The following is a 60,948-nucleotide window of genomic DNA, read 5'->3' as shown; positions in this document are numbered from 1 at the left end:
TACAGTATAAAGTTCCCGATGCAGCCGTGCTGGGAACGCACGCCCTCAGGGCTGTGTGTACAAGTCTAGATGGTCCCTCCGAGAAGAAGAAAAAAAAAAAAAAAAAAAGGAAAAAAATTACAAAATCAACCACCCCAACCCCTTTCTCCCGAGCCTCCTCCTGCCCCGGTTTGCTTGCTTGAAGTAAGGCACGGTTCCCAGCTGGCAGGGCTGTGTCAGTGCCCGGCAGAGCCCTTCTGGGCGGCAGGCAGCAGGCCGCGGCGCTGGGCGTGCTCCAGCACTGCGCTGTAGCAGAAGAAATACTGCTCCGGGGTCTGGATGCTGAAGGCACGCTGCGTCCTCATGCGCTGCACCGTCTGCTGGATGTCCAGCGTGCCCACGTCCTGCAGCTGCGACAGGCAGATGTCCAGAGCACACAGGGTACCTGGGGACGAGGTCGCTCAGCTCACACGCTGCAATGCAACGTTCCCCCCCCCCCCGCACCGTGCTGCGCTCCTTACCCGTCCTGCCGATGCCGGCACTGCAATGCACCACGAGCGGAGGGCCCCCCGGGTGCCCCTTGAAACGCGGTCCCAACGCGCTGACGGCCACGCGCTGCTGCTGCTTCACGGCCCCCAGGAAGTCAATGAGCGTGGCTGCCGATGAGGGCACGCCGTAATCCGGCCAGCTCAAGTATTGGAAGTGGGAGAGCAACCGCCGCTCTCTGCCCTGGGGGTGAGTGTGGGGGTCAGTGGGATGGGATAGCCCCACGGCACCCGCTGGGCACCGACACCTTGACACACACACCTCGGCACTGTGGAGCTCTAGGACGGTTTTCTTGTAATGGCTGAGGTTTTCCACGCCCAGGTTGGTGACGGTCAGCACCCCGAAGCGCATCTGGAAATCCTTCTCCAAGGGCCAGTACTGGCCGCACTTCTTCCTGCCCCCCTCCTCCAGCCTGCGGATGGGATGTGGTGACATGGGGACAATGTCCTCCCTGACAACATCACGTGGTGCCCTGCGTCCCCCAAGTGCCCACAGCATCCCTCTGCAATGCTCTGTACTGGGGCAGCTCTTAGGGACACCAGGTATGCGGGCAGCAGAACACAGCTAGCTCTCCTCTGCACTGCTCACAGGTATTTTCAGGATGTCCCCTTTGGGATGCAAAGCGCTCTCCAGCTGTGACAGCAGTTGATCCAATAGCAAAATCATTTGTTTTGCCACCCAGGGCACTCACCGAGTCGTCATCACGATCACCAGGACGTTCTGCTCCCACACCATGCGCCAGAAGTCACCATAGGTGTTCTCCAGGGGCCCTGCAGGGACAGCCTGCTGTCACTCGGTGAGGCTGGGCAGGACAGGCAGTCCCTGGGCATCCATGGACACGGGAACCACACAGAGGGTGGTGACACACTGAAACAGGTTGCCCAAGGAGGCTGTGGATGCCCCATCCCTGGAGGCATTCAAGGCCAGGCTGGATGTGGCTCCGGGAAGCCTGGTCTAGAGGTTGGCGACCCTGCATATAGCAGGGGGGTTGAAACTGGATGATCATCGTGGTCCTTTTCAACCCAGGCTATTCTACGATTCTATGAACACACAGCCCTTACCTTGTGTCCCGATGTACGCATTCCTCTGTTTGTAGCCATCCATGAAGCTGGCATTGATGTAGTCGGTCAGCTGGGGACAACGACATGGCATGAATGCACCATGGGCACGGCTTCAGCATGACCCCCTGGGCTCAGCTCCAAGCAAGCAAAATGAGCAAGAACCCAGGTGCTGGGTCAGGGATGGGCTGGTAGCACGGTGCAGGATGCGAGGGGAGCTCACCTCTGGGCGGCTGTAGGGCTTGGCCAGCTTCACGCGGGTCTGGTCCAGGCAGGGCACGTCTCCATAACGGTTCTTCTCCTGGTTGTAGGGCGCCCTGGGGCAGGGACAGGGCAGGGCAGCAGGGCATCCCAAGGCAATGCCCGGGGCTCTGCTGCCATCGCCTGGCCGCAGCCCGGGGAGCGGCACGCACCAGGTCCCCGCTGCCCCTCCCGCCCCACTCGACTCACAAGGAGCAGACGAAGGTCCCAGCCGGGCTCCGGCGCCGGATGTCCTCATACTCCTCATAGATGCCGCGCTTCTGCTTGCGGCTGACGTGCTCCAGCAGCTCCTGCGGGGTGAGGGCCTTGGGGCCGGGCACATGGAGCGAGCCGTTATCGCGGGGGGTCACCAGCGGCACCAGGATAAGCTCATCCAGGGGGTCGGGGTGCCCGTTCTGCTGCGGTAGGAAGCGGCAGTTCCAGCTGAGCGGGTCCAGCTTGAGGCAGCCGCCGAGGGTCTCGGGCAGGCACTCGCGGGGCAGGTGCTCCTTCAGCTCCGACATCTTCACCATCTGCACCTGCAGAGGACAGGCACGGGCACTCAGCTCAGCAGGCAGCAGGGCCCTCCTCAGCTCCCAGGCTGCACGCAGCTCTGACAAGCAGCAGGGATCTTTGGGCACACCGTTTCAAGCAGCAACCAAGTTTATCTTCTCCCACGTGGCTCATTTTCTTTCCCTTTAAAGCTCCCAGCCCCCAGGAGCCTGCAGCCCCCACACTCACCCTCTCACGCAGCTTCTCCTTCAGCAGCAGGCTGATGATGGAGTAGGGCACGCGGAACCACATGGGCGCTCCCACGATGAACACCTTCTTCAGCCTCGCCGGGAAGGCGCCCTGCAGACAGTGAGGGCTCAGGACGGCTCAGCTCCATGCTGCAGGACTAACCCACACCCAGCGTGTCCCCACGGCAGAGACAACTACAGGGACCCGGGGCTCCCAGCGCAGCCCACGCTCCAGTCTGCACCGATTTCCATGTGGCCAGCAGAGGGCTGGACTCGGTGAGCCAGCGGTGAGGGCGGGAGCAGGGCTTTGAGCCCCAGCTGCTATTTACTAGGAGCTCTTTTTCCGGAGAAGGGAGGAGGCACGAAATGCCAGCACCATTAAAAAATAATTTGCATCTGTTTTCATGAAAGCGCTGCCAGCAGCTGTGTGAGGAATCCAGCGCGTGGGGACAGCTGATCCCCTCCGGGTGCCTGCGCCTCCCCGAGGGGCTGGGGCTGTGGATGGCATCCAACCTCCTGCATCCCCCCATCCCGCCCCATTTCACCCCACCCAGCTCCATCTCATCCCATCCCATCCCATCCCTGCTGCCGCTACCTTCAGCAGGTTGAGGATCTTCTTGCTGAGGTCCAGCTCAAAGTTGGTGTACTGCGAGCCCGCCATGTCGTAGATGAACACCAGCCCGTTCCTCTGCGTCTCGAAACTGGGCAGGGGGAAAGAGCAACACCACTCCAAGATCATGCATGCACCCTGCACCCCTCGGTGTCCCCTCTGTGTTCCCAGCGAGATGGAGCCCCCAGAGCTGCCTCTCCCTCACACCCACCCCGAGCCCATCCCAGCTGCAGCGCCCATGGTGGCTCAGCCCACAAAAGCCCAGCCTCAGAAACGGGGTGACTGGGCTCTGTGTTCCAGCAGGGATCCCAGTGCCGGGGCTTTCCAAGGGCCGGAGATCCCCAGCTCAGTGACACGAGGCACACGTGGATGCCTTAATGATGCCACTGATTTTTGCCATGCCTGGAAGGCTTCTAAACAGGCCGTCATCAATCCTTGGCATGCAAACACAGCTCAAACGGCTGCTAATAGGCTACTTGAACAGAGCTAACAGAGCTCAGCCTGCAAGCAGCGACAAAGCAGCAATACAAGGCTGGAAAACGGGGCTCAGCTCACCTCTCCACGGCCCTGTCCAGCAGGTAGAAGAGCGCCTGGAGCACCACGTGCTGCACGCTGCGGCTGGGGTGGTGCAGCTTGGCCGTGAACAGGGCGATGGAGGCCCCCGAGGGGTCCCGGACGCTCTGTGGGAGAAAGCGAGGTCACGGCGTGCCCGCAGGCAGCACCGCACTGTGCCGCATCGCTCCGTGCACCTACCAGGATGGTGAACTTGCCGCTGAGCAGCTCCGAGCGCAGCGGCTCCTCGTGCGGCTTCAGCTTCACGATGCCCTCCTTGAGCCGCGTCTCCTGCGGCAGGGACGCAGCGTGAGCCCCGGCACGGCACTCAGGGACGCGCGGGGATGTGCGACCCCACGAGCCGCACCCCATACGTACCCGGTAGGAGTGGAAGAGCTCAATGGCCCGCAGGACGTCGAACTTGCGGGCCATGAGGAACTTGACGGCCACGTTCCAGGAGAGCGGGGACACATTGTACTGGCCTGTCCACTTGTTGATCTCTTCCAGGAACTGCTTGGTGGCCTGTAGGACAGAAGGGCATTCCCACTAGCGTCCCCCAGACTCCCCAGAGGCAATTTGATGGGGGAGAGCTGGTTGCTGTTACAAGGGTAATGAGCAAGGCTGGCACTTGGGCCGATGTTCCAAAGTGATGTCAGATGGGTCAGCGCCCAATGCGCCCCAAAATGCGATTTACCAAGGAAGAATCCCTACCCTCCTGAGATAAACCGAGCAGGAGGAGAGATACTGGGAGAAAAAGCAAAATACTGCGTCACAGCCATGTCCCAGATCCCCAAGCACTGGGACAGCCCCCCTTCCCACCCGCACATCCCAGGGCGATGCTCGGCCACCAGCCCCGCTCCCGAGCCCAGCAACATCCTCCCGTGGTGACGCACGGCCGGGGAGGAAGCCGGGACGTCACGGGAGGCGCGGGGCGTGGGAAGAACGTGCACACAGCCCTACACAGCCCTACACAGCCCTACACAGCCCTACACAGCCCTACACAGCCCCGCGGGCACGGGGGGGGGGGGGTGGCGCTCCGTAACGGCGGCGGAGCAGAGCCTGGAGGAGACCTGGGGCGGGGATGGAGATGATGAGCAGAGGGACGCGTAACGGGAAGGAATGGGGACGGGTGGGGGGGCGTGCAGATGGGGGACGTGCAGATGGGGCGGATAAGGGGCAGACGGGGGAGCCGAGGGGCTGCGCTGCGCGTCCGGAGGCTGCGTAGATGCAGGGAGAGAAAAGCCGTTCGCAGCCCGGGTGCCCGTAGCAGGGGCCGGTGGTGCTGCCCGGCTCGGCCGGCACCTACCTGCTCCTCCTCGGCGCTCAGCTCCGCGGCCATGCTGCGGACGGGCCGGGCGGGCCGTGCTAGGCGGCGGAGCCCATCCCCGGAGCGGCGGCGCTGCGGGCACCCGCCCCTCCCTGGCGGCCGCTCGGCGGTGGCGGCGGCGGCGGCGGCTCCGCCCCGGGGTGTCCGCGGCCGTGAGCGGGGAGGGAGGAGAGGATGGGGAAGGGAGTGGGGAGATGGGATGTAGATGGAGCGAAGAATGGAAAGGGAATAAGAAAGGAAAGGAGAAAATGAGACCAAAAAAAAAAAAGAAAAAAGAAAAAAAAGAAAACGAAATACAAATACAAATCTGAAAATGAAAATAAAATAAAAACGTTAAAAATATATATAAAATGTGTGTAAGGATCGCAAAGCGCCGGGAAGTTCCGCTCGCCCCGGGAAGCGCCGCGCCGCTCGGCTGGGGGTTGGGCCGCCGCCGCTCCCCGCCCCGCTCCGCTCCGCCCGGCGCTGCCCCGCGGGGGCGGTGGCAGGAAGCGCCCGCAGCCCCCTCCCCTGCGCCCGGCCCGCCGATGGAGGGAGGGGCGGGCAGGAAGCGCGGCGGGGCGGGGGCTGCGGGCACCCGGGAAGCGGCGACCCTGCCCCGCTCGGCATGGGTGGCACCGAGCCGGGGAAGAGGGGGGGCCGTCCCAGGGCCGGGGGTCCGCGCGCCTCAGCCGGGCCGAGGACATTTTGTTCGGCCGAGGAGCGGCGCGTTGGCAGCGCGCCCGCAGCCGGAGGGTTTGCACCTAAGTCGCAGAAAATGGAAGAAAGGGCAGAGAGAAGCGGCTCGGCTCCTGCCCCCACCGCGGTCGCAGCGGCGTGGGGCTGGCCCCCACCTCTCAGCCCCTCTCCAAACGCACGCTCCCCTTCGCTCTTCCGTTTCTCCGGCCCAGAGGCTGCTTTGGGAAGGGGAACCGCGGCATCCGCGTGCTCTCGGCCATGGAGCGGAGCCCGCGGCCCCTCGCAGCTGCGTTTCTCTCCTGCCCGTCACGTTAGCACATGGCCGAAGGGCAGCGCGGGGTGCGAGCCGAGCCGCGGCTCTTCCCGACGGATGCCCTGCAGCAGCAGAACCAGGCTGGGGACGAGCCGAGAAACAGCCCCGGGTTCGGGGTGTCGCCTCGTCCCCCCCGCCTAGCGGAGCCGGGCCGGCCCTGTCTCCCATTGCGCTCCCACCGCAGCGCTGACAACTCCCGCTGCCCGCAGGTACAGCCCGCAGCGGCTGCGGGATCAGCCCCTGTACATCCTATGGCACAGAACGGTGCGTTTTCTGGGGAGAAAAAAAAACAAGAGCGTGAGGGCAGAACACGCGTGCTGCCGCTATCTGCACGCACCAGCTCTGCTCTGTCTTCCTCCTCCTGGGCACAGCCCTGCTCCGGAGGCTCTGGGAGGAGATCCCCAGAGGCACGTTTTTGCCTGGTAATTCATCTCCATGTCTCCAGGCGTTCCGTTTCAGCTTTTTAACCTCCCCGTCAAAAACAGCGCTGGGTCAGTGGGCATAATGGTTTTTTCTTCGCTGAAATTGCCACAGGGGGACACAGTGGCCCTGCCCGAAAAGCGAGTTCGCACAGGGGAGCAAGCAGGTAGGGGCTGGAACTTCAGTCAGTGCCACGAACCAGGCTGTTAATCCCTTGTTGGGAGGCACAGCATGCGTTCCCCCTGAGGTAGCAGGAAGGCAAGGCGCTCAAGGATTTGTATTTCAGAGAAGCCTTTTATTTGGCACAATCAATGGCAACGTTTCGAGAGTGCAATCGTTCCTTCCTCCCCCTGCAGGGAGCAGCCCGACACGCAGGCTGGGGGCTCACGCGGAGCTGGGCTGGAGGCAGGGCTGGCTGCAAGGCAAGGAAATCGCATTTCTCAGTAACACGTGGGCATGGAAAGCCCTGCCTGGGGAGCTACCGAAGCCTGCTGCAAACTTTCCTTACTAGAAGCAGACTGACTGCAAAAAAAAAAACACTTCAATTAGGAAAGTCTAAACCAGCAAGGGCCAAAGCACCCTGAGCACCACTCCCAGCAGGAGCACGGCCAGGCCAGGCAGCAGGGGCTGAGCTGGGAGCCCACAGCTCGAGACTGATGATTTCACACTGCAGAACCACCTCTGCAGCAAACCAGAGAGCCCTGCTAAGGACCCAGACAAAAAGAAATCCGGCGGCACGTGGAGCAACACACTCCATTCTCGTGCCCTTTAAACAAAACCATCCTATAATTATTACTTTCCCCAACCTCTTGGGAAGTGGGAGCGACAGCAAGAAGCAGAGGACCTTTAGCATCTTCCTAATTCTCCATCTGACTCCCTGCTTCCTCCTGGCCCTGTGCAGCATTAGCTGGCTGAGGGGTGGACAAATGTTCCAGCTCATAATGTCCGTTCCTAGCAGCTGCCTCGGCGCTCGGCTGAGCCTTGCCCACTGCCAGCTTTTTACTCCTCTTGCTCTCGATGATCTGCTGGAGCTGGCGCCCAGCATAGGCTGGCTTGGCAGTGAGCGGCGTGGCGGGCACAGCGAGCCCCAGGATGTCAGGCACCATGTATGGGCGCAGCCAGCCCACCAGCGGGGTGCTGCCAGGGGTGTAGTGGGTCTGCTTGTGGTAGAAGAGAAGTCCGTCGACCTGCAGGAAGGGGAGACAGCAGATGAGAAAGCTGCTGCAGGTGAATGATGCTGGGTCGCATCACTGCTTCTCAGACACCTCTGCCAGCTGGATCCTCAAGCAGAAGGGAAAGAAGAAACCTGCAGAGCTCCTGTCCTGAATGATCAGCACGAGTCCAGCGACCGCTGGACTTAAAGCCATTTAAGTCACCCAAGGCAAACAGATTTAGACTGATGTCAGCAGGGACCAGCGCTCCTCCTCTGGTTGCTATGATCCCATTCTGCAGAAAAGCCATCCAGCTTCTGAACAAAGCAGCACACAAAAAGACCATTTTACTGGATTAGGCTTATTTTAAATAATACATTTGGAGAGTAATTAGTCAGAGCGTGTGACGCCAAGGAGCTCTGCTTCCTAACACTGCTACAGCTCTTTCAGCTTGCTTATGCAAAAGCAACTCTTAATATTTCCCAAGAGAGAACTCCTCCAGCAATCAATGACAGTTAAGGGCACTCAGAACTTTGAAGGTTCGGACCCCGACTCTTTGTGCCACTGTTTCCACACTGGGCAGTACTGCAGCTGGCTGCTGTTTTCTGCATCTCCCCACCACGCTCAAATATTCCACCCCCCTTCCCCCCCCCCCCCCGACTCTTTTATTCCTGTGCTTCCCAGAGGAGCACTCTGCAAGGTCAGATCCTGGTGCAGATCGACCGGCTCTGGAGGCGGTGCTCATTTAGCTCGGCCTTGCAGGCTCTTAAAGGCTATTTACCCATGAATAAGAGTGGCTGAGTGGGCAGAACAGATGAGAAGAGTCCACTTTGGACTGTCAGATGTGGCCCCAAATGCTCCCGGCCCCCCCCCCCCTGCAGCTGCAGCCCCCCAGCAGAGCAGCACCCACATCATATCGAAGGCATGGCTGACAACAGAGCAGGCATACATCCATCTCTGCTCCTGGGCATTAGCTTCCTGCAGGGCCACGCTGCCTGCTGCACTACTGAAGTCCATGATTTTTAGTCACTGTGAAGAGCTTGTCAAATAATTCCAGAGAAGGGGGATTCCTGTCTTAGGGGAACAGGAAACCAGCCCAATAAACAGCATAAGCTTGTGAAACTGGCCAGACATCTGAAGTGCAAAGCCTCTCCCTCTCCTCATGTCCCAGGAAGACCTGAAGAGAGGAGCCAGGCTCTGTGGCACCACGCCACCACACTCTCCTGGGCCTGCACATCCCAGCAAAAGCACAGCCCCTTCTGAGCAATGGGGACTCTGCAGAGCCCACAGGAATCTTCTAGTGACATCAGCCTGGGAAGACTCCTGCCTTCCAGAATGCTCCAAAGAGCTTCCCCGAGCTGACAAAACCAAAGGATTCTGCCTAGCAGAGGGGTAGGTCCTGTTAGTGCTTCCCCTGATTTCTCCTACGTTACTGCAGTTCCCATATTCCTGTCATCATCTCAGTTGTTGGCCACGTCCCTATCCCCAGTCACTGCTCTGACACCAGCCTCACCAGGACAAGGGCATCTCCATACAACTGAACCTTTTGAGCAGCTGGCTTGGCAGGATTTCATGTTTCGTGGCCATGCTTTGTCCTATTTCAGGTGCTTCCCACCACGGAGCCTCAGACTTTGGCTCTCCCTTGCCTTTCTAGAAACTTACATGCTGTTTTTCTCAGATCCATTGGTAGCTCAGGAGCTCTTAAACAAGACGCCCTCCAAAAAACACTTCAAATTCAGTGCCAGACTGAGCAAACTTGCTTAGTGTGGTCCATCCCAGGATGCTGGGACCAGGCATAACGAGACATTACACTGCATGAGCTGTATTTTGCCTCCAGTGAAGTTCGGTTCTGGCTGCCCCGTTGCTGGAAGCTATTCACGGGGGTTTCTCGGGCTCCCTCTTGCGGCACATGGTGAGCTTCATTCCTGGAAACACAGCAGCGTGGTTTCTGCGGGGCTGTCTTCGTGCCAAACTACACGGCGTTTCTCTTCTTGCTAGGGTACTGCCCTGACATATCCACCAGGGAACCGGGAGACAAACACAGCTTGGAGCACAAGGAGCATCTGCCCAGCTCCTGCAGCTCCCCTGCATTCCACAGGGGCCTCTCTCCATAAGTTGGGATGCTCTTCAGCCTTTTGTCACAGAGCAAACGCCTCAGGAAGGCATAAAGCTTTCCTCAGCAGAGGCAGAGGCAGGCAGGAGCACTTATCATTAAGCAAGTCAAAAAGGCATCCCAGGTTTCCTTCAGCTAACACTCCCCTACCTGTGCTCAGAGCAGGGTCTGGCACGGTCAGCCAGCCACAGGCACTTGGACTTCCTCTGGTGACTGCCCTGGCTTTAAGGAGCGGAAGAAAAAAAAGAGTCAGCCCTCACAGCCAAATCAGTCTCCTCTAAGCTTAAGCCTGCACTTACACTAATCACTAACAGGGGCCAGGAGAGCACAAGAGGCACACTAAAATCAGTGTGGCTTTTGGCTTCCCCATCCTCTTCTGTTTCAGTGCCAGGTAAGCCAGGGCAGCCACCAAAAGCTGCTGAGCCATTTGCATCAGGGCTTCTGACTCACTGCTCGCAGCCACACAGCAATTGCCTGGCACACTGCTGCCTGTCCTGCCCTTCTTCCTCCCACAGGTCAGAGAGGCTGAGCAGCACTGCTCCTACAGCTGGAAGAGCAAACGCACAGTCCTGCTCAGCTGTTCTCAATGGGGGAACGGCCACCTCTGACAGCTGGACCCAGAGGCAAGAGGCTGCTGGTTCTGGACCAGAAGCAAAAACCAGAGCTTGCACCATTCCCTCCCTCCCCCCATTCTGCCATGAGATCCAGTGGCAGCAGCAAGACAGACCCATCCCAGCCACTTCTGCTGCAGCCATTTGCCCTAGCACGTCTCAGCTGCCCATCACTGCTACGAGTTTAAACACACTGCTCTGTTTCCTCCTCAGTTGAGGTCGGGCAGCTGGATGCCACGCGCAGACAGATGGTAGCATCTAGACTAGGGAGACACAGAGCCTGCAGCAGGTGTCAGAGAAAGACACCAGCCTGCCTGCCTCGCAGACCTCCCAAGAAACCCCACCACACAACTGAGCACACTGTGGCAGCACGTAGTACAAGCTTTGACTCTAAAAAGATCAGCTGTCCATCATACTTCCACACAAACGTGAGTTTTGCTGCTTCTAGCAGCAATCTAGGCATCTGCATCAGCCACCCCCTCGAGCAGAGAGGACAATTCAAGCACAGGGAATGCTGAGGTTTAACTCTCACTGACTGCACGTTCTCACCTCGAAGGGGAAGCTCGTTGTCAGCACCTCACACAGGCTCTCCGAGGTGCAGGGGAAGTTCTGCAGGCCCACGAACTTGTACTGAAAGAACAAAAGAGGGTTAGAAGGGTAAAAATTACGTGGCTTAAAATTTGAACAATGCACTGAACTGGAGGTGGTTAAGGAGGAAGCCTTCTCTTGGTACAAAATCTAACGCGAGCAACAGGATGAATAACAGGCAGACAAAGTAATCAGACAGGAGGTCTCAGGCAGAGAGCAGATCATTACATTGTTGGCCTTCCTACTGCAGGTAACCAGGGGTCCGAAAGCATGGATGGGCTCAATGGAGGAACAGGTCAACCCCGATGTCTGCTGGGACAGGCAGACCTCTGCTATGATTCTAACAGCAATTCCCAAGCAAATCCTGGGTGGGGAAATCAAAGTGACAGGACCAAGTCATTCCCTGGTGCCAGTCACACTGCACTGAAGTGACAGGAAACGCATGAGAACTTACAGCAGTCAGCTCTGCCTTCAGAGAGGACAGGGATAGGAAGGGTCTGCTGCTTTACAGATCTCCTTCCAGTAATAAAAGTGACCTTTACAAGAAAACCTGAGGCTTGTTACAACCACGTCCAGACAGCACAAAAAACAGAGTGCCCAGAGCAATCTATTTCAGGTATTTTGCATTAAGGCCACCCTAGTTCCAAATGACCCCCTCTGGCATCTTGTTAGAGATACAGATGGCAGGGACTCTGCACACAGCTCCCATGTGCTCCCGATACCTTTTCCTCAAGCATCTAAGGCTGCAGGAAGGACTTTTCAGGGGAGCTGACCCTGAGATGCTCTTTTAACCGAAATAGAAAGTGATGACCCCTGAGCAGGATGCAAAGCAGACAGATGTCTGCTCCAGGCTGCTGGCTCAGCCAAGCAAACCTTTCCACCTAGGAAATGAAAGCTGAAACGACTCCCCACCCCCAGCCCCCCCTCACTAGGTAGCTGCCTTCTGGATATTCTCGTTGGAGTCAGAACAGGATGTACTCCAAACACAGATATCTCCGCTGCTGGCACAGGAGCCTTCATCCCCATTAACGATGAATCTGTTCTACCCTCAGGAGCTGCTCTGCTTGCTGTGCCTGAGCACACACGGGTGGCCATAGAGCAATCACATCCTGCCTTGCAAGTTGCACTCCATAAGCCAGGCTGACAAATGCCCTTATGTCTGTCCCCAAAAAATCACTTTCTAAGCTGCTGTGGGTGCCAGGTCTGACCTCCACACAAGACTTCAAAGACTTCAGTACTATTATCCTTGCTCAATGGGGACTTCAGGGGGCAATGCAGCATCCACCCCTACAACTTCAGGGACTGGCTCGAGCAGGAGACAAGGCTAAAACTTCATGGTCCTTTACCCCTGCTTTGTGAGCCCATGAAACTACCAACGAATAATTCCCATTGTAATCAGGCTGCCAATCAACACTGGCCCCTTAGAAACCATGTTGGTTTTCCATTCCAAGTGAAAGCTAAAAACAGTGTGGAAGTTAGCTGATACCCTGCAGCGTGATCTTCTCCCTCAGCACTTTGGCTGGAAAGAAAAACCCACATTCATTTACAATATTCAGTGGTTCTATTTACATCCTGAACATGTCAGCCCATTTCATCAGAAGCACGCTTTGAAGCCTGATCTGTTAGGGGAAAAAACAACAAACAACAACAAAAAAAGGAGAAAAGCTTCCGCCTGTGAACAAAAGTGCTGAAGCCTGCTGAACAGGAGAGCTTACCCCACTCCCTCCTCCTCCTCCTCCTCCCAGTACAAAAGAACTCACTGGATTAATCCTGCTTTTCTCTCCCAGCCCTTCCTCTTCTTGGATCTTCGAGGAGAGCCAGAAGAATCTGAAGTCAGTCTGAAAAAAAAAAAAAAAGAGACAGAGGCTGAATTATCATCCACCATACATCATCCATCAGCACTTGCAGGGCTGCAGCTCAGACCTGTGCCTCCATTCCTCTGCACTCACGCAGACTTACAAGCTGCAGAACCAACTCACGTGCCAGCCTTTGCTACTTCCCCATATAACCCCCCAAACTCCCACAGTCACTAGACTGTAAGCAACAGAGACACTGCTGCAGATATCCAAATATCCAAGCTGCTGCACGTCGGGCTGTGAGCAGCTCCAGCTGCAAAGCAGCTCCCAGAACAGGGAGCACAGGGGAAGGCAGATGGGAGATTCGGTACCTGGCAGTCGTAAACAGGGTGTCCCCTCCAGCACATCACATCGAGGATGTAGTATGTCTGCTCTGCTTCATTGTAGATACAGTCCAAGATACAGTACACTGCACACAAGCACAAGGAGGTTCAGATGCACTCCTCACACTGCCCAACCCACTGGGCAAGTGCCAGATCAAATCCTTCCTGCATTAAGCTTCAGCACAGATGTAAGGCCAAGAGGTGCAAAGAGAATCCCTGCCGCTAATAGGGGTTGTGACCACAAAAAGCTTTTAGCTCAAAGAATCCAACAAGGCTCCAAGGATACACCCAGAGCCACATCAAGCAAAGGCACATTTCAGGAAATGCATTCATCCACCAGTAACACCTCCTCAAAGGAAGCAAAGCAATTGAACTAGGTATTAACAAAGATCATGCTGGAAGCAGCTCTGCTACAGAGAGAAGATGCTGAGGTTTAATTAGCCAGGTAGATAACTAGAGGAAATGTCATCTAGCATAAAGGTATCTGAGATTGTCTATGTCTGCTTAACCTCAGAAATACACACAGGACATCCTGAAGCTTACTAACCCCTGCCACCTAAGAAGGGCACAACGCTGGGGTCCAGAGGAGCCCCACTATGCCTGTGGGTGCACATGCTCACAGGGAAAAGCCAGTGGTTCTCTTCTACCTATCCATCTACCTCTCTCAAAAGCCTCTTCAGAATGTTACCTTTCTCACTCGTTGTATTGTGCCGGTTTCCCCCTGGCAGCAGGGATGGAAATCTGTTGACACAGAAGCCACTCTTGGTGTAAGCTGCTGTGGAACCCTGCAAGAAAACAGGGGACAAAGAAACCTCATGAACAGGCTGTCACAGCAGTGATGGCACACAGGGTGCCGGAGTGCAGGCTGCCCCCTAGAGCCTGCCACAGCCCACCTACAGGAGAAATCTGGCTGTTCAGCACAGCTCCCAGCACCCAAACGCCTGCAGCTCACAAGGCAGCCTTGTGTTGGTGGGCACAGTAAGAACACAGACCCCAGGCACAGCTCCCTTACTGGGTTCTAAGACATTTCTGCTGCTGTCTCTTACCCTGGAGGCCACCACCAGCGCTCTCTTCCCAACAGGACACACCACCACCATCCACTCCTGCTCCAGATCCACGGGGACATCAACCAGCCACTCAGAGAGCATCAGCTAGGCAGAAATCCAGGAAAAGCAGTCAGTGACAACCCTCCTACAGCTATGGAAAACCTGCAGCTCAAGTTGGACGGTTTTGACTCAACTTCTACAGCCACACTGTGTCCTTCAGACAATCTGCACTGCTCACCACCCCAGATCACAACACCCATCTGCCTTTCACTGAGCTGCGTACCAGACTCTTCCCCTAGATTTCTTGCTCCCCAGCTGCTGACTAAGCTTTGGTGTTTAGCACAGTGCTCACATTCCTCATCAGGGCACCCTAGCACCCTGGTCCCCACAACAACCCTTGACTTCATTTAAGTATACAGCAAAGGTCTGGGATTCCTGAATATTTGGAGAGATGAGAACAGAGCAGTGGACATCTTCAGACCCTTCAGTGCATGGCTATAGCACCTCACAGACCTCCCGGAACCAACAAAGCTGAGAAAACCCAACTACTGACGTTTCCTGCTGTCACAGAGAACGGGGAGAGATGGAAACCGTGAACCAACAGCTGCGCAACGGGACACAAGGTCACAGAACTGCTGGAGTTGGAAGGGACCTCTGGAGGCCATCCAGTGCAATCCCTCAGCGATGAACAGGGACACCTACAGCCCGCTCAGGGTACTCGGAGCCTTCCTTATCCTTCCCTTCAGACACTGAAGGCCGCTCCCAGCTCTCCCCACAGTCTCTTCCTCCCGGTGCAGCACAGCCCAGCACCCAGCCTGTCCTGGCAGCGGGGCGTTCCATCCCTCGGAGCCCTTTTACGGACGCGCACCCCGGTACCGAAGGCTCCCATCCCCGACCCTGCGCTCCCCTCGGTCTCCCCTCACCTGGTTGGCGTAGCGCTTGGGCAGCCTCCTGCCGGCGTCCACCTCCATCTCCTCCTCCTCTTCCTCGTCGCCATCCTTCCCCTCGTCCTCGTCGCTCTCCACGCCGGCCCAGTCCCCCTCCGCCAGCCTGCGGGCATGGTTCACGTAGTCCAGCCGCCTCCTGCGGGAAGGAAGCGCGGAACCCCGTTCAACACCGAGCCCGGCGACCAAGCGGCCCCGCGCGGCTCCCCGCCCGCTCACTCTCTCTGCAGACACAGGAGCCGCCGCCGCCGCTCCTCCTGCCCCAGCCGGTCCCCGCGGCCTTTGTACGCGCCGAGCCGCGGGTGCGGCGCCGCGGTGCTGTTGGGAGCCGCCAAGGCCACGCCGCCCGCCAGCGCCGCGCACAGCTCCTCCATGGCAACGCCCGCCGCGCGCCGCGCGCACTTCCGGCCGGCGAGCGGCGAACGGCGCAGCGCCCCCTGCCGGAGCGGAGGACCTCCCCGCGGGCCGGGGCGGCGCGACACCGGGGGGGACCGGGGGCGGGCGGCGGCGGGAGCCCCGGGGCGGCGGCCGGCAGGGGGCGGCCTGCGGACGGGCGGCGCGCCGTGCGTCACGGCGGGCGGCGCGGCACCGGCACCGGCGGCGAGCGGCGAGCGGCCGGCCGTCCCGCCGCAGGTCTGCGGGGAGCAGGGGGAGGCAGGAGGAGGAGGAGGGAGGGGGGAGCGGGCGGCAAACTTCCAGAGAGACGTAAATACGTCCATCGGCGACCCCGCCGATTAGCCGACGGGAGCCCGGAGCGGCGCGGCGGCATGGGGCCGGCACGGCGCTCCCCCGGGCCCCGCGGTCCCGCTCCGGGGATGCCGCCCGCCTGCGGGGCGCGGGCCCCGCTGCAGTGAGCCGGGCGCGGGGCCGCGACGCAGCGCTGCCGCTCCGCACGGCGGGGAGGCCGTGCCATGGCGCTGCGGGGCAGGGCGCTGTACAACTTCCAGAGCGAAAACAAGGAGGAGATCAGCATCCAGGAGAACGAGGAGCTCGTGGTGTTCAGCGAGCGCTCGCTGGACGGCTGGCTGCAGGGCCGGAACAGCCGCGGCGAGACCGGCCTCTTCCCGGCCTCCTACGTGGAGATCGTGCGCCCTCGCGCCGGCTCCGGGCACGCCGAGGGCTCCGGCAGCCCCGCCGGCTCGCCCGGCCACCTGCACGGCTTCAGCGCGGCGCCCGCCGGCCTCTCGTCCCACGGCAGCTTCGAGGATGACGACGACGACGATTGGGATGACTGGGACGACTCTTGCACGGTGGTGGAGGAGCCCCGCGGCGCTGCCGGCACCAACGGGCACCCGGCGGCGGGACCGGAGCCCTACGGAGCGCCCCGTGCCAAGCCGACGCTGGAGAGGCAGGACAGCGTGGGCTCCTCCAAGAGGGGCAGCGTGGTGGGCAGGAACCTCAACCGCTTCTCCTGCTTCGTGCGCTCGGGCGTGGAGGCCTTCATCCTTGGCGACGTGCCCCTCATGTCCAAGATCGCCGAGGCTTACAGCATCGAGATGGGCTGCAAGGGCCCGCAGTGGCGAGCCAACCCGCACCCCTTCATCTGCTCCGTGGAGGATCCCACCAAGCAGACCAAATTTAAGGGCATCAAGAGCTACATATCCTACAAGCTGACCCCCAGCAACTTCAACTCGCCCGTGTACCGGCGCTACAAGCACTTTGACTGGCTCTACAACCGCCTGCTGCACAAGTTCACCATCATCTCGGTGCCCCACCTGCCCGAGAAGCAGGCCACGGGGCGCTTCGAGGAGGACTTCATCGAGAAGCGCAAGCGGCGCCTGATCCTGTGGATGGAGCACATGACGAGCCACCCCGTCCTGTCGCAGTACGAGGGCTTCCAGCACTTCCTCCGCTGCCGCGATGAGAAGCAGTGGAAGCTGGGCAAGAGGCGAGCTGAGAAGGACGAGATGGTGGGCGCCAGCTTCCTGCTCACCATCCAGATCCCCACCGAGCACCAGGACCTGCAGGACGTGGAGGACCGCGTGGACGCCTTCAAGGCCTTCAGCAAGAAGATGGACGACAGCGTCCTGCAGCTGACCAACGTGGCCTCCGAGCTGGTGCGCAAACACGTGGGGGGGTTCCGCAAGGAGTTCCAGAAGCTGGGCAATGCCTTCCAAGCCATCAGCTACTCCTTCCAGATGGACCCCCCGTACAGCTTGGATGCCCTCAACAATGCCATCTCCCACACGGGCAAGACGTACGAGGCTGTGGGGGAGATGTTTGCGGAGCAGCCCAAGAATGACCTCTTCCTCATGCTGGACACTCTCTCTTTGTATCAGGGGCTCCTTTCCAACTTCCCAGACATCATCCACCTCCAGAAAGGTAAGGGGGCTCCCCTGGAGGGCTGCTTCTCTTTTGGGGATGAGGCCAGACCAGCTCTTACAGGTCCTTCATGGTGGCCCTATGTGTGGAGCGGGACGGGGACGCAGCTCTCTGCTGTGCAGTGATGGGGACGGGGGACGGTGATGGATGTGGGGATGGAGATACGGATGGGGTAGGGATGGAGACCATCGCACGTGGCAGTGTTCCCTCATCACCCCTGCCCTGGAGGTGCTGCTGGGGCTGCCTGGTTTAGGATCAGGTTTTGGACATGCTCAGCACAACCGGGGCCAAATTCTTTGCGAGTACATGCTCAGAGATTAGAGAAGAGGTCAGTGGGCTCAGCAGCCTGCTGCTAGAACCAGAGTATCCCATCTGTCCCAGCGTGTGCCGTGAGAAGGGAAGGGCCTCTGCTGGGTGCTTTCTCAGGGCTGGCCAGCCCTGTGCTTCTGTCCGGGTGTGACGCACACCCAGGGCTGGGTGTGGGAGCGGGGCCGAAGTCCACACACCCCTCCCAGGCCACACCAGGGAGGGGATGTCCGTGTTGGCTGGCGTCTTTGGGTCTCTGCATTGCCCCACAAGGAGCACGAGGAGAAAGAGCAGCCCTGGCTGCTTCCTTGCACTCTCTCCTGACTTTGTTTACCACTACGGGCTGGATCCCGTCCGGAAGCGAGGCCGCGTGGGCAGAGCGGAAGGCAGGATTTGGCCTCCAACCTTTGCTTCCTCAGGGCTCCTCCTCCTCCTCCTCCTCCCGGACCTCGGGTCTGCACTGCCGGCAGGGGCAGGGAGAGGGAATGAATTCCCAGCGACCGCTGGAGGCCGGATCCTGTTTGCAGGCAAACAACCTCTGTGCTGAGGACAGGGAGGAATGCAGGGCCAGAGCCAGGCGGGATTCTTTCGAAACTGAGCTATAAAAATCAGTGGAAGGAGGGGAAAAACTGCTGTCAGAGCATCAGCTGCATCTCAGGCGTACTCGGGATGCTGCAGTCAGCAGTGTCCTGCCCCACTCTGTCTCCCACGATGGCTGTTCCATCCCGCTATCAGCCCTGCTGTGCCATGTAGCAAAGTTTCTCCGGTTCCCAGGCAGGAACAGTGGGCTGAGATGTGGGCTGTGCATACTGCCTGCCAGCTGCTGAGCCCACTGAAAGCTTCAGCTCCATCCCCGAAGCCTGGAGCTTTGGTGCTACGGGGTGAAGCGCTGCTCATAGGGCGCCGGTGTGGCTCTCACCTCTCCCCTGCCTCACCAGGAGCCTTTGCAAAGGTGAAGGAGAGCCAGCGGATGAGCGACGAGGGCCGGATGGACCAGGAGGAGGCGGATGGGATTCGCAAGCGCTGCCGCGTGGTGGGCTTCGCCCTGCAGGCTGAGATGAACCACTTCCACGAGCGGCGCGTGGCCGACTTCAAGAGGATGATGCAGTCCTACCTGAAGCAGCAGATCATCTTCTACCAGCGTGTCAGCCAGCAGCTGGAGAAGACGCTGCGCATGTATGACAACCTCTAACACACCTGCCTGCCGCCCGTCCCGCATCGCACCGCTTCCAGCCACGGCCTCGCAGAGCATCTCTGCTTGGCAGGGCTGAGAACGGGTGGGAACTCATGACGCTAGTGACCAAATACCTTTGGGCTTTCCTCCAGCCTGGCTGCAGGACTGTGGTGAGGACGTGTGTGCTCCCAGGGGACAGATGGAACACGTGTGCCCGTGGCACCAGCCTGTGGTTTTTAGCTTTCCAAAAACCCGTCCTCATGAAGCACTGTGGCTCACTGGGAGGAGAAATCCAAGCGGTCGACATTTTGCACAATGAAAGTTTTTCTGATGGGAAAGAAAACACAAAAAGATCTTTATTTGGAAGAGGTTTTTTTTTTTTTTTTTCTTTCCCCCCCCCCCCACCCCCCAGTATTTTCCATTTTTCGCAAATGTTTCTGCAGCATTTTTACCAGTTTTTAAATAGACGCAGGCCAACGGAAATCTCTTTTCTCAAGCACTGCTGTTGACTGGAAAAAGGGATATAAAAAACAAAAACAAAAAAACCAAGCCAGCCCGCAGCGTTTTCAATAAAAAACGTCAGTAGAAACCTCCCTCCTCAGCCCCCGCTCTGTCCCTGGGACGTTGCTGGGAAGCAGAGGAAGGGCTCTGCGGAGGGGGCACGGCGCTGGGCATTCCTCCCGAGCATCCCCGGCGGCGAGCACGCAGGGCTGGCACGAGAGCTGTGTTTGTGAAGGGAAATGGTTGGGATAAATCACAGCAAGGGAAGTCGGGCCGGCCTGGCCAGGCTCCAGGGTTAAAATTAGCCCCAGCGTGCGGGCCGGCGCTGGGATAACTGCTGTGCTGGGAAGGCAGCGCGCTGCGCTCGGCCGTCCCTGACCCCCTCATCCCTCCCCACAGGGACAGCATGACGGCCTCAAGGAGGGATGTGCTTCCTCCTGCATCCCATTCTCATCCCACCCCATCTTCAGGCTGTCCTATCCCCATCCTATCCCGTGTCACCCCATCCTCATCCCACCCCGTCCCCAGCCTACTCTGGTCCCATACTTCCCTGTCCCCGTGCTTCCTTGGCTCCATCCTTCTCTGTCCCCATCCTGCCCCACCCTATCCCCAGCCCAACCTGGTCCTACCCCACGCTGTCCCATCCTACCTTGGCTCCACCCTGCCCCAACCCCATCCCACACCATTCCCATCTCACCCCATTCCCATCTCACCCTGCCCACATCCCAGCCTGATCCCGTCCTTCTCCATTCCTGTCCCATCTCATTCCTATTCTACCTTGTCCCTATCCTATCTTGGCTTCATCCCATTCCAACGCTATCAAAATTCATCCCAATCCTACTCTGATCCTATGCTTTCCCATCCATTTCCTATCTTGACTCCCTCCTCCCTTCTCCCCATCCCACTCTGGTCCCATTCTACCCTATCCTTCTTCTACCCCATGCCCACCATACCTTGGCTCCATCCCATTCCACATACACCCCACCCCACCCCATCCCCACCCCTGCCCCCATCCCATGCCATTTCCTTTTGGGATCCCTATCCCAAGCCATTCACCACTGCAGTCCCCATCCCAAGCCATTCTCCCTATTGAGATCCAGATGCTGGGAAGTCTGGTGCAGGCTTTGCAGGCTCACCGTGGGGCTGGGTGGGCGCAGGGACAGACCCTGCCACCACCATCACCAGGTTTGTGGATGGGAGATCACAAACTTGATCTTGGGAAGACCCCAAAGAAGCCTTCAAAATAGGGAGAACACAACAGAGAACGCTCACAGCTCCGGGTCCCTATTCCTGCCTCTCTTTGGCCTGAAGGCTGTCAGAGGAGAACACTGCAGCACTTGCTGAGCCCAGGCAGGACGCACTGGCAGTGAGATGGCGATGTCCCCGTGCCACCAGCAGCACTGCCAGGGCCAAGGAACCCGCCGGGCCGGTTGGCAGGGATGGGTTTGGCAGCACCACACAGTGCCGGGAGCGCCCGTGTGCAGGGAGCAGGAGCAGGCAGATGCATGTGGGGCACAGCGTGCCAGCTGGGGCTCAGCAGCACCTCGTCGTCCCTGTGTGCCTCGCATATTTTGGGAGCACGGCAGGGCATTCAGCCTGCTGGACGTGGAGGTGTGTGGCTGTTTCTGGGTGTGTTATTGCGTAGAGCTCAGGCCCCATTGCTTGCCTGCTGGCTGTGAGCTGGGGACGGGGCCGGAGCTGCCTTGCATGTCACTGCGTGCCGTGCAGCTGCTGGAATGCTTTGTGCAGCCAGCCCTGCCTGGGGAGTGAGGCTTGTGGCGTGCCCGTGTGCAGGCAGAGCTGCTGGAGCCTTCCGAGGAACCTGAGCCCAGCTGGGCGTTGCAGGAAACCTGCTGGCCTGCATGTTTGTGTGCAGCAGCGCCTGGAAACCAGCCCTGCATCCAGGCTGCAGCAGAGCCTGCACCCCCCCCCCGGTGCTCCCACATGGGGCGAGAGGAGGGCAGGTCCCTGTGCTGGGATGGGGCTCGTGGCTCCCACCCTCATATCCCTGCATCCACTTGTCCTGCGTGCCCTGAATGCTGCTCGGGACTTTGCACCAGCACGACTTGGCCCCACAGAAGCACACCCAGCACCGGCTCCTCCAGGTTGCTGCCTGTCCTCTCCTGACCCCGGTGAGCAGATATCATGCAGGGGATGGAACCACAAGCCTCCAAAATAACTCGCCTTGCTTTCCCTGCTCCCGAATGTAGGCCGTGTTCCTCCCATTGAATCCCTCGGGGTGAGGCAAGTGCCTGCCCTGCAGCACCCACTCCTGTTGCAGAGCTGATCTACAGCCGTGCACAGCACGGAGTCACAGTGACATGCAGGAGGGAGGGAGAGCCGGCACGCCTCTGCTCTGCACAGAGAGCTGCCCTGGATTTGGGGAGCAGCACCACCCTGCAAGTAGCTGAGCTGCTTATCCATCCATCCCTGCACGGGGCTTGGTGAGGGCAGGACCCCCCCCCGGCACTCAATGGGCTGCTCCAGCAGCAGGGCAGGGCAGGCAAACTTGCTCATAAACACAGCCAGGAAAGCTGCAAACAGCACAGCTCACAGCCCCGGGGTGCTGTTTTGGGAGGGTTTGACCCCAGATGAAAGGAGTGCTGAGGGAGCATCTCAGCCCGGTTTGCAGCACGCAGAGAGCAGGAGAGCTCTGTGGCAAGGAGCCGCAGCCGCTCGGTGTGTTGTTGTTGGGTCCCATCCTGAGCGCAGCGCTCAGTTTTTCCTCGGCTCATTCCTATTTAAGGGCTTAGGGGAAAACTTGAGCAAGAGGCCGGGGCTCGGCACGCCGCCTCCAAACACTGCACTGCAGCTCACGGCTTGGCAGGGCTCAGGCAAACCGGCTGCACCTCGGGAAAGGCACTTTATTCCGTGCACTCCTTACCAGACTGGAGCATACAGCGGGAAACCAAGCCGTGCCCGCTCCCACCTCCAGCTTTGTGCCTCTGAGGGCACCTGGCCTGGTGTGCAGCCCTGGCTGCTCTGGGTGTTTGGAGGCAGCACGATGTGTTTTGCTCGTTTCTCTTCTCCGGGTGGGCGGGGGCTCCTTGGATCCCCTTGGCGTTGGCCACAGGGTTTTTCCAAGCCTCTGCTCCGTCACTGCAACCCGCCTAGCCCTGGGGGATTTGGGTAGCTCAATTCCTGAGCCTGACGCGCGGTGCAAAGCTGCTCGTCCTCATCCCTCTCACCCACCTGCATCCCCAGCACCTTGACCAATCTCAGGTCCCCCCAATGCGTACCCGATGGCAGCGCTCCCTGATGGCGTTTTGCCCCCCCCCCCCACCCTCTTGCCCCTCTGCCCAAAGCACTATGGAGATGGGGGGGTCCTGGGTGGCCGTGCTGGCAGCCCCCCACCCCCAGGTCCTGCAGCGCCCACGGGATGCCGGCTCTCCCAGAGGAGAAGGTGATGCTCTGGGGGGCTCCCACCACTCGTGCCCCCGCCCTGCACCCTCACACCCAGTACTGGTTGTTTTTCAGAGCAGGGTTGGATGTCCGGCAGTACTGCAGCAGCTCGGGGTCAGCTGGCACGCCGGCACCCTGCGGTGGCGGAGCTGTGCCTTTGCCATCCAGGGCATTGACAGTCGTTAGGGGGATGCCTTGGTTGGGGTCCGTCTTGCGGAAGGTCTCCTGCTCCGGTACAGCCCCGTTCTTGGCCTTGGAGGCAGGTGAGCCCTGCACGTGGTGCTTGCCCGTCTTGTTGCGCTTGTGCAGGTAGAAGAGCAGCGGCAGGATGAGGGCCAGCAGGAGGATGATGAGGCAGATGGGGATGATGATGCTGAACATGTTGGCCTCGATGAAGCCTAGGAAGGTGCCACCCTCCCCGGGGCTGGCGCTGGTGGGTGGGGGCACAGAGCCTGGCTCGCTGGCATTGAAGCTGCTCCGTGCCGTGCCCTGTGGCTGTGGCACCATGGACGATGGTGCTGGTGGGGCCAGGAGCAGGGTGACACCATAGGACTTAGAGGCATTGTAGGGCTCGGTGAAGTACCCCAGGGACACCAGTGCTGGTGGCACGCCAGCAGCCACCAGTTCAAAGGTGAAGCTGTCACTGTGTGGGTGCTGCTGGTTTGCGTCCCCGTCATCCAGCACCTCCAGCCCCACCAGCCCTTGCTCCAGCTCCCTCTGGCTGAAGGATTCAATGGGGACTGCGGGCTGTCCTGGTGCACGGGGTCTCCTGATGAGGCGGCTCCTGTGGGATGGCTGGCGGAGCCGGAAGACCGGGATGCTGCGGGTGCGGTTGGCCAGCTCACTGGCATCCAGCGTGTTGGTATCCAGCAGGGCTGTGGTGCCCCTGGGCCACACGCTGCCCGGACGCGCTGTCACCAAGGCACGGACGGTGACATTCACCACCCCAGTGCTGTTCATCGTTTGTGACCTGGTGAGAAACTGGAAGCTGTCCTCGGACGAGGTGAGCTTGGTGAAGGTGAAGGTCACCTCTCCGCGCTCCAGCTGTGCCTGTGAGAAGCCCTGTGCTGGCTTTCTGTTGACCTGCACTTGGCCAAACCTCGGCTCTGTGGTGATGGTGTAAAGGGCATCGCCCTCGCCGAGCTGCGGAGCCACGTGCCGTGGGGACAGCATGGCCCTATTCAGCTCCTGCGGCACTTCCAGCGGCTCTGCACTGCCCATGGGCAGCACCACCACCTCCAGAGAGATGTGGGCAGGTGGATGCCGGCCATCAGACAGGCTCAGCACCAGGGATTCCTGAGCACCACGGGCTGCAGTGACCAACAGCACGTGGCCCGCATTGATGTCCGCCTGTGTGAAGCGCTTGATGGGCACCTGTGGGCTGCGCACGTTGGCCAGGTGTCCGGTCTGGGGGCTGTGCAGCAGGCTGTACACCAGCTCCTCTGGGGAGCCATGCGGCTCTGCCACGTCCAGGTGCTGCCTGGACAAGGTGATGGTGGAGTTGGGCAGCACCCGCAGTGCTCCTTGTCGCTTCACCACCTGCGGGGGCTTCTGGCTGCTGCTGCTCACCGTCACGTTGAAAGCTTCGGAGATGAGCAGCCCTTCCTGGGGAGGACGGATGGAGCGCTGTGCCCGCGGCCGGAGCCAAGCCTTGAACTGGAATCGGTCCTCAGTGCCACCATTCTCATGGTGCACATACACCAGGCGTCTAGCAGCCAGGTCTGACTGCAGGAAGAAGGGCTGTGAGCGCTCCAGCAGCCTATCAGCCACCCAAAGCTGTCCGTGCACCGGCAGCTCCGTCACCAGGAAGATGACATCGTGTGCGTCCTGCTCGGGAGCTGGGATCTGGCTCAGGAGGTTGGATGCATCCAGCAGCGAGGTGCTGATCTCTGCCCGTTGAGCCTCTACAAGATGGAGACCTGGGGAAAAAGGGGAAGCCAAAGCTCAGTCAGAGCAAAAGAGTTGCAAAGCGATGGGGAAGGCAAATGGGATTTGTTAGCTTGGCAAGATGATGAAGGGAACCACAGAATCACAGAATTAAGGTTGGAGAGACCATCCAGTCCAACTATCAGCCCATGCCTGTGACTGCTCTAGACCACATCACTCAAAGCAGTTATATGCAGCCAAAGGGTGGATGCAATTTGCTAGCTATTGGTTGGTGCACTATCAGTGTCCATGCATAGAATATTGCTTTTTCTTCCAACAAACAAGCTCTCCTGAAGTTTGCACAACTTCATCCCCTTTCACGGGGATTGTGCAAACTTCAGGAGAGCTCATCTGTCCTTTGCTTGTCCCTTCTTGCCTGCCATCCTTTTTCACCTGCATTTCTCCATAGCTGAGTCGAGCGCTGGGGACACTTTGCCTCGAATGATATCAGCACCAGCAGGATGAAGGAGTCAGAGATGGTGGTGGGAGCAACCACGCGGAAGCGGATGGCATCCTGGGTGAGCCAGAAGGGCTTCTGCGGCATCTCGTGCTGGTAGAAAACCATCCCAGCATCCACCTAGAAGGAAGAAAATCACACTGAATTCAGCGTAGTGTCAAAATAAACTCAGGACAGGGGGCTGTCAGGGCAGGACCCCGAGCAGTGAGGGTGTTGGAGAGCTGGGCCTGGGCTCCACCTGGGCCTGGGTGAAGTTCCTGACTTCATCCCCATGAGCGGTGCGCAGCTGCCCCAGGCGCGGCGCCTGCTCGATGCTGTAGTACAAGGCAGCAGGGCCGGCGGGGCTGCTGCTCAATGCCTGCAGGTTCTCGCTGGTGATGGGCTTCAGGGCACCTGGAAAACACATCAGGATGGGCATCAGCCTTTCTCCTCTGGGCTTCCTGAGTGCTGCTGCCCCAAGCCACACACTCACCTGGGCAGAGGGTGAGGCTCTGCTTCTTGGCCAGGCTGATGTGCTCCTGTCTGTGCGCCCTGACGAGGAAGAAGTGCCCGGGAGACAGGTTCTCACCATCCCACAGGTCAAAGGCGAAGCCTCCATCCAGGGGACCTGCAGAGAGCACGGAGCTGGGACACAGGGCAGACCCTACCCTGGTGCAGGACCGGGGCACGGCGCCCACCCCAGCGGCACGGAGCATGGGGACAGCAGTACCTTGGTGCACAAAGAGGACGATGCCGCTGTCAATCTGCGCTTGCGTGAAGCTCCGCAGCGCCGTGTCGGGCGCAGAGCGCAGCACCACCTTGCCGTTGGCTGGAGGCTGGATGGAGAAGGTGACCTCGGCCGCCGGGCTGTCCTCGTCTTCAGCACGCAGAGTCTGGGGGCCGATGGTGGCAGCGGTGCCTTCCCGCAGCTGGGGGACAGGAGAGGCCGTGACCGGCTGGACACCCCAGCAGCGCCGCGTGCCTTGCACAGGGAGGCACATCTCGGCCGTACAAGAGCTCCTTGTGCACTGCTGGGTGATGCACGCATCTCCTGGCCTCTACCCAAGCCCTCATTGCCCCACGCCTGTTCCCCAGCACGTTCATGGGGCACAGTGCCCAGGACTGCTGCCACCCCACACCTGCAGCTTAACCCACTGCGATGGGTTTTTGGTGCCCGGGGCTCAGCCCAAAGCATGTAGGGGATGGAGGCAAGCAGGAGGCAGCAATGCACCCCGTAGCTAATCCTCTGCCAGACTCCAGCCTCGCAGACTGCCTGTCCCAGCATCGGGTTAGCACAGTGCTTTCCAGCTGGCCTCTCCCCACGCATTTCTTGAGTGGGTGTGGGTGCCTGCAGTGAAATCAGATCCATCAGATCCCCCATGGGAGAAAGGAGCAAGGCCGGGAAGGGCAGCTTCAGCGATGCAGAACGGGACAATGCAGCTGGGCTGAGCAGCTCTGACCCATATAGCTGTGCCCCACGTCCTCCCCAGGTTATTACAGCTGCGATCCCTGCACTGCCCACACGGACTCCACACCCGGCGCTGTGTGCGTGCAGCAGGGAAGCTGCGTGCAATCTCCATGCCGGGCCCATGACCTTTACCCGCTGAAGTCATCTCCCGAGAGCACAAACACATGCCTGGCCCCTCCTTGTGCTCAGCTGGGATGTGCTCCCTGCTCCAAACCCTCCGAGAATGGAGCTGTGCTGCTGAAATTGTTCTGGGGCCTTTTCCTGCCTTTTGGCAGCTCTGCAGTGTGGTGGTGGCCGGAGCGAGCGGGGGTCCCTAAGTGCCAGGCTGGCTGGAAACCAGCGAGGAGGAGGCAAAGTGAGGATTTTACAGGGGATTTTGGCACAGCTGGGACAGATCAGGGCTTAACGCACAACAAAGGCGATTTGCTGGAGGGGCTGTGCAAGCAGTGTGTGCACAGCCAGAGATGCATGTCCGGGGGGGCTGCCTATGGATGGAGACCTCCAGGTTTGGGTGGGCATTCCATCCCCCTCCCTCTTGGCAGCTCTGCAGCTCAGAGCCTCCTTCCCAAATCCCCCTGGCTGTGCATGCGGCTGGGGTAGGTGAGGAAGGCCAGGGGTTAGGAGACGCGGGGCATGGGGAGAGGAGCGCCGTGCTATTCCCAAGGAATTGGTATTCCCTAAATTGTACGGCAGGCAGCGGCTGGAGTGGTCGATGCTCCCACCTCGTGGACAGCTCCAGCATCGCTAGGGGAGGAGGAGGAGGAGGAGGATATGGAGGAAGAGGAGGAGGCAGAGGAGGAGCAGGGAAGGAGCCGCCCCCCGCACAGTGCCCATTACCTGGAGCCCGGCGTTGGTGCGCAGCTGTGGCCCCCTGGTGCTGCGGGGCAGGATGGTGATGAAGACGGTCCCGGGTTGGCTCTGCCTCTCGGAGGTCGAGGCGTTGGCCACAAGCGTGAAGCTGTCGGCCTGGGCACGGGGAATGTCCTGCCTGTACTGGATCTGCTGGCTTTGCACCTGCGGGAGGGGGCCAGGTGAAGGAACCGCTTTGGGTGTTAGGATAACTGGTTGGGTATTAGGGGAAATTTCTTCTCCAAAAGAGTGGTGAGGTATTGAAACGGGCTGCCCCGGAGGTGGTGGAGTTACTGTCCCTGTTCAAAAGCCATGGAGATGTGGCACCGAGGGGCATGGTCAGTGGGCATGGTGGGAGTGGGTTGAAGTTGGTGTTCTTAATCGTCTTTTCCAACCGTAATGATTCTGTGATTCTATGGGAGGATGCAGGAGCTGGGTGTCCATCAGTAGATCTGGGGCATCCCTACCCCAGGGCCATCCAAACCAATCTCAGGTCTTGGGCTGGACCCTACCATGCCAGACCTGGCCATTCCAAGCCCCTCCTATGGACAGATCTCTAAGAGAAAAGAAGAAGAAGAGGAAGAGGAAAGAAAGAGGAAGAGGAAGAGAGAGAGAGAAACAGAAGAGAAAGAGATAGAGGAAGATAAAGAAAAGAGGAAGAGGAAGAGAAAGAGAAAGAGGAGAAAAAGAGGAAGATAAGGAGAAGAGGAAGTGAAAGAGGAAGAGAAAGAGAAGGAGAAGAGGAAGTGAAAGAGGAAGAGAAAGAGAAGGAGAAGAGGAAGTGAAAGAGGAAGAGAAAGAGAAGGAGAAGAGGAAGAGAAAGAGAAGAGGAAGAGCCCAACTTCCCTCCCCAGCCTTCTGGTGGCACCAGGGCAGGAGCTCAGCCCACCCCCTGGGCAATCCGTACCTCGCTCCAGGTGAAGCTGTGCAGCCCCCCATCCTGGGGCCGCTGGCTGTTCAGGATGGTGCCAAAGCGGGGAGGCTGGAGCACCCTGAACTCCACGTCAAGGGCTGCAAAGTAGGCACTGCGGATGTTGAGGACAGCTGTGGAGATGGTGGCGGAGCTTCCTCCCCGCACGGTGATGTTGTGGATGTCCAGGGGAATGGTGGCAGGGAGCACAACCAGGCTGACAGCCACCCCCACCAGTGACTCTGCTCCCCCAGCCGTCACATCCACAACAAACCGGTCCCGCTCCTCTTCTGGCTTGGAGTGCAGGTAGAGCACTTGGCCGCTGTTGATGTCCTCCTGGGTAAAGGACTGGATGGGGTCCAGGCTGGGAGGCTCATCTGAGTCCTGGCCGTGTTGAACCATCACCAGAAAGCCAGAGACCGGGGGGCTGCTCACCAGGTAGACAATATCCTGGGGTGGGATCTCCTCATGGGTCACCTGAGAGCATGGAAAACACACAGTGTTAGCAGGGGCCTGACTCCCATCTGTTCCTTTGGGCAAAGCCAGAGATGGACACAAGTCCTTTCTCCATACAGCTGGGTGTTATGTGGGGTCCCTGGCTTGCTGGCCAGGGAGGAAGGACTAGAAAAATGATACTAACCAGCAAGTGCTCCTCCTTGATCTCAGCAGCTTCCCCCTGGAAGACGTGTATCTCCTTGTTGTTGACAACGTGCAGGGGGCTGGGGTGGGTGTCCAAGAAGATGGTGATGGCCAGTGTGTCCTCTACTGCCACTTCGTTTGCTTCCACAGTAAACTGGAGCTCATCCCGGGCATTTCTGCTGCCATTGTGGAGGTAGGCGATCTCTCCCGCCAGCAGGTCCCTCTGTGAGAAGGCCATGACCGGCTGCTCCCCTCGCAGCACAGTCCCCCATCTTGGTGGGGCCGTTACCAGGAACCGTATCTCTTCGTCTGACCTGATGTCCATGTTGGTCTCCAGGCTGAGTACAGAGGAATCGATGCTCCCTCGGCTCCCCTGGGGGATGGCTAACCCAGTGTTGTTGACTACTTTGATGTAGGGCTCTGATGCTTGTACCTCCAGGAGGGCAGTGGTTTGGTGGAGGCCATCGGAAACCTGCAGCTGGATCCAGCCCCGGTCTGCTCCGGAATGGACAAAGAGAATCTTTTTCTTCCTCAGGTCATCCTGGGTGAACCGGTAGAGCTGGTGGCTTCTGTCATCGACGGACACGATGCTGCCAAACAAGATGTCCCTCCTTGCCAGCACCAGCTGCGTGTCAGTGAAGCCAGAGTCCTTGTCAGTGAAGGCGATGTCGTCCGTCGTCAGCAGGTGCTGCCCATTGCGCACCACGTTGAAGACCTTGTTCACCACCTGGACAGGAGTGTGGTCATTGATAGGCTGGATCGAGACCCTGAAAACACCTCTCACCTCCTCTGCCTCAGGCTCGGAGCTGCCCTCGCCCTGCCTGATGGCCACAAAAGGGATATCATCTTCCAGGGTCTCAGAGTCATCGTGCTGGTAGAGCAGCCGGCGGTGGAGGATGTCATCATTGGTGAACTCCGTGATTTCCTCGCCAGAGGGCCAGCCAAGGGATGTAGCCCAAGCCAGCCTGCCATGTGCCGGCCCCTCAATCACTTCGTAGATGTAGTCCATGCTGTTCAGGCTCTGCACGAAGAGGTGGTCCTTGGAGATGACAGCCTGCCCGCCTTCAGGCACGGTCAGGAGCATATTGGTCAGGTCGGGTGCGTTGGGGTCCCCACCGATGCCAATCGTGTAGGTGTACACAGGGGAGTGCTCCTCGCCGGCATGGACACGGAACTGGAAACTGTCCTCAGCCTGCTGAGCATTCCTGATGGTTGCACTGTAGCTCAAGTGATTTCTCTGCAGATCGTCCTGGGTAAACCCAAAGCCTTCAGTCAGCCTGTTGCTGAGGAGCTCCAGGTTCCCCTTCTTGGGAGCCTGGATGATCACATAGTGGAAGGGGACTGGGGCAGAGTTTGGGTCTTCCAGCATTGCCTCCAGCTCTCTACTGGTGATGTTTTTGTGCCTCTTGTTCTTCATCTGGAGGGGGACCATGGTCTTCATCTTAATGGTGGCTCTTTTAATACTTATGGTAAAGGTATTGTTTGGCAAGACCTTCTGTCCCACCTGGACACTGAATCTTAGCTTCTCTGTGACATCTTCCTGCCGGTGCTCTGGATCTGTGCTGAAATACTGGATACGCCCTTGCTCCAGGTCTTGCTGGTGGAAGGACTCAACTTTTTTCCATTCCCCACCTGTGCTCCCTTGTTTCCTGATCTCACCGTACCTGAGGGGCTCCGTGAGGCTGTACAGGATGGCAACTTGCTGCTTCACAGCATTTGTCTCCACGGACAGGTTGGCTGTGGTGATACGCGCAGCCCCTCCTTGGGAGATGGCGAGCCCAGTGTTGTTGTGCAAGCGGATGTTGGGCTCTATTGCGAGGATCCTCAGGGTGGCAGTGGGGCTCGGCACTGTGCCATCACTCACCTGGAAAGTGAGCTGCAAGTCTGTTCCGCTCTGGTGCACGTAGACCACGTTGCCTGCTTCCAGGTCCCTGCAGGAGAACTCCTCGATGGGCACCCCGGGGTGGAAGTCGTATTCCACATAGCCCTCGTCCTGCTGCCCGCCGTGCAGCTGGAACTCAAGGTCGTCGCAGGACGTGTCGTCATCCAGGGCCTGCAGGATGTCCATGGTCAGGTGCTTCCGTGTGTGCTTCAGGATTGTCATGTGGTTCCCATGGGGAAAGATCACCTGCGGGGCATCGTTGATAGGGTTGACCATGATGGGGAGCAGGTAGGTCTGCCCCTGCCGCAGGCACTCAGGGATCCCTTGCTGGGCAGTCACTGTCACCTCCAGCATCAGCTGGTCCATGGGGCCCTCAGAGCCGTCGTGGATGTACCTGACTTTACGATTCACGATATCCAACAAGGTGAACTTCTTTCTGCTCCGGGAGCCGGGGATGTCCAGCTCCAGCTCACCATGCCTGGGGTCACTGGTGATGCTGAAGAGGATTTGGGACTGCCGGATGCCTGCAAGGCCCAAGTCCACCGTGGGCTGTGCGTGTTTCCATTCCACAAAGGCCATGCCCCCTTCGGAGACGATGAGGGGGCTGACGTGCAGCAGCCGGCTGACATTGGCGAAGGCAGGCGGGAAGCTGCCATCTGGCTGGCACGGTTCTGCCAGGCCCAGAGCTCCGTGCCAGGCATCAGGTGGCGGTGAGGTGGGTGCCTCGTCCTGCTCGTAAGCCTCCTCGTAGTCCCAGTAGTGCTCCTGCCTTCCACAGCCAACTGTGACATCCCTTGTCACCACGGCGTCCTGCAGGCTCCTCCGCTGCTGGTTTATGCGCAAGTCCTCCACGCAGCCAACAAATGAGGTGTTGGTCAAGGTCCACACGGAGGTGAAAGCAAGGTGGTGCGCCCTGAGCCTTTGCAAGGCTTTGTCATTCAAGCCTCCAATGAAGAGGTTTCCCTGGAGGTCCAGGCGGCTGTTGATGCCCCGGTTGGATGTGGATGAGGCATAGTAGTCAATCAGGATCTCCAGCTTGTGGGTGTCGGTGTAGACCTTGACGTAATGCTGCTGCTCGTCGCTGATGAAGATGTTGTTGTGCAGGACGATGACACCACTGCCCTTCTCAACAAACCCTCTCAGGCGCCCGTTGGAGATCTCCAGGTAGAAGAAGTCGTTCTCCAGCCCTGCGTGGTAGATGAGGGGTGCCTGGGTGATGCTCGTGGTGATCACAAACTCGATGGCCCCCTCCTCTCTCGCCTCCCACGTGGGGAAGGCGATGTAGGACTGCGGCCCCAGGAATCCAATGGGCTCCTCGGGCTCTGCAGAGAACTGCGCGCTGCAGCCTTCCTGCACCTGGTGGAAGACCTTGGAGCTGCTGTCAGAGGACAGCGGGGAGAGGACATCCAGACCATTGAATGTCACCGTGTGGAGGCAGCCCCTGAAGGGCGGGCTGACCCCAGCGAGGTACGGCAGGTTGAGGCTGCCTGTCCCGCCTGCATAGAGGCCGTGCTGGATGTCCAGCTCCCGCATGGGCCCCGCGATGTCCACGGAGCTGTTGAAGAGGCCATCGACGGTCAGTGTCATCCTGCCATCCTCCAGCAGCAGCTCTACATCATGCAGAGCCAGGTTGTCCAGCTGCAGCTCCGCCGGGGACTGCAGTGTCACCTCTTCTGAGCCCAGCCGCAGCCTGGCCTGTGGGGAAGGAGACAGACAGGGGTCAGGGCTCAGCTCAAGCATGGTGTTGAGGGACCCATCCCTGAGGGTCCCTCCATTCACCTCTGCGTGCCTCTGTGGGGTCCTCCATCCCCCATCCCTTTTCTCCCCATGCAGGAGCTCTGCCACGTGCTGACTCCACTTTCCAGCCCCATCTAACCCTTCCACACTGCTTGGGCTGCTTCCAGCCCCCATCAGCCTGGCATAAATAGCATGTTTATATACATTCTATATAAAATATAGAAATAGCGGGGGTGGGGGTGGGAGGGTACATCTCCACAAGCAGCATCCTGGAGCCTCTCTAATAGAGGGTTGGCCAGGGGGCCCCGGGACGCATGGTCAGCAGCTTGCTCACTCCCTGCCTGGCCTCAGATGTGGTTCGTGGACGCTCCCTGCTCATTTCCTCTGGTGGATGCCAGCACCGTAACCACAAGAGGAAATTGTTCTTCTGTCCTCGTCCCTTCCCACGCCCCGGCTGGGCTCGGTCTGCGGTGGGCTGGGAGCGGCCGCTAGTGGAACCTTCCATTTCTCCAGCGCCCTCTGCTCATCCATTCCCCTTCCTACCCTCCCCACCTCCCCACGCAGCGGGCGCACGGCCCACGGGGGCTGACCTGCAGGGTGCCGGCTCGCAGTTGCAGCAGGAGGTGGTCGGGCTGCCCGGCGGCCAGGAAGAGCAGCCCGCTGCCCTGCCCGGTGTACAGCTGGAGCCGCAGCCGCACCGTCCGCGAGGCGTCCGCCAGCGGCATCTCCACGAAGCTGTCCCCGAAGAACGAGACTGGGAAGGGAAAGGAGAGGGTCGGACGGGGGAAGGACCCCTGGAGCGGCAGTCCCAGCGCTGCGTATGAGCGGGAGACCCCTTCCAGCAGCCTTCCCGTCGCTGGGCTGCGCGTTGTTGGGAGCTGCATCCTCCGCCGGCGGCCACACGATGGGGCCCGAAGGCTGCAGCCCTCCAGCCTCCCCGTTCTCATCCCTCTGTCTTCTGTGACCCTGTCACCTCCGTGTCCTCATGAAGCGGTGGCCGTGCCCTGCCCGGGCTCCCCGGTGCCAACCTTCTATGTATTTCACACGGCAGTGCTGAATTTCCCATGCTGGAGTGCTCAGCGTGTGTGTGCCATCCACATGTGGTCTCAGGAGCTGCTGCTGGAAGGGGCTCAGGGTCTGCAGCTGTGAGCACGGTGGGCTCAGCACAAGGGCATGTGGCAGTGTGATGTGTCACAGGGTGTGCAGAAGGCACGACGCGAGGGGACCACGGTGCAGCTGCACTTCACAGCAGCTCGGTGTGCCAACGGGCTGAGGGCACATGTGTGCACTGTGCCTGCATGCAGAGCACGTGTTGGTGCATCCCAATGGCTCAGCTCTGGGCCTGCGGGAGGACACGCTAGCCCTAAAAGCTATTTAGACTCTATAGCTGCCCCCTGAGGGGCAGCCCCAGCCTGTGCGTTTTTGGAGACACGCACACCTCCTTGCCTTAAAACACCACTTCCAACCATTGGCCCCAGTTTGGTTCGGGGTCTGGAAGAGCAGCATCCCCCAGCCATGCTGTGCAGGGGAGAGGTGGCAGCAGGGCAACACCCAGCACTACTAACAGTGAGCCTCAGGCTCGGGGCTGCCAGCACATCTTACTCAAGCCTGCTCATTTCCTTGTCCCTGTGCATGCCGTTGGCATGAGCCTCTTTGGCTCCTTCTTCCTCCGGCCCAAGCCAGTGAATCACAGGAGCCCCAGCAGGGCCATTACGGGCTGTCCTCCTCTGACCCACTGCTGCAGAACCATCCCCACACACCCCGCTCCTGGCACCACGTTGCACGCAGTGCTTTGCAAAAAGGCTTTTTCCTCTCCCTTTTCACCCCCACCCCTTTGCAGCCACACATGTGGGCATGTTTGAGCCACACATGTTTGAGCCCCGGGGACATGGTGCTGGTTCCCAATGTGTTCCCACCTAGCATTTGCTGCGTTTCATTTGTGCAGCTTCCCCCATCCCAAACAATGTGGTTTCCAGCTGGGCACCCAGCTCTGCTGTGCAGCAAGCTGGGAGGCTTAAAGCACAGGGCTGAGGCCTACAAATGAATCTCCTCATCCCCAGCGGGGGAACCCAGCGGAGCAACCCCTGTTCCCAGCTTGCTCTGTCCTGTAGCAAAGCGCATGGAGGCGAGCAGGGCCCCGTCACACTTTCCAAGCAGCCAGCCAGCAGATTATAGGCTGCACTGTCTTTTTCTTTCTTTCGTTCTTTCCTTTTTTTTTTTCTTTTTTTTTTTTTTTTGCATTGAAAATAACAAGGAGGAAAGCCAAAAGCCGTGCTCTGAGCAAACCCGAGGCGCGCGCTGCTCCCGTGGGGCTGGGCGAACAAGCAAAGGCTCTGTGCTCACTGGGCACCCACCCCAACTGCCGGCCACGCGCTGGCTATGGGATGCTTGGCCAGGTTCCCTGCCCTGTCCCTTTCCCTGGAGCTGTTTGCTGGTGCTTAGGGCAGAGTTTGCAGCGGGGAGGTGCGTCATTCCCAGGGGGCGTGGGGACCCCGTGTCCCAGTGGTCCCCACCGCTGGAAGGATGTTGGGCATGGAAAAAAAAAGGAGTGAAACTGCCCTTGGCTGCTCAACAAGGCTTCATTGAGGCCGGCCATGTGTGTGCAAGGAGGGGATGGAATGTGTTAAAGCGGCCCTTTTGCTGCACCCCAGCACCTGAAAGGCGCTCTGTGTGCAGCCCTTCCTGCCGGCTCTGCTGGGTTTTAGGGTGGGACACCAGGTGGGGAGTGAGGGCTCCTTGTTGCCCCAGACAAGCAGCTCTGTGTGCACGGTGTCCGGCCCGGTGCATTCCTGCTCTGCAGCGTCAGCCTTGGGGCTGGATGACTTTATAAGGTAGCGTGCTCCCATCCCTCCTGCTCTGCCATGGGTGGCCCCGCTGAGTTGGGTGGCATATGGGACTGAGGGATGGGGCCGTGGGCAGCCGGCAGGAGGAAGCGGTCCCTGCCCACCCCACAGCCCTGAGGGAGTGAGGAGAAAGGCTCCATTATGCTGTGCATTCCCTCCGATTTACGGCGCGGTTTTATTTATGGCTGGGGAAGGAAACGAGCAGCCTGCGAGGCAGGCGAAGGCAAACACAGCTCTGCTGGGAGCAGGGGGTGTGGGGCCCCTCCAGGCTCCAATCCTAGTGCCATGGAAACGAGTGGCACGGGGCCAGCCTCGAGCATCTGACCCCAATGGGGATATCTGCAGCGGTGGAGCTTTGGGGTGCCATCCCCATCGCAGCGGCTGTGACGGCACCTGCCTGCTGCAGGATGGCTCCTGCCATGGAGGAGGGCTTCTCCTCCTTCTCCCCACTCCTGGCTCTGTCCTTACGTTGTGGGCACTGCTCCCTCACCTGACAATAGGGTCACGTGTGCTGCTCCCCACTTTGGTGCTTTCCAGGCACAACAGGGATTGCTGGAAAGCACCGATGCAGGGAGGGCTGCGGAGCCAACGCTGATAACGCCGCCGTTCTGGGGGGGGCTGCACCACCCCTGGTGTTGGCTGTGAGATTATCCCTTGGAAGGGCTCTGAGCCCTCCCCTGCACGTCCCTCTCGCCCCCAGCATCCGCCTCTACCTCCGCCCGCCTTCTTTCCTTCCCAGCTGCGTCCCCGCGCTCCTGCCCTGGCTCCCACACAAAAATGCCGTTCTGCGGCCCACGGACTGCAGGGTCAGGCAGAGCCATGGCCCTGCTCCTGCACAGCTGGAGGGGGGCTGCCTGCATCCAACCCCGCACTGCTTTGCAGTGATACGGGGCCAGAAGCTTGGCCTCTGCTTCCCCAGCGCTGTTCTGCCGTGATCTGACCAGCCCGAGAGCTCCTGGTGTGGCCAGGATGAACGATGCTGGCATCTGGGCACAGCTGGATGGGACCCCCAAGGGTCAGGGTGTGCAGCCTCAGTAGTCCTCATGCATCTGGCAACACACATCCCGTGGGCTTGCATCACGCCTGCAGGCGTGCATCCATGTATCTGCCTGTCCATGTGTCCGTGTGTCCTTGTGTCCGCTTATCTGTTGGTCCCTGTGTCCGTGTGCCTGTGTGTGTGTGTGTCACTGTGCCCCTGTATTCCTATATCCCTGTGGCCGTGTGTCCCTGTGTCTATCTGTCTGTCCATGTGTCTTTGTGTCTGTGCATCCCTGTGTCTGTATATCCCCGTGTCCTTGTGTCTGTGTGTCCCTGTGTCCATGTGTCTGTGCATCCCTTTGTCCTCTTGTCGCTATCTCCTTGTTTCCATGTGCCTGTGTGTCCACATATCCAGGTGTCCCTGTGTCTGTGTGTCCATCTGTCTATGTGTCTGCGTGTCCGTGTGCCCATGTATTCACATGTCTGTGTGTGCTCGTGTCTGTCTGTCCATACATCCATGTGTCCTGATGTCCATGTGATCATGTCTTCCTGTGTCTATGTGTTCTTGTGCCCCTATGTCCATGTGTCCCTATGTCCATATGTCTGTGTCCCTATGTCCACGTGTCCCTGTGTCCCTATGTCCTTCTGTCCCTGTGTCCCTGTGTCCTCGTGTCCCTATCTCCCTACATGTCCACATGACCATGTGTCCTTATGTCCATGTCTTCCTGTGTCCATGTGTCCCTTTGCCCCTATGTCCATGCGCCCATCTGTTCCTATGTCCATCTGTCCTTATGTCCATGTGTCCATATGTTCACGCATCCATTTCTTCCTGTGTTTGCATGTCCCTGTGTCCCTATGCCTGTGTGTCCAGGTGTCCCCTATATCCATGTATCCCTATGTCCGTGTGTCTGTGTGTCCATGCTCAGGACAGGGCTGCTCTCCCACCGAGGGGTGCAGGCTCAAGGCACATAACGCCGTGTGCTGACGGCTCTGAGGGATGCATGGAGTTCAGGCCTGGCTGGAAGCGGAAGGAGGAGAGCAGGGGGGGAGAAAGCGGGAGCGTTTGGGGGAAGCGGCGGTAAATGGGGCTTTGTGACGGCCCTGCAGCGTGACTCAGGCTCGCGGCAGCCCCTCTGCCAGCAGAAGTTGGCCTGGAAATATTGTATCAGCCCCAGAGGACGTGGTTTCCAAACCATCCCAAGGCGGATTTTGTTCTCTCCCCCCTTTTCTCCCCCCACGGCTGCCAGCTCTCCCGGCCCCACCCTGCCCATGGCACCGCAGCCAGCTCTGCGCTCCCGCTGCCTGCCCCGTGGACGTGGGATCCGTCGTGCCCCCATCCCGCACAGCCACTCGTGGGGTGTCCCGTGCCCCCCGCCCGGCCGTGTTACCGGAGCGATGCAAACAAACAGCACTGAGCTGGAGGGCTGCCCGGCGGCTGCGTCCCAGTCTGGCGTGGGACGGAGCGCCTTTGAAGCGCCAGAAAGATGGGATGCATCAGCCAGAGGCGGGCTGCGAGAGCTGCACGGCAACAGCAAGCATGGGGGGAGATGCTGGAAGCCCTCCTCGCTCCGTTCCCATGCAGCCTGGGGCCCCCTCCCCTCCCGGCCTGGGGTTTCTCAGCCCCACGCCTTTCCCATCTATGAGAAAGCAGCCGAGGAGTTGTGTTTATAGAGCAAATAACGGCGCGCCTGCCTCTATTTATAGCTGGGTGCCTTGTGGGGCAGCTGGGCCCCCCCGGGAGGCATCACAGCCACCTCGGCCCCATGGCCCAGCGGAAGCGACCCCGCTCCCAGAGGTCCCTGCATAGGAGGAAACCGGGCAGACGGGGATATCACCCCACAGGGCACTCCTGGCCGAAGGGAGGGGATGCAGCAAAACGCCCCAGCTGTGGAAGTGCCCCCAAATAGCCAGCGGTGCCCATGCGGTTTCCCCTGGCTGCCCACAGGAGGTGTGCACGGCAGCGTGAGTAAGGGAGGAAAACAACCCTCAGAAAAATAAGGTTTGGGCAAAAAGCAGCCCGGGATGCTCCCGTCCTGCACTGACTCATGGCCCATAAAGGCTCCTTTAATAGCTGTGAGTCCCAGCATGGGGCATGCTGATGGATGAAGGTTGCCTTCATCCCCCTTGGCTCGCAGCACGTGATGGCACCGCTGCCGCGCCACCGGGCGGTTCCCCCATGCCATTCTGTGCTGCCATCCATTTTTAGCAGCACTCTCTTTTCCCTGGCATGCTTTCTGTCTGTCTGCCTGTCTGTCCGTCTGCCAGGAGCGACCGTTGGGCACACTGTGAGCTGGGCCAAGAGTGGGACACATGGCATTTGTCATGGGCGGTGGGTAGAGCTCAGAGAGCAGAGGCGAAGCCCAATATCCACCTGCCCAGAAGCAGCCGGGCAGCGAGCGCCCTATCTGAGGCCATTTTCCCCAGTTGCTGCATGCCAACAGAAAGCTTGGCTCCTTTCACAACCTCCTCAGGTGAAACACCACGGCCATGCCCATGGCTGTGCCCATAGCTCTGCCCACAGCTGTAATCATAGCTGTGCCCGTGGTCGTGCCCATGGCTGCACCCATGGCTGTGCCTATGGCTGTGCCCTTAGCCACATGTATTGTAGCTTTAGTCAGTGGCTAATACCTGTGCCCATACCTATGCCTGGCTGTGCCCATCACCGTGCCCATAGCTGTGCCCAGCTGTACCCATGGCCGTGCCCAGAGCCCAGTTTAGGCACACATCCTCACCCAGAACCCAGGGAGCTGCATTCCCGCGCTGCCTGCACCCTAACGTTTGCTCCTCGGGGCTGAGCTTAACCCTAAGTTGTGATTCTCGAGGAATGTGCTTATTATATATCTGCCTGCAACCCTCTGTTGCTAAATATAAGAGTAAGAGGAGAATTTTCCTCTTCATTCCCACGACACCGGTTTGCATTCCCCCCCGTCAGACTTTTTCCTGCTCTTTCCCATCAGCTGGAAACTTTTCCAGCTGCTCCAAGTGCTGACCTCAGAACATGTGGGGCCTTTGGTACAAGAGGTTCAGAACAAGGAGAGGTTGGGTCTCCAAGAGGCGCTGGGGTGACACTGCTGGGCACAGGATGGGATGTTCTCATAGTCACAGCAGGGTGACGACGCTGATGGGGACACGGGGCACTTTGCCCTTTGCAACACATGCCTGCTGCACACACGATGCCTGTTTTGGGCTGCACACAGTGGGAAATCAGTGCAAAACCTCCTCTCCTCCCAGCTGTGAGGTGTGTGTTGTCCCCCCATCCCCACCGTCACGCCCTGCCCTTGGTTAGCACTCTGGGGGCATTCTGCAGGCTTTGCTGTGCCCACGGAAGCCTTCTCCCAGCCCAAACCTGGCAGCAGCCACTTATAGACTCTGGGATGCAGTGGGGCAACGTTTGCACCTTTGGAGGTGCTGGGCAGCGCAGCACTGATCCCACACATGAGGTGGGAGTGCTGTGCAGGACCCAAAGGTCAGTGCTGGAGGGAAGAAGAGCACTCTGTTCATTGACAAAGGAAAATTTTCCACTTCGCTTGCCAGGCGCTGTGATATTTTGGTGCATGGAGGAAAGAAGGAACAAGCCCGGAGGGAGAGGAGCGTGCCCTGGGACGCCACCTGCTCAGCCCAGCACAGCATCCCTCGTGTGCCCATCCCACCCGCTGCCCTGTAAAGCCTCCAGCAGGACGCAGGACAGCCGCAAGCACCCTGCTCAAAGCAGGCAGCTCCTCGGGCACCCAAGGGTGCTCATGCCACCCGCACTGGGTGCCCTCTCATGCTAGCCCTGTCGCCTCCAGAGCACAGAATCCCGCAGCGGGTGTTGGGATGGGACTTACCTGCAGCTGAGGGTCCCGCATGGAAGGCAGGGGGCTGGTGGACCAGCAGCAGCAGCAGCAGCAGTGCGTGGGGACCACGTCGGGGTGCCATGGTGCTCCTGGCCGGAGCTCTCCGCCCGCGCCCGCTCCCAGCCGACGGCGGCTCCACTACTATATTTAATAAAGTGCAGCGAGGGAGGGACCGGCGGCTCTCCCGCCTGTCAGAAAGGAGGAATTCGCTCGGATTACAAATTTCCCCTCTTAAAGGGCTAGAGGCCTCCCGCTCCGTGGCCCACCCTGCTCTCAAAGCGCCCTTGTTCCTACCGGGGCGGTGCGAGGGCAGAACAGAAGTGCCCGCCCTGGGGCTGTGGGGCTGAGCAGGCACCTCTGGGTGCTGCCGCCCATGGAAGGGGCTGCCAAGAGCCTGCAGCAGGACAGGGAGTGCCAGGCAGTGCTTGGACACTGAGCATGACGGCTCTGAGCAAGGCTTTACTCCCCGTTCTGGAGCCTTGGGGTGCCAAGCCAATGGTTCTCCTTTGGGCTACAGCGTCCTCATTGGGACTGTGTACAAAGCTTGCCCCGCTCACTGGGCTCCTCTCTCCATCCTCCCAATGCCAGGCTTCCTGCTGAGACCCCGTGAAGCTCACACCTCCCCCCTCTCTCCCATTGATGTCTCAGGTCCCACTCCCCCGGGACGCATCCTGCTGATGGATGATGCTCAGCTCGCTCCCCACTGCATTACTTCCAACCTCATTAGGGCCCATGGTGCCACTTTGCCAGCATCTGCAACACCTTGCAGCTCCAAGTCATCTGCAGCCGTAATTAATGTGTTGTTTACTCTTGCTTTCAGATCATTAATAAAGACATTAAATAAACCCGGGATGTGCCATTCTCTCACTGACTTTTTATGAATAATCGTCAGGGGCTCGCTAAGTTCATTAGCTAATTCTATTTAGTCTGTGGGTTACATATTATCCAGACTCGCTGATTTGTACAGATTCAATTTTGCCAAGTATTCCCCTTCCTGCTCTTCATCTCCAGGGCTGCAATGGAGCTGTGCCTTGCTTCATGTTCGCTCCGTCCTTCTTGTGCTCATCCTGTGGGACGGATGGAGAGGAGGACATCTCCATTACCTGCTCAGGAAGCTAGAATTGAATCGGAACGGACCCTTCAAGGCCATCCCTTGCAATGAACAGGGACGCCCACAGCTCCACCAGCACTCAGAGCCCCCTTTGGTGTGCGCAGGGTCTGCCTGGAGCGCGCAGCCCTTGGCTGGGCTGTCCCATCCGGTGCTGGCAGCAGCGAGCGAATTCACCGCTGCTGCTGCTGGGGTTTGGCAGCTCGGCGGCTCCTGCACGAGGAGAGAAACGAGGAAACCCGGCTGAGACACGGAGCGCCAGCGGTTGCAGTGCCGTGCCCACCCAGCCGGGACCCGCAGTGCCGGGAGATGGCACCAGCGTTCCGCGGCTGCGGGGACATCGCCCGGCGGGGACGTGGGCATCGATTAGGGACGAGGGCTGAGCTGCTGTGGGTTTGGTCCCTGCGGCTCGGCCCGGGGAGGACAGGAGGAAAACGGTGCAGGGAGAGAGGTTGCAGGGATTTTTGGAGTCGAGGAGAGCTTTCCTGGAGCTGCGTCGGTTCATCGCGAGGAGGACCCCCAGCGGGAGCGCAGCGCAGGGGTTTGCGGCTCTGGGGGCTGTAATTCTGCCAGGATTGATGGGGCGGAGTAGCGAGGATGTCTCAGGCTGAAATCCGCGGCTTTTAACCAAAAGCTAATATTCTCTTTCCAGCTGTTAATTCCGGGAGCCGGGGTATAAATTAAGGCTCCAGACACGCCGTAATGTTCACGAGAGCGGGACAAACGGCGTTTCCTTCTCCCTGCGGCACCCCCACCTGTGGCACTCCCACCTGCAGCAGTGCTGCATCCCAGGGAGAGGAGCACAGCGAGCCCTCAGCTCTGCCCAGCGCAGCCAAAAGCAGCTGTGCGGGGTTTCGTGGGGCAAAGCAAGCTATGGTTGGGGTTTGCAAACTCCCCATTGGGGTTTGCACCTACGGGCTCCGTGAGCTGGATGCTGGGTGTGCACAGGGCGTGCTGGAAGCAGGGGGCTGCCAGCTGAAGCTGGTCAGCGCTCAGCCAGGGGGGAAACGCCGTTCCCAGACAGTGCTGCCAGCAAAACGAGAGGAAAATGCAAATGGAAGCTGATAAAAATGTACTTGGCAGAGTCCCCTTTAAGCACCATAGATTTTTATCTCACTCTGGTTTTATTTGCTGGGAAGGGAGATGTGGAAGCAGAAACATTCAATTAGCCCAGACCGCCAGCCCCCAGGTGTGCGGTGTGGGGCCAGAACTTGGCTCATGGGATGGGTGCTGGGATGTCCCCTTGCCCTCCCATGCCATCATTTGAGGGCTGTGCTGATTGCCATGGTAACGAGATCCATGGTTCTGTCAGTATCTGTGCCACCATCCCACCTCATCCACATTGGGCAAGATCTCCTCCCTGCTCTATGGGACAAATGGGGCTGGTGGGACCATGGACTTCACCTCCCCAAAACCAGTGCCAGCAGTGCCACCAGTACAGGATCATCAAACCCATTTCTTAGACAGCCAATCACCAGTGCAAACCAGTAACACTGGGAGGAGAGAGCACACCAGGGCTTGGCTGAGGATAGGGATGGTTCTCAGAGCAGCCCTGTGGGCTTTCAATGGAATCTGCTCCTTCATCGAAGCAAAAGTGCACACGGGGAAGGTCAGACTTGATAAATCTCCCCATTTTCAAAGCAGATGTTCAGAAACGATCAGGAATGTCCCATTCCACTGATTTGTAACCGTGCAAAATGGGGGAGCGCTGGTGCAAAAGCCGTTTTTGGCTGGGAAATGTGAGTTTGCAATGCAACATTTAAGGACCAAGATGACAGAGGACCCAGCGCTCCTTGGTGAGCCATCCTCCAGCCCGGCCCTTCCCTTCCTGTGGCCCTGCTCCAGTTTCCCCAGGTGTTCTGCAGCTGGTGCTGGGGGATCTGCAAGCCCCAACACTGCATGGGGAGGTCTGAGCACTCCTTCCTGGCAGGGCACACAGCCTCCGTGGTCTTTGCTGGGAGAACCCCACAGCACTGGGATGACTCTGGGCACAGCGAGGCACAATCAGATTTCTGTGCCCTTGGTGAAGCAGGCTTCGTTCCACAGCCGGATGGGAATGGGATCCTAAATTGGATTTGTGTGCTCACTGGATCCTTGGAGCTTTAGAGCTGATGGATGCAAGATGGTAACTGCACTGCCCCACACCAAGGAGCCACACACACGTGGGTGCGCCAAAGCTGCTCCCATGGAGAGCCGGGGAGGGCACGTGGGCTGCCTGCTCTCCCCATTCAGGCCGGTTTTGGGGTGCAGCGAGGTCTGCAGCTCCCCACAAAGGGGCTCTGGAGCTGCTTTGGGGGCACCTCGGTGGGCCGGGTGCCAGCAGATGGCACTCCAGAACGCACAGACACGCGGCGATGCGCAGATGCCGCCCGAAATGGCTTCCCCTGCTCTGCTCAGCAGCTCGGGGCTGGGGCTGGCTGCACCCCGCAGCACCTCCCGACCCAAACACAGCCCCTGCTTTGTGCTGGGCTGTGCGTCCTCACGCCCTGAGACTTTCCCCGAGTTGGAAACACGAATAACGCTCCTAAATAGCTCAGAATGGCTGAAAATCCCCCAAAACCGAGAGCACCGCCTGCGTCGTAACCAGCAGCCGGGGCAAAGGGAAGGAACAGACCCCATGGAGAGCTCTGGAGGCTCTAGCGGAGGAGTGGGGGCAGACGTAGGCGGCTGCAAGGAAAGCAGGTCAGGCACGGCCACGGTGCAGGGCTGCATGCAGCGCTTCAAAGTCGCTTGCTGTGAGAGGGAGAACAGCCTTCCCACGTGTGCAAAGGACATTTCCAGAGCTCTGATCCTTTGATTAGAACAGATCCTAGGAGAAGGCGTGCTGCTGCTTGAAGGCAGGGGGAAAAAAAGAACAGAACTGCTCCAAACTGATGGAAACTGAGCTGCTAATCATTGTAGAATAATGATCAATTTATTAGATGTGATACATCTAATGATGAAATACCAACTGTCTTCCCTAATTCCTGTGACTAATAGAGAAGGACACAGTGAAAAAGCTGGCATGGAAATACCAAAGCAGGGCAGCGAGCTCCTACACGGGAGCAATGCCTGAAGCAGAGGGGAGGAGGCCAGACTGGGGGGTACAAACCTGTGCTCTGCACCTGGCAACACACCGTGCATGGTCACAGCTGCAGGTGGGGAGCAGGGCTGCAGCAAAGTGCCACCCCCCAGCACCAAGGTGTGGGGTTGGTAAGGACAGACAGCTGCAGGACAGCCCCCAGCTGTTGCTGCAGGGCTGGGGCCACCAGCTCTGGAGCACGTCACAGCTCTGTATACATATCTATTTCCAGGTTTGGGAAGTATGCATAAATAAACCCAGCGAGGCCTGACAGCAATTCCCAGACAATAAACACCTGCAGATTGCTTGCTGTGATGCACTGCTGGAGCCTGAGGAGATGCTGAGGGTCAGACAGCCACTTCCCTGCCCCGGCGTAGGGCTGAGCACTGGGGACATCCCTGTCCCCACCACAGCCCCATTGCCACCACCAGCTCCACTTACTCACCGCCATCAGCACACGGCTGGCTAGCCTTTATAGCACTGTTTGCATAAGGGATGCTATCAGCACACCAACAGCAATTATTCCTGGATAAAGAGGAGCACTAACGCTGCCCGCTGCCCATGGGTTGCTGCAGAAGCACTGCTTAGGGATGCAACAGGGTAGAAACAGGCAGCAGAGGAAGATACAACAGCAACCCCTACACTTACCCCCAAGGGATAACTCCTAGGGTTGTTCCCACAAACATATAAATAGGGTCCATCTGGCCTTCATTATTCAAATCAGCTGGCAGGGTAATCAATATAAGCAGCTAAAGGCAGCATGGACTAATTTTGGTGTTGCTGTAGAGCTGGGTGTGAGCTCTGCTTGCTTGTTGTTTTGGTTTTTTTTTGTTTTTTTTTTTTTTAAACCACAAATATACTTCTAATTGTGCACAGCTCCAAGGCAGCGCTAATAAAGTGAGATGCAAAAAGCAGGAGAGCAAACCGAGGGCTCTGCAGTGGGGGTGGCACTGGGCAGGGGGGCTACAACACATTGGGGTCATGAATGGGATGGGAGTGGGGCTGCCTGGTGATGAGAAGTGCCCTGAGATGCCCTACCTGGGTCGTGTCAGTGCTGGGAGCTGAGATGGGGCTCTTTCTGCTTCCCCTCCCTTCCCCCCTCAGCCCTCATTTTGTTTTGTGTTATGGCAGAGGAATGTTTGACTTTACAGCCATGGTTTATATTGCCAGGAAGTAACTTAACTGCACTCACTGAGCATCAGAGCTGCATTTCTTTTTGATGATTTCCAAGATTGATGAAGTTCTCTCGGGGAGAAGGAGAAAAACAACCAGCAAAGCACGATTCAGTGCCGGGCCTGAAGAAGGACCCCACGTGGTTGGCTGCAATTTGGGGTCGGCTGCAATTTGGGGTTGGTTATGAGCTGAGTGCTCCCGGGGCGGGATCTGGAGCAAGGCTGCAGCTGGCCCTGGGCACTCATAGGCAGCAGCAAGCGGTTATTTGCGATTAATTAATTGCTGCTCCTATTAATTTGCTCCTGAATATGATGGTTGGGGGATGAGGTCACAGCTGGCAGGGATGTTGCAGCAGGGTGCGGGGTTCTGCAGTGTGAATGAGCAGCATTCAGTTTCGTGAGGGTGCAGAAGGAAGGAGCCATCCCATGCCCACCCCACAGTGCCACAGCTGGGGAGGATGTGGTCTGCACTCCTACTTTCCCCATATTGGACCCTTTGAGACCCTTTGAGAAATGGCAGCGTTTCCACTGGCCACGTATCTGATGTCCCCTCCCATAGCAGCCAGCTGCCATGGCACCATCCCCTTAACTCTGCTCTGGGACACAGCAGGATGGAAATGGGATGCTGGGGGTTCCACCGGTTGCCCCCAGTTAGTGGACAGCCCCGTGCCCCCACTGCACAGCCTCAGGGCTTTCCTCTCCCCAGCGAACGCCGTGCCAAGTTAGCATCAACGCGTCTGTCAGGAAAAATTAATTTTTTAATTAAAACCAATTTTTTTTTTTCTTTGGTGGTGGGTGGTGGTGTCTGGGTCTGGAGTAATTATTAGTAGCTCCGGGGAGACTGCGCTTTAGAAAAACTGTCAGTGCTGCTGTGAAGGAGTTTCTCTGATCTGCTGCACCCGTGTGCCCCAAATGTGAGCTCTGGGGGCTGGGGGTGGGGTTCTGCCCCATGCAGGATATAGGGCAGCTCTACGGGCTGGGTGCTGCAGGCAAACCCACCTCTGTGCTCAATTAGCAGTCTGCACCTCGGAGAGTCGGAGGTGATATAAATATTTTCCATGTAGTAATAGGATGTTTTTTTTCTTTTTCCCCCTATCTCACAGTGCTGTCATTACAGCACTGATGTGACATCCAGGTGTCAGGAGCAGCTGGGTGGCAGGAAGAACAGAGCCAGAGCTGGGGGGGCACAGAGCATCATCCCCTTCGCTGTGCACAACCACCGTGGGGAGGGTTATTAAGAGCTGGGCGCCTTAAAGATGCAATTAATTATTCACCTGTGCTCCGAATCAGTTGAAGCAGCTCCTAAGCTGCAGTGTAAATAAACCCTTCCCCACTTGCCTCTCCTCCCCTCACGCACCCCAATCCCAGTGTTCATAAAACCCAGCATTTCAGCCAAGCCAAACTAGCAGTTATAGTAAATTACTGCAGCTCCAACGGCTTCCCGGGATCTCTGCTGAATTACACCAGCCAGGATTTAACTCATCCTCATGGTGCTGGGAACCAGTGTTGTTTGCTCGCCTGCCATATTTTTAAGGCTATTTTTTGCCTTGTTGCTAAATCCCTCTTGTTCCATCCTGCTTCCCCCTCAGATCCATCTCCTTCACCTATGTTATGTGCAATAGATCCTGGCCTAAGCTCTGCTGTAACCTGGGAGCTCATACCAGCTCCTGCAGCACGGCACTCAGCCAGGGATGAATGGAACCCAGCCAAGGTGCCCCACTGGGGACGCATGGTATCCAACTGGAACTGAGTGGTGCTCAACTGGAGATGAGTGGTGCCCAACAGGGTATGTGCAGGATCCAATTGGAGATGAATGGAGATGAATGGGGATGAGTGGTACACAACAGGAGATGTGTGGTGCCCAACTGGGGATGTGCATTGTCCAACTGAGGATCAGTGGTGGCCAAGTGGAGACGTGCAGTACCCAACTGGAGATGAGTGGTGCTCAACTGGAGATGAGTGGTGATCAACTGGAGATGTGCAGTACCCAACTGGAGATGAGTGGTGCTCAACTGGAGATGAGTGGTGATCAACTGGAGATGTACAGTACCCAACTGGAGATGAGTGGTGCCCAACTGGGGAAGTGGGGCTCCCAGTGGGGCATGAATAGTGCTCAAGAGGGCTGAGTGGTGCCCAACTAGGGCTGTGTGGTACCCAATTGGACACGAGTGATGCCCAAATGGGGACTTGTGGTACCCAACGGGGATGAGTTGTGCTCAATTGGGTCGTGTCCAACCAGGCAGTTGTGCTTCCCAACTGGGGATGTGTGTTACCCAATAGGGGATGTGTGGTTCCCAACTCTGGATGTGTGATACCCAGCTGGGAATGCATGGCATCCAACTGGGAATGCACAGTACCTGACCAGGGATATGTGGTACCTAGCCAGAGATGCTTGAATGCTGTTTGCCAGGTACCTACAACCCCACATCCCTCCCTCCCAGGAGGCTGCCTGATTGCCTGGCTCCCTCATTAGGATGAGATCTCCTGGAAAATGGGTAAACAGAAGCATGTGAATGAAGCGCTGATTGCAATCAGCGGGGGCTGAGAGTGCTGGAGGGCCCACGGCTGCTTCCAGAGAGCTTCCCAGGGCAGTGCTGGAAGGGCCGGATCCGCTTCCTGGGGCCTGGGTTTGCCTCAAGGAGCTCCAAGAGCGATGGGGAGTTCATCCCAATGCTGGTCTGGGCAGGCTGCCCAGGGCTGGGCCACCCCGTCTGTATCCTCACTTCATACAGCTGGAACACAGCTCTCACTCCTTCCCTTTGCTTTCTTCTGGAGCCCAACCAGCCCGGAACCCCTCGGGGTGCCCTTCTCCAGCACTTCATTTCAGGAACCACTTAAATTCAGGCTGTGAATAATTCACCGGCTGCCCGCAGTGGGTGCACAGCCAACCCCTAGACCTCAATAATTCACGTTTCCACCAGGGGTTGATGTGCTTCCCTTGGCCGCGCGGGCCGGAATCACTTCTGCTCCCCAGGAAAAGGGATTTAAGGCCAAATGCATCTCTTTAAAGCAATAACCCTTCTTTCAACCTTTAAAGCAGGGTGGAGGTTTGTTGGGCAGCCTGTGTGGCTCTGGGAAAGGTAATACCAAAGGGATCTCTCTGCATGGAACACAGCGAGCTGAATTCAGTGGCTGTGGCAGTGCTCTACTGCACGGCGCTCTGGAAAAGCCAGGGAGGGCCTGAAGAGAAATGCTTTTGAGTTTGAGTCGATTTAAGTTAACTTTGTTGGGCATGGGGCCAAGCCCCTCTTTAAAGGCTGTTTGCTGGAAGGGTGGTGGATTGCCTGCAAAAAAATACATTTTTGGTCATTTTTTAGCCCAGTGTCATCAGACAATCCAACTGCATGAGCCATGTGTGGGCAAGCATGTGCAGGGAGAGGTTGCAGGAGCTCCTAGAGGTGTAGAGGTGCTACAGGGGCTCTGTCCTGTCCGGAATTTGGATATTTGAGAAGGACACAGAAGAAATGCCCCGCTCCTCCCCACAGCCTGCCCAGCACAGGGCCTCTTCCCAGCCGTCCTGTACAAGGTCTCGCTGTAGCATGCAGAAATATCTACCACGCTGCTATTGCCTGCTGTAAAATATTCTGCCTGCATCCCAGCTCTCAAGCAGCCCCCAAGGAGGGCTCGTCAGCGACTCGCTGCGGAGCTGCCAGGGGGAGGAGGCAGCTCGTTAGTGCTGGCACATCACCCACTGGGGGCATGGTGAGGGGTCTGGCCCTACAGCACAGGACATATCCTCCCCCTGGGCCACGCAGACCCCTGGGTGGGTGACTGGGGGGGATGCGGGTCTCTGCCCCTCCCTGCACATCAGCTTCTCTGCCATCGTTGCTATTCACAGTGAGCTTCCTGCCCTACTTGCCTCCAGTTCATTTCCCTGTTCTGAAATAAAATCTGACTCCAGGCCTTATTTGGTAAATAGCACTGGGAGATGCGGGGCTCGCTCTGTTTGCTCCTGACAAGGCTTTCAGGATCGGGGAGGCGAGATGGCAAGAGAGACAGATGAATAGGATGCAAAAGCAGAGCAGGAAAATAAACACGAGCTCGAGGGAGGGTGGGAGAGGAGGATGGGTGCCACAATCCCAGAGCAGGGCAAGCAGCACCCAAACGCAGCCAAGCTCCAGGTGCACGGGGCTGTAACCTGTGTCTGTCTCCAGCTGTCAGCGCTGTAAATATCTCGGATGCTCTTAATGCTTTCTAACGGTGGAGGTGCTTGAAACGCAGCCCGCCCGGAGCCAAACCGACCTATTGGAGGGCTCGTAAATATCCCCTCTGTATTTCTTCTCTGTCAGACGGCGGCAATAAAAAGGGAGTGAGAGGCATAGCCTCAGCATCTGGACCTCAGCCTCCTCCTGCACGGTGCTGGGATGGCTGGGAAGAGGTGATGGCCAACAGGGACCCCACGGCGCTCCGAAGCGCGGCATCTCCCCTGGGCTCCTGCACAGCCCCGTGCTGCCTCTCCCATCCTTTTCCCATTGCCTCCCTTCAGATCCGCCTCTTGAAGCGCAGCAGCCCTCACAAAAGAGTCGGTGTCCTCGTTCTCCTATTTTTGGCAGCTTCTCATCCAGCTCCACCAGGTCGAAGCAAAGAGCGGAGATGAAAGCGCTGCTTGCCGCTGCCGTGCCTTTGGGGCTGGGGACGGCTATTTCAATTCCTGGTGCTGTGCATGGGGTTGTGGTGATTCTCAGGGCAACCCATCCATCCTACCCTTGCCTTACAGGGCTGGGAAGGCTCTGCAGCCCAGCCCTGGGTTTTTTGATGGCTAACAAGCTCCTGCAGCCAGAGGAGAAAAGACAGAGGGGGAAAGTGGGGAAAAGCATAAAGAAACAGTTCTCTTCTAACGTTTCTCTTTTCTTTTTCAGCATGAGCCCTTCCGGGAGGAGGTCTTTAAAATTAATAATGTTCTTTCTTTCTCTCTCTCTATTCCCAAGACTCCCGGGTTAAATTAATGAAACGTCAAACACTATTAAGTTCTGATCATGTGTTTGTGATAACGAAGGACCGGCTCCCAGCCAGTGTACAACTCTGAGCTGTCCCCCCCCCCCTCCCCGCTCACTTTTGCTCTGATTAAAACTCCCTTTATTAGATTTGCTCTTTCATCTGCTCCCTCTGATTCCTCTCGCAGTGCAGGGCTGGGGGAAGCCGTTTGGTGCAGAAGAGCACTTCGGGTTTCTGAGCACTCTTCAGCTCATCTCCTGCTGCGTGCTGTGCTGGGACCTGAGCCCACAGCCCCGACATCCCCCAGGGCTGCACCAGCACTGCTCCGTGCTCAATTGTAGACTCATGAAATCATAGAATGGCCTGGGTTGAAAAGGACCACAATGATCATCTGGGTTTCAACCCACTTGCTGTGTGCAGGGTCGCCAACCACCAGACCAGGCTGCCCAGAGCCACATCCAGCCTGGCCTTGAATGCCTTCATGCATTGGGAGCTGTGGACACCCTGGGGCTGTCCCAGAGCAATGCCATGCCCGTGCCCAGTTCAGCTGCATGGAAAGGCTGCCCATCGCCCACCCGTGTCCCCGTGATGGCACGGCAGGGCTGGCAGCTGTCCTACAGTGTGACCCCAGGCTCACACCTGCCCGTCCATCAGCGTGGCAGCAGTAATTTGCAGCTCCATTAGCACCGGGAGCCGGTGCATCGGCCTCGCAGTGTGCCCGTTTGATAAGAGGCAAGTTCCACCGAGTAATGAGCAGTAATTGGATTTCAGGGTTAACCAGCTTGCAGCAAAAATAGAAAAGAAGGGAGAGCCATTGGATATTTCTGTTCTGGCTCATCAGACACTGGAGGTTTATCTCTGCTGAGAATAGCACAGCGGAGGTAAAGTTATTAGTGGCCATCGGAGCATGGTGATACCATCTCCCGCCTGTGCTCGTGGGCTGAGGCCGTGCAAAGGCCTTGTGGCCATGGTGGGACCTGGCAGGGTGGCAGTGGCATGGGGCACAGGGGGCACCGAGGCTCCGTGTGTCACCGAGAGCACCCGGGGAGATGGATTTGTATGGCAGCAGTGCAGAGCGCTCGTCGTGGCTGGGGATGGAGAACTTGGCTTATGAGAGGAGACTGAGAGCACTCGGATTGTTGAGCCCAGCAAAGGCAGAAAAAGCAGTGATATGATTGCTTCCCATAAATACACCAAGCAAGAAAACACCAGGTACAGAAAAGAACCATTTAAGCTAAAAGACTGTGCTGGCACAAGAACAAATAGGCTTAAACTGGCTGTTGTGGGCTAGAAATCAGAAGAGAAAATTTTAACCATGAGAGCTGCGGCACTGTAGAGGAAAAGGAGGAAAAATACCTCAATGCTTTGGAAATGGCACGGGATGGGGTGTGGAGGGAGGAGGAACACAGCAGAGTCAGAGAAAGGGAGGGCGGTGTGTCTGTCCCAGTGCTTCAAGGCGCATTGATGCAGGGGTAAGCAGCCCCAGGAGGGCTCTGGGGACCCCTGGGTGACACGGGGTGCTGCCTAGGTGCTCCACAGTGCCCCATGCTTACCAACTCAGTGTGACTCCTCTGCCTCCCCCAGCTCTGCTCCCTGCGTCCCCTCGGCGTGCCTTGGGGTTGAGCAAACACGTGCACAAAATTACCGTGAGCTCCTTCTGTATTCTGGGGCTGCCTAAAGGGTTGGTGAAGAATCTGCTGATTAGGGCTCTAATCAGCTTCGAGAGCAGGTAATTTCTCAGCTAGAGATCATCTCCAAACAGGAAATCAGATTCAGGAGAGTGCTGCTTTATGCATCATGGTGGACCGGAGCGAAGCTTGTTGTGATAACAAGTGGAGCTGGAATAAGAACGTCATTGCTAATGTTATGCATTAATTGCCTTACGATCCTCCTTGCAGGTGCTTTTCCTCACTTATCCCGGTGCCAATGGGGCGGGAATCGTTCCAAACCCAGTCCCGAGCGCTGTGATGCACAGCACCGAACGGAGAGGCTGCTGGAAGGAGCCCCAAAGGTCACAGCAGCACGGGACCGGCTGGTGCGAAAGGGGCACGGCACGGCACGGCACGGCCCCCGCGTGTCCCACAGCGATGGGTCCTACGGACGAGTGCACGAAAAAGCAGAGGCGGTCTTGCAGAGCCATAGCCAGGGGTGCGGCTGAGCCCCGACGCCTCGGCGTGCCCACGGATGCGAAGGGAGCAGAGCTCCCACCGTTGCGCTGAGAGGTCGTGGCTCCACCGCAGCGTCCTCCCGGCACTCGGGGCTCCACACGGCCGGCTCTCTCCCTTTAAAGCCAGCCCGGCCGCCCCGCCATTTGTCACCGGGGCCGGGCGCGGGAGGCGCGGGGGGGTTGGGGGGGGTTGGGGGCGGGCGGGGGGCGCGGCGGCGGCGGCTGCGGGAGGTGCCCGGCGCGGCGGCTGAGCGGAGCCTGAGCCGCTCTGTGCGGGGCCGGCCGCAGCCGGAGCCGCAGCCCCGGGGCGGGAGCTCGCCCCCGCCGCTGCCGCGGTGCCCGGGGAGCGCGGAGCCGGGCGGAGCCGGAGCGGCGGAGGATGCGCCGGGCCCCGCCGAGCCCAGCCCAGCTGCAGCGCGGCGCCGCTCGCCCGACCGCCCAACGGAGGTAAAACGGAGGTGGGAGATGGGGGTCCGGGCGCGGAGGGAAGCGCCGTGTCCCCGGGGAGCTGCCGGGTATCCGCGGGCGGAGGGGGGGCTCCGTGCTGCCGGCAGCGGTCCTTGCTTTGGGGACCCTCTCCCTTGGATCCCTTGGAGGCGGGTAGGGTTCCCGGAGGATCGCGCCCGGAGCTCCGGGACCGGCGGCTCGGGGACGGTGCCCCCAATGGCTCTTGATCCGCTGCCATTCGGTGTTGCAGCAGCAGGTGACCGCCCTGCTCGGCACGCGTCCCTTTCCCAACGAGGGCGAATCTGAAGCTGCCCCCTCCCCTCGTGCTGCCCGCCTGGCACGGCAGCCCACCACCGCAACGGCGACCCGAGGGCCCCAGGGATCGGCTTTCATCCGCTGCGCTTCTGGCGGTGGAGAGAGAAGGGTTTAATTACCCTCCCGTGTCAGCTCGAGAGAAATCTGCCGGGACACAGCTCTTGGCAGGTGCGAGATAACAGGAGGGTTTCGTGCACGGGAGGCTGAGCCGAGAGCAGCTCGGTGGTTTAATTGGCAGCTTCATAGCAGGGTATGGAAGGTGGTGCGGGCTCCAGTGGCAATCCTATTGGCACAGCTGGCAAAGGAAGGATGGTTGCTGTAGGCTGGGGGTTCTCTCAGCGCGTTCCTTCGGTGCTTTGGGGCTGGATGCAGAGCAGGTGCTCTGGGCTGGTGGCACGACATCACATCGGTGCTGTCCTCTGAGGGCCGGTGCTCTTCCAGCACTGCTCTGCTTCTGAAGCAGGCAGCTCCCCGGGGAGCCCTCGTCCTGCTTGTCAGGAGACAGTGCGCTGCATGGGGCACAGGGGAGCTGACAGTGAGCAAAGCACCTCCAGAACCTGGGCTCTGCACAGCACTCTGCGAGATGGAAGGTTGGATGAGCTCACGGTCCATCGAGCATCTTCTGTCCTCCTCCCGCCCAAATCCCTGAGGTGCTGAACCAGCTCTTGACATCAGCATCTGAAGGGCTGCAGTCCCACAGCCATGGGGAAAGCCTCTCCCCTCACCCCACCACGGCTGCAGTATGGGGATGTATGGATCAGCTCCTCCTCCCCGTCCCGCTGCTCCCTGCTCCTCGTGCCCCAGGGCCCAGGTGGGAGGCAGGAGGTCTGCAGAACCCCCAGCTGTGGTACCCCAGCACAGCCGTGTCACCACCACGAGGACGCCTCTCTGAGCCCTGAAGCGGTGCACTGCTGGGCTGGGACACACCAGCAGGAGGTGGAAGGGCATCGTATTTGATCTTATCCTCCATCCAGATGTGCTGAGCTATCCTCTATCCTCATTCCTGAGCTTTCCCAGCGGTGCATGGGGCAGATGTTGTGTGTGCTGCAATGCCCCCGAGCCCCCACTTGCTCGGAGGCGTGAAGGAGTTGGTGAAACTGGATGAAACCGTGGTGTTTGGTTGTTGTAGTGATGCTCATTGCTTTAGGGGCTGGGAGGTGCAAGTGGTTGTGCAGTGGAGTGATGGAGCCAAGCAGCCGTGGGGCAGGCTGGACCGAGCACGAGCCAAAGCCACACTCACTGCAACAGCAACAAGCTTTTGATGCCACCTGTGACGGGAGCATATTTAGACTTGATATATATCCCCTGCTCTGGCTTTGGGCTTTGGATCAAGGCATAAGAGCTTTTGACGCATGCACACAAAATAATGGAGGAAAAAAAAAAAATTAAAACCACAATCCTCAAAATGTCTGCAAATCCAAGAGCTTATCCTCACCCCGGGTAGGCAAAATTAACCAAGTGTAGGATCAGTAAATCAGAGATCAGCCACTTTCATCATTGAACATAAGAAGGCTGTGAGCTCAGCTGGCATGGAGCGCTGAGACCTTGCAGGGCTGCGAGGATCCAGGACTGCAACCTGCTCCAGCACCTGCAGGTAGGGCCAGGCTGCCACTTATAGGGCTTTTTGGGGGGAGTCAGCGGAGTGGGAGCTTGGGCAGGCATTGAGGCTAGCTGCAGCACACAAGCCAGACGGCCTGCCATGCAGTGTGGTTTATCAGAACAAGGCAGCCTCCACCGTAGCTGAGCATATGCGGGGCACACGTCGGCAGCAGGGAGGGGATGGGCTGGCATCTGTCCTTCAGATCCGTCCTTCTGCTACACTGAGAGTGTGCCCAGCCTGGGCAGGTGGCTTCCCATCACCTGCTTGTGGCTCGGGGCAGTGCCAGCTCCTGGAGCACCCGCGCTGCCAGAGCCTGGGGTCAGGCCAGTCCATCTGGGGATCGGTGGCGTTATCTCTTAAATGCCTTTAGGTGAAATGGGATGGCCGGGCTGATTGGATTGCACTCTGTAATTAATTAGCTGGGTGCACCGTGAGGGCAGCAGCTCCAGCAGGATGAGCAGTGGACCTACCAGGAGATGCAGAGCTCCGGGTTCCTTTGCTAACAAAGCCAGGCAGGAGTGAGGTGCCGCTGCCAGCACCTGGCACATATACAGGCGAGTCATCCTGGGTTCCATGGAGCTGTGGGGTGGGCTGGGAACCCTGCCCCTTCCCACGGGGACCAGGGCCTGCCACACTGCCCGGCCCTGCCAGGTGTTGTGGTGCTCGCTGCGCTTCGCTCGGCTCTGTTGCCTGCTTGTAGCAGCAATCCGTATCCTTAAACGGAAAGCATTCCTCTTAGGTTAATTGTTTTTCTTCCCTTTGTGTTTACTGTGGGGATTAATAAGGAGCCACAGCGTAAGGAAAAGCTGAAACGGCTGCTTGTTTATTGTTTAATTTAGGGAAAATGCTGCTGATGGCTGGGCTCAGCCTGCCTGGCACTGAGGGACCAGACTGACAGTGCCTACATCCCACGGGCAGCATCCCTGGGGCTGTCCAGGAGATGAGGCATGCCTGTGCCAGTGCCTGCAGGTGTATGAGGGCCCGGGGAAGGGCTGCTTGGGTGCACCCTCCTGCAGTGCAGGGACTCCGTTCTGCTCTTGGGGGATCTGTCTCCAGCCCTGGGACGGTGACAACCAGGACACCTTCTAGGGCTGCAGCTTCTCCTTTGTCTGCTGGGTGCTTCCAAGGTTGGAGCAGAGCTGGTTCCACCAGTGGGAGCTGGAAGCTCTTTTCTGCCCTGAGCTCCCTGTGCAAGGATTGGGCTTGTTGAAATGCTGCTGTCAGGGTGTGGTTCAGCATCCCTGATGGCACAGAGGGGCTCGGAGAGGACAGGGCTGGTTGCACGCTATCCAAACAGCCCAGGGCACCGCTGAGGTGCCAGAGGAGAGCCTTGTGCAGTGAGGGCTGATACTGCTTGGAAAACAAAGCACAGCATGAGCCAGCTCAGCCTAGCCCACAAAGGAAAACCACGTCATTTGTAAAAGAAAAGCTTTTAAAAATAGATCTCATCCTTAGCAGAGAACTACACTCGGGAAGAGTCAATGGGTTCTGTTTTAAGAGTTGGGAAACAAAGCGCCTGGGGAGCTCTGCAAAGGAATCTCTTGGTGTAGAGCTCCCAGTGCCAGCTGGGGCTCTGTATGCATCCATGCCAGTGGTGCTCACAGCCTGGTGTTTGCCTCTCCTGCCTGTATCCACGGGGAAACTCGGCTTTTAGGGATGCTGGCTGTGCTGGGGCTGGCCCAGCACGTGGGCTGAGCTGCTTTCCATGAGCATCCAAGCTCTCCTGAGCAGAGCGCTGGGCAGCCCACTGGCAGCTGCTGCACTGCTGGTGCTGGAGCCGTGCTTTGAGTCTTGTGTGCCCCTTTTTTTTTTGGGGGGGGGGGGGGGAGGGGAAGCAGAGCATCCTTGGTGGGCAGTGCTGTGCATCGTGCCCTGCTTCTCCTGTCCACCCCCAGCAGGAAGGGAGGCAGCGGTGCACCCAGCGGAGCCTGCCTAATTTCCCTTAATTCACTAAGGAGCCCTCTTGTTTGCCTCGGCTCTGATTAACGAGGCGCGTCTCACTTTGACAGCGTGTCACAAGCAATAAATTCATGCTGAGCTGCTGGGCGGCGGGGACGCCCTCGTGTTCCCATCTCCCCGCTGCCGGCTCTGCCTCGGTTTGCACCCCAGCCCCGCAGCAAGGAGGGGCTGGCAAGGTCGGGTGTGGAAGAGGCTTCCTGGGGGGCTGCCTTAGCCACCACAGCCTTGGTGGCTTCTTGTATTGTTTGCCCAAGTTGGAAATGTAAAATATTCCACCAGGGAATGGATGGAGAGGTGTTCAGTGGCTGTGGTCTCTGCTGTGTGTTTGCAGGGTTGGGCCTTTGCGCAATGATTGTGGTGCAGGTGGGGGGTAGCAGGAGAGGGCTGTGCTGACCCCACTGTGCTAGGATCAAGGGACAAGGGACAAGGGATAAGGGACAAGGATGTGCCCTCTCTGCTTGCCCTGTCCTCACAGACCCCGTGAGACACAGCAGGCTGGCGCTGTCACCTCCGCTCATGTGTGCTTGTCACCTCATGCTCAGTGACACCAGCCTGCTCTCATCCAAAGCCATTAAGGGACTGCACAAGCTTTCTAATCAGCGATGGGAAGCACCACCTATTAGCACTGCTCCTCTTTGTGTTCTTGATGGATTTTTTTGAAAGCCTTGCTTGCAGTGGCTCTCCGCTGTTGGCTTTTGTTTTGTCCTCAATAGCTTGTCTAATAAATGCCATTATCTCAGGCACAAATCTCCTTCATGTCTCAATTCCGAGCCCGTAGCGATGGCAGAGTGGTGGCACTTTGAAAGGGGGCACTGTTAGGGCTGCCATCAGCTCCCACACCTGTCCTGGAGCAGATAAGGATGGAGCACACGTGGGCACACAGCATGGGATTGGTGTGGGAGCAGTGATGGCAGCAGTCCTCGCAGCACCTGCCGCCCCCCTCGTTAGAGGCAGAGCACTAACGATCTGAAATCCTCTCTAATTCCAACGTCTGAGAGGGGTGAGGAGTGAAAGGTTGCAGGGTGAAGCCATGAGAAGGAGTTCCCTGGAAGCTTTGCTATAGACTTGCAGAGGTGCACTGCAGCTTGGAGGAGCTCTCTGCAGCCAGCACAGCAGTTGGGTGCCTGCATGGCTGCATGGGGCTGGCACCCGGCTCCTGTCCTTCCTTTTAGCACCAGCACTTCAACCTCCCAGCACTTAACGCAGCACAGCATTTTGTTTAGTGGAATTTTCTCTCTCTTTTTCTTTTTTTTTTCCCCCAGCTCATATCTTGCATTTTAAAGCACACACGCCATGCTCGCAGCATCCAGACGTGCTCTCTCGGCTTTCCCCCAAACGTAATTGCTTCCAAACTGCAGATAGTTGGCAAAAGCAATTTTCTCTACATTAGGGAAGGCTCCGGCACATCCCATCCCTCTTCAGTTGCTCTCCCAGCCCTGCCTTCTGTCTGCAGCTGTATGGTGCTCGGGGCCTCTGTAGTCATTCCCTTGCTTTGCCTTCCTCTGTGCTGAAATTGGGGATGTTGTGTTGCCCCTTGTTCTCCCTGGATGGCTTTTGTCACCTCCTGACAGAGGGCAGCCTTTGGCTGTGCAATGGTTGTGCTTGGCCCCAGCTAGATTGGAGGAGCAGGACCAGATCTGGGATATGGTTGTATAACCAGGATAAGTCATGTGTAAATGCACCTAAACCAGCTCTGTGCAAGCTGCAGCCTCCCTGTCCTGTGCTGAGAACCCTTGGGTGCTGGTCTGCTTGGAGGAGAAGATGGGCACTTCCCAAGGATGATCTGTTCATTTCCAAGGGACTGGTACAGAGGGGCAGACACTGGAGTATGCTTCCACAGTTGCCCATTGCTAGCAGGCTCGGTACATACTACAGGCAGAACCATAGAACCATTTGAGTTGGAAGAGGCCCTTAAAGTCCATCAGTGCAACCCCTGCAATGCACAGGGACACCCACAGAACATCAGAGCCCTCCAGCCTGACCTTGATGTCTGCAGGGATGGGGCACCACTGCCTCTCTGGGCAACCCGTGCCACTGCCTCACTGCCCTTAGTGTACAAAACTTCTTCCTTGCATCCAATCTAAACCTCCCCTCCACTACTCCCCTCGGGGCCTCAGACCCAGAGGTGCTGTTTGGTGCTGGTGGTTTCAGCTGCCCCTAAAGTCTGGTGCACTGTACCTCGTGTGAGTGGGTCTTCTTGCAGCTGTATCCTTCCAGCTGTGTAGCTACGTGCTGTCTTAATAGTGTCAAGCTCACAATGAGCTCGGGCAATTTGCTTTATAAAGCAACGCAGTAAATGTGTCAACACTCAGCGCATGTTTTTAATATAATATTTCAGATTGTTTTGAAAGAAGCCAAGATCCTTCTTTCCCTCTTCATTAGGAACGCTTTATGTGAAAGAGATGAACAATAGAGAGCGTGTGCCAGGGAGGAAGCTTTCCCAAGTATTTGTTGCTGCTGAGAAATCAGCTGCTGCTTACAATAAAAAACTTCAGTGCATAACTACGGGGGTAATTAAGCAGCGCACGAGCTGCCAAGGGAGGCTGCTAGATCACTAGACAAGAGGTGATGGCCTTAAGTTGCACCAGGGGAGGTTCAGGTTGGGTGTAGGGAAAAACTTTCTGTGAAAAAGTGGTTGGGCACTGGAATGGGCTGCACAGGGTGGTGGTCATGTTGCCGTCCCTGGAGGTGCTCAAGAAATGCAGACACGTGGCAGTGAGGGGCATGGTTAGTGGGCAGTACTGGTGGTAGGTGGATGGTTGGAGGAGGTGATCTTAGAGGTCTTCTCCAACCTTAATGATAGCCATTGCTGGAGGTGGTAAGGCCATGCTTGACCGTGTCCATTGAAAAGTGAAAGTCCTGCCTCGAGGGCATGGAGGTGAGAAGAGCCCCCAGCAGCTCCTGTCTCTCTGTGGGGTGGCAGAAAGATGATGTGATGGCTCTGCCAGGAGCTGCCTTGGGCTGGGTTTGCAAATCGTGCTCTGTTTAAGCCCAGAAATGAAGGCTGTGGTTTTTAACTCACTTCCCAGCAGGATCATGGGTGGGTTCTTCTGCCACTCTTCTGGCCTCCAGCTGGAGACTTGATCTGGTTCCATGAGAAGGGTAAGATCTTTCGTGTGGCTGGCTGCAGTGCTCCATTCTGACTGGTGCTAGTCAGAAAGAATCCAGCTGAACTGCTCTCCTCAGGGAAACTGGGTTCCTGTCTCTTCTTCCAGAGTTCCTTTCATCTTGAGATGGAGGAAACTTTAAGGGAAGCTGAAACTTTGCCTTACAGCTGGAGGCTGTGGCTGAGGGAGGATGGGGCTGTGATGAAGCAGCAGCTCTTCAACCAGCACAGCCCCTTGGCTGGGGGCTCCTGTGATGCCCGCTGTGCCAAGGAGCTGCGCTGGGACCTGGCTGCCCACGGATGTGTTGGGATGGAGGTGACCCGGAGCAGAAGGTCGGCATCCTCTTGTGTGCTCGGGACAGAAGGATTTGGCTTTTCTTCACTTCCTGCTAATCCTGCTGCTGAAATATTCCTCCTGCAGATCTGTTGGCTTTTTTTTTCTTTTTCTTTTTTTTTTTTTTTACAGCTCCTAAATGGAGAGTTTAAGCTCATTCTTTTCTTTTCTGTGAAAGAGGCAGTAAATCCTTTATCCTGGCTGGCTATTTCTGTGCGCGCATTTCCTCATTGTGCTGCAGCTTGTCGGCTGTGTCAAAGCCCAGAAGCCTTGGCCTCTGTTGGATTCCAGGTTGGATTTCTCAGTATTTAACAACACAGCCTCACTCGGACCAACATTTCTTTTCTTTCTTTTCGGTGTCTTTTTGCAAAAATACATGTTTAAAACAAGCATTGACAAAAGGGAGCAAGCAGAGAGGTAATGGCTTGTCAGCTCTGTCC

The 60,948-nt window shown here is 58.2% G+C and overlaps 4 protein-coding genes across 5 annotated transcripts; 1 reads left to right on the top strand and 3 right to left on the bottom strand.

The window, feature by feature from the left end:
- Nucleotides 1-215: 215 nt before the first annotated feature.
- Nucleotides 216-5,064, bottom strand: PTPN9 (protein tyrosine phosphatase non-receptor type 9; the record flags this gene model as incomplete). The annotated part of the gene is made up of 13 exons (XM_079540775.1): nt 216-424; nt 501-708; nt 787-937; nt 1,217-1,295; nt 1,587-1,656; nt 1,807-1,900; nt 2,034-2,362; nt 2,565-2,675; nt 3,159-3,264; nt 3,729-3,853; nt 3,927-4,016; nt 4,104-4,247; nt 5,032-5,064. 13 exons carry the CDS (start codon nt 5,062-5,064, stop codon nt 216-218), a joined length of 1,749 nt encoding a protein of 582 aa, XP_079396901.1.
- A 2,256-nt stretch (nt 5,065-7,320) lies between these two features.
- On the bottom strand, nt 7,321-15,475 carry SNUPN (snurportin 1; the record flags this gene model as incomplete). Its single annotated transcript, XM_079540796.1, has 8 exons — nt 15,315-15,475; nt 15,075-15,234; nt 14,152-14,256; nt 13,794-13,890; nt 13,094-13,191; nt 12,687-12,764; nt 10,888-10,968; nt 7,321-7,650 (listed from the first exon to the last, which is right to left on the bottom strand). Exons 1-8 carry the CDS (start codon nt 15,467-15,469, stop codon nt 7,321-7,323), a joined length of 1,104 nt encoding a protein of 367 aa, XP_079396922.1. The 5' UTR covers nt 15,470-15,475.
- A 528-nt stretch (nt 15,476-16,003) lies between these two features.
- On the top strand, nt 16,004-18,915 carry SNX33 (sorting nexin 33; the record flags this gene model as incomplete). 2 transcript variants are annotated; one of them, XM_079540779.1, is made up of 3 exons in its annotated part: nt 16,007-17,152; nt 17,375-17,417; nt 18,662-18,915. In XM_079540779.1, the coding sequence occupies 3 exons, from the start codon at nt 16,007-16,009 to the stop codon at nt 18,913-18,915; spliced, it is 1,443 nt and encodes a 480-aa protein (XP_079396905.1). The 2 variants fall into 2 exon arrangements, with proteins under 2 accessions (XP_079396906.1, XP_079396905.1); XM_079540780.1 differs by having other exon boundaries at nt 16,004-17,417.
- A 3,933-nt stretch (nt 18,916-22,848) lies between these two features.
- Nucleotides 22,849-40,386, bottom strand: CSPG4 (chondroitin sulfate proteoglycan 4; the record flags this gene model as incomplete). The annotated part of the gene is made up of 10 exons (XM_079540768.1): nt 22,849-24,719; nt 25,120-25,303; nt 25,422-25,576; nt 25,656-25,790; nt 25,893-26,091; nt 27,468-27,644; nt 28,387-28,866; nt 29,030-32,605; nt 33,238-33,401; nt 40,296-40,386. The coding sequence occupies 10 exons, from the start codon at nt 40,384-40,386 to the stop codon at nt 22,849-22,851; spliced, it is 7,032 nt and encodes a 2,343-aa protein (XP_079396894.1).
- Nucleotides 40,387-60,948: the final 20,562 nt, after the last annotated feature.

This window comes from Tetrao urogallus (assembly GCF_951394365.1).
Source record: "Tetrao urogallus genome assembly, chromosome: 11".
NCBI classification, from domain to species: domain Eukaryota; kingdom Metazoa; phylum Chordata; class Aves; order Galliformes; family Phasianidae; genus Tetrao; species Tetrao urogallus.
The sequence above is the reverse complement of the archived record's forward strand: the minus strand, read 5'-3'. Positions and strand labels throughout refer to the sequence as shown.